Source organism: Triplophysa rosa, unplaced genomic scaffold (assembly GCF_024868665.1).
Source record: "Triplophysa rosa unplaced genomic scaffold, Trosa_1v2 scaffold240_ERROPOS68472, whole genome shotgun sequence".
In the NCBI taxonomy this organism is placed as follows: Eukaryota; Metazoa; Chordata; class Actinopteri; order Cypriniformes; family Nemacheilidae; genus Triplophysa; species Triplophysa rosa.
The window spans coordinates 1-68,472 of record NW_026634258.1 but is presented as its reverse complement, the minus strand read 5'-3'; the positions used below and the strand labels follow the sequence as shown (position 1 = coordinate 68,472).

General features: G+C 41.1%; 2 protein-coding genes across 4 annotated transcripts; both read right to left on the bottom strand.

Moving 5' to 3' along the window:
- Positions 1-29,374: 29,374 nt before the first annotated feature.
- On the bottom strand, positions 29,375-53,857 carry LOC130550130 (interferon-induced very large GTPase 1-like). 3 transcript variants are annotated; one of them, XM_057327509.1, is made up of 7 exons: positions 53,724-53,857; positions 51,355-51,416; positions 37,939-38,020; positions 37,667-37,697; positions 35,746-35,822; positions 35,035-35,591; positions 29,375-34,956 (listed from the first exon to the last, which is right to left on the bottom strand). In XM_057327509.1, exons 3-7 carry the CDS (start codon positions 37,951-37,953, stop codon positions 30,897-30,899), a joined length of 4,740 nt encoding a protein of 1,579 aa, XP_057183492.1. In that variant the 5' UTR covers positions 37,954-38,020; positions 51,355-51,416; positions 53,724-53,857; the 3' UTR covers positions 29,375-30,896. The 3 variants fall into 3 exon arrangements, with proteins under 3 accessions (XP_057183492.1, XP_057183491.1, XP_057183493.1); XM_057327508.1 differs by having other exon boundaries at positions 29,375-35,591; XM_057327510.1 differs by lacking the exons at positions 37,667-37,697; positions 37,939-38,020 and having other exon boundaries at positions 29,375-35,591.
- Positions 53,858-56,444: 2,587 nt separating this feature from the next.
- On the bottom strand, positions 56,445-62,114 carry LOC130550132 (interferon-induced very large GTPase 1-like). The gene is made up of 2 exons (XM_057327511.1): positions 61,956-62,114; positions 56,445-61,799 (listed from the first exon to the last, which is right to left on the bottom strand). The coding sequence occupies exons 1-2, from the start codon at positions 61,989-61,991 to the stop codon at positions 57,114-57,116; spliced, it is 4,722 nt and encodes a 1,573-aa protein (XP_057183494.1). The 5' UTR covers positions 61,992-62,114; the 3' UTR covers positions 56,445-57,113.
- Between the last annotated feature and the right edge of the window lie 6,358 nt (positions 62,115-68,472).

The following is a 68,472-nucleotide window of genomic DNA, read 5'->3' as shown; positions in this document are numbered from 1 at the left end:
ACAGTGCCATTGTAATCTTTCTGAACACGATCGAGAAAGCAAATGAAGTAGTTCAGAAAGGTATTGTGCTTGATGGTGTATTTATTTCTGTCCTACCACTTTCCGTACCGTCAAAAAGGGTCACTCTTTCGAATATTCCACCGTTTATAAGTGATGATGTTTTAACACAGGCGCTGACTCGCTATGGTAAATTAGTCTCCTCGATTAAAAAAATCCCAATCGGTCGAGCTTCTCCTCTTCTGAAACATGTTGTTTCTTTCAGACGTTCGGTGTACATGATTGTGAATAATGATTCTGACTTAGATCTCGCGCTGAATTTCCGTGTGGATGACTATGATTATGTGGTTTTTGTCACCACGGAAAAAATTAAATGCTTCGGCTGTGGGAAAGTAGGACATCTGGTCCGTGCTTGTCCGAATAAGATGGCGGAAGAAAATCGTACAGCTGTCGAGGAAGGCGAAGCTAACGATCTCACAGTTCCTGCGGCTTCGATAAGCGATGAGGCTGGAGAAGCCTCAATCGGAATGGAGCCTGCAGCGGTACAAGCAAACGAACTTGGCGAAGTCCAATGTGCGGAGTCTGAAATGGAACCTTTGGTTTCAGTGGAGAAGGAAAGTCAAAACGTTTCGAATGAGGATGACAGAGGTGAGTCAAGCGATAAAACCAGTTTTGTAATTGACAATGTGGCGATTCGAGAGAGTGATGTTTTGTCTGGCGAAAAGAGTTTAGGGCAAATTTTGTTCAAAGTGCCATTGAAAAGGAAAAAGGCAGATAAAAGTCGAGTTCACGGACAGTTAAAGAAGTTTGAAGTAGATGTTCTTGCTGATCAGACGAGTTCAGACAGCGACAGTGAGTTTTCTGACTCAAGTACTACCCTGTCTCAAAGCGAGATTTCAAGTCATGACTATGGTGTTGATGATATCAAAATGTTTCTCAAATTAACAAAAAACAAGAGAGGAGTCTTAGTTGATAAGTATTTTCCTGATATAGGAAAGTTTGTGGAGAACACAAAGGAGTTTATGGCTGAAGGTCGTTTTGTGAACAAAGAGATGTATCGCCTGAAGAAAATTGTTCGTAAACTCAGTGTTGATTTGAATGAAAACAGTGAAAAATATTAATTATATAATTTATGGATTATAGACTGGTGATATTTTTATTTTATTTTTTATTTTTTTCGATGGCTGAAGTACGTATCGCATCATTGAATGTTAACGGTGCAAGGAATATTAAAAAGAGAGCTAAACTATTTGAAATTGTCAAACAAAAAAGAATAGATGTTATTTTTGTCCAAGAAACACATAGTGATGTGAAGATTGCGGTCGACTGGATGCAAGAATGGGATGGTGTTTCTATTCTTAGTCACAACACCTCACTTAGTGGAGGTGTGGCGATTCTATTTTCTAGAAGTTTCTGCCCTATTTCTTATAGTGTTGAAGAGATCATAGGTGGAAGACTTTTGAAAGTAAAAGCAGTTTTTGAAGACTTTGTTTTTGTTTTTATTTGTGTTTATGCTCCGACTTCAGCCATTGAAAGGATTAGTTTTTTAGAGATTCTTAATTCTACGCTGAAAAATTGTTGTACGGAAGATTATTTATTTCTTGGAGGAGATTTTAACTGCACAGAAAGTAATATTGATAGAAATCATATGGAACCTCACATGCCTTCTCGAATATGTCTTGCTAAACTGATACAGGTTAACGAGTTACAAGATATTTGGAGACAGTTTCATAGTGATCAAAGACAATACACATGGGCTCACACTTGTGATAATGTTGTGTCTCAAGATAGAATGGATCGTTTTTATGGTTTTAAACACCAGTTGAGTATTTTTAAAAATTGTATTATTCTACCAGTTTGTTTTTCTGATCACCAAATGGTTTTGGTTTCTTTTTTCTTAAGCCAAGTTAAACCCCAAAGTGCATATTGGCATTTTAATACAAGTCTGCTGTGTAACAAAGATTTTAAGGATGTTTTTATTTTTTTTTGGAAAGATTTTAAAAAGACAAAAAGTACCTTCCAAGATATACAACAGTGGTGGGATTTTGGTAAAGTCCAGATAAAACAACTCTGTCAACAGTACACTAGAAACATCACCAATGAGTTAAATAACTGTATGAAAGATTTGGAGACTGAGATTATTAAATTACAGTCTTTGGCCGAATCAGCAAACAATCAAAGATATACAGAGTTGATCTCAAACAAAAAATCTCAATTAGAAGATCTACTTGGTTTGAAAGTACAAGGTGCGTTGGTTCGTTCTCGTTTTTCAAACCTAGAACAGATGGATACACCATCTAAGTATTTTTTTAGCTTAGAGAAGAAGAATGGTCAAAAGCGTTTTTTACATGCTTTGCGCTCTGTGGACGGGAAGATTTTGTTGAATAATGCAGATATACGAACCAGAGCTTGTACTTTCTATGAAGATCTATATAAAAGTGATTTAGAAGCAGAATGTGATGGAGAAAGTGTTTTTTTTTTTAATCTACCCCAACTGTCGAAAAGTGCTAATATAGTACTTTCGAGTAATTTTAGTCTTGGAGAATTACATATAGCCCTTAAAGACATGGAATCCGGGAAAGCTCCGGGGATTGATGGACTGCCAATTGAATTTTATAAATTCTTTTGGTCTGAAATAGGTGAAGATTTATTACAAGTGTTAAATGAAAGCCTGAATGTAGGTCTACTGCCAATGAGTAGTCGAAGGGCAGTCATTACTCTTCTCCCTAAAAAAGGAGACCTTTTAGAAATTAAAAATTGGTGCCCCTTCTCATTACTTTGTTCTGATTATAAGCTACTTTTGAAAGTGTTGGCAAGTAGATTGTCTAAAGAAATAAACCAGGTTGTACATCCCGATCAAACTTATTGTATCCCTGGAAGATCAATTTTTGATAATGTGACCCTTATTAGGGACCTGTTTGATGTCTCCAAATTGTTAAATTTGAATATAGGGATTATTTCCCTAGATCAAGAAAAAGCTTTCGATAGGGTAGAACATTCATTTTTGTGGAAAACTTTAGAAGCTTTTGGGTTCTCACATGATTTTATTAAGAAAGTGAAAGTTCTCTATGGTGATGTCGAAAGTGTACTGAAGATAAACGGTGGCTTAGGCAGTCCTTTCAAATTGTGTAGGGGTGTTAGGCAGGGTTGTTCCCTGTCTGGAATGCTATATGCACTAGCAATTGAACCCCTCTTGCGTAAAATAAGAGAAAACATATGTGGTTTAAATATACCCAATTGTGAAAATAATTTGTATCTGTCTGCATATGCTGATGATGTGGTTGTTTTTATTAGTGAACAAAATGATTTACAAATCCTAATGAAAATTTTAGAGGATTTTAATGTTTTATCCTCGGCGAGAATAAATTGGGAAAAAAGTGAAGCAGTTTTAATGGGTAGTTGGGCGAAAGGAAAACCAAATTTACCTGATGGATTGAATTGGAAATTAGAAGGTTTTAAATACTTGGGAGTGTTTTTAGGGGATGAAATGTTTGTTAAAAGAAATTGGGAAGGGTTGGTAGATAAGGTGAAAGGAAGACTTGACAAGTGGAGATGGTTATTGCCAAAACTCTCATATAAAGGAAAAACATTAATTGTAAACAATTTGGTTGCTTCCTGTCTTTGGCACAGGTTCGCTTGCCTGGATCCCCCTGCCCAACTTGTAGAAGAGATTCAGGGGATTGTAGTGGATTTTTTCTGGTGCAAATTACACTGGGTTCCACAAAGTGTGATATTTTTAACAAAAGAAGAAGGTGGACATGGTCTTGTTAACGTGAAAAGTAGAATTGGTGCGTTTAGGTTACAGTTTCTACAACGGTTTCTGTTTGGATTTTTAAAAGATGGATGGAGAGCTGTATCTTGCTCTATTCTGAACAAAACTGAAGAACTAGGGTTGGACAAAGCCTTTTTTCTCATGGACCCTCTTAAAGTGAATATGAATGGACTGCCAGTATTTTATCGGAACCTTTTTAAGGTATGGAGTTTATTAGATTTCAAGAGAGATCGAACAATCTCTTCCCTTCGGTGGCTTTTGGAGGAACCTTTAATCAACTGAGCTCGATTTGACATTTCAAGGGATATTAATCATACCTTTCATGGTCTGGACTTTGTCTTACGAAAAGCGCACATTGTTACACTCGGACATCTAATTCATGTGGCTGGAATAGACTTTGATAAAATTGAACAAGTGGCTTTCATTTTGAAAGTCAAATCCATACGAACAGTTGAACTGATGATGAGACAATGGAAATCATTATTGTACAATGAAGAAAAAGTTTTATTGATGGACTATCAAAGAGATATGTATAATGATATTACTATGGATGATTTTCCTATATCTGCTTTTTCCCCTAGGTTGGATGACTGTTATGGTTTTTTATTGAAAGAGAAAGAGTCTGTGTGTCCCAGTTTTTATTCTGCCACTGGAAAACACTTTTATAAAGTTTGTGTTAAGGCTTTTAATAAAAAGGTTTTAAATGGTAGAACTGATACGCTGTGGCGTAAATTTTTTAACATTGTGGAGTGTGTAAAACCTGAGTGGAGGACTCTGTATAAGCCACCGTTATCCAAAAAGGCTTGGGACTTACAATGGAAGGTACTGCACTGTGCAATTGGAGTAAATGCTTTTATTTCAGTTATTAATCCAGGTGTTAGTGAAGAGTGTCCATTTTGTTTTAAAAGAGAAACAGTTTTTCATGCTTTTAAAGAATGCGAAAGATTGAGGTCTTTGTTTGAAGTTTTAGAAGGCATTTTTTTCTCTTTCAATGAGACTTTTACAATGTTGATTTTCATTTTTGGTTTTAAGTTTGTGCAGAGTAAAATTTTTACCAGTCAGCTGTTAAATTTTATTTTAGGTCAAGCCAAACTGGCTATATACATGAGCAGGAAAAATAAGCTGGAAGGAAAAACTGGTGATGATGTTGTATTTTTGTTTTTCAATCTGGTCAAATCTCGTATTTTAATTTATTTTTACTTTTACAAATCAACAATCGATATTCTAAGTTTTGAGTTAAGATGGTGTAGCCATGGTGCCCTATGCTCAGTTGTTGAAGATGAGTTATTTTTTACGAATATTGCATAGACTTGTTTTTGGTTTAATGGATTAATAATGTATTGGTTTTATTTGATGTGCACTGTAATATGAGCCACAGTAATAAAAAGGGCTTTAAAAATAATTCCTCTCTCTCTCTCTCTTCTCTCCTCTCTGTCCTCTCCTGTCTCTCATTGTCTGTCCTCTCTCTCTCTCTCTCTCTCTCTCTCTCTCTCCTCTTCTCTCTCTCCTGATCTCTTTCTATATTCTCTCTCTCTCTCTCTCTCTCTCTCTCTCTCTCTCTCTCTCGAGTGCATGCTGGGAGCGAGTGGAAGGAGCCGTCTGGTGTGAGTGAGTGTATCTCGCTGTTGAAGTGAATTTTCTCTTTCCTTTTGAATTTAGATTTTTCAGTTAGTGTAGTTCGGGTTATAAGTTTAACCATTACTGACTTCGATCAGCGTGTGGGGGTAATGGGGTTGGATGTGAGAGATTTTTCGCGGCTGACGCTCGGGCACGGTTGCAAATGTATGCCCTATGCCGAGGTGTCTGTGGAGGATTGTTTGATTGCCGTTAGTGCGGCAGTCGGAGGCGCTCATATCAGATCGGCCTCCCGTATGAATCAAAGTCAAATGGTAGATGATTTAATCGAATATGGACTAATAATCAAAGATACTTTTGTACCTGTTTTGCCTTTATCAAGCCCATCAAAAAAAAGTTGTATTATCTAATGTTCCCCCCGTTTGTAAAAAACGAACGTTTAGAGCAAATACTCCAGAGGTACGGCAAAATAGTGAGTCCTATAAAAATGATTCCGCTTGGATGCAAAACCCCCGAAATTAAGCATGTTATGTCTTTCCGGCGTCAGGCTTTCATGATATTAAATCCTCAGAGCGATCCCTTAAATCTGTCGGTCAAACTAAATATTGATAGCAAGGATTACACCATATTCGTTAGCTCTCATTCTATGAGATGTTTTATCTGTGGTGCATTTGGACACATCAGGCAAACATGCCCGAATCGGGACAGGCCGGCGGGGTCTGATGTGGCTCTAGCTGCAGAGGCTGAGAACAGTGAGCGAGTGACGGGCGCGGATGGTGCTGCGGCCGCTGTGGCTTCACAACCACAGCCGGCTGGGGCGCTTTCCGTGCCGGATGACTCACCCGAGGTGAGACCGGGGCTGGTTGCCTCTAAAGACGGCCTAAAGGCTGCTGAGGAGGCGGCTGGGCCGAGTCATATCTCCGCTGTCCCGCCGGCAGAGGTGAGCCAAGTGCTCTCGCAACCTGTGCCCGAGACTGGGGCGCTTAATGAAAAACAAAGTAAACCTGACAACCTGATCAATGCTGATCAAAACTGATCAATGGGTCTCATGATGCTGTTAAACGGACCAGTCTTTTTGATTATGTAATGCTAACGAGCATCAGTGTAGTGTTTCTTCAGGAAACACACACTGATGTTAATAACCAGATACAGTGGCTGAGTGAGTGGAAGGGGCAGGCTATACTGAGCCATGGCTCCAGGGTTAGTGCAGGGGTTGCGATACTTATGGCACCTGAGTTTAAAGGCCAACCTATAAATATTTTTGAGATGATTTCTGGTCGCCTGATGAGAGTCGATGTGACAATTCATGGTGTCAACTTTTCTTTTATTAATGTGTATGCTCCTAATACTGGGCCAGAACGCATTTCTTTTTTTGAGCAGCTAAAGACTGTGTTAAGTAATGTTCCTCATGATAAGACTATTGTTCTTGCTGGAGATTTTAATTGCACTTTGGATCACACTTTAGATAGTAACCATGCTGAACCCCACAGTCAATCAGCTGATGTGCTTAGGGCTTTGATTACATACCATGATCTTGTAGATGTTTGGAGGGAATCTTTCCCTCAGGTTAGACAATATACCTGGCTTGGAATGAATTCCAATATGATATCTGGTGCAAGGCTAGATAGAATTTATGTGCAGAAAACGGCAAGAGATAAGTTCTTTAATAGCAGCATTTTCCCCACTGCTTTATCTGATCATCATTTTCTGTCTGTTAATGTCACCAATGCACAGAGCACCTTTAAACACCCTTATTGGAAATTCAATTGTAGGCTATTGCAAGATCACAACTTTGTGCACTCTTTCACGTTTTTCTGGGAGGTCTGGAAAGAGAGAAAAATGCAGTATAAGTCTCTGAGCCAGTGGTGGGACATTGGCAAAGTCCAAATTAAACTGTTTTGTCAGAGATATCCTGCATACAACAAAAGTATCCTTGACGAGAAGATGGCACAGATTGAACAAGAAATCCTACAACTCAATTTTGAAGGGGACCGTGTGGATACCTTGGAACGAAATAGGCTCCTGCTGTGGAACCTGTAACCTGTACCCTGTAAGAGCCCAGGAGACACTTGTTCGTGCAAGATTTTTGAATTTTAATAGCATAGATGCCCCAACATCCTTTTTTTTAACCTGGAGAGGAAGACGGTGGATAAGAAAATCTTGAACTGTTTGAAATTGCCGGAAGGGGGAAAAGTTACTGATGAACATGACATCATATCCCATTCACTGCGTTTTTATGAGGATCTTTATCGGGCTGAACCTTGTGATGAGGAGATGGCTGACCTGCTCCTTCAGGATTTACCTCCGCTTTTAAAAGAGGAGAAATCTAAGCTTGATAAACTGTTGACTATTGATGAGGTATCTTTAGCTGCTCAAGAACTATCATCTGGCAAAGCTCCGGGTTTGGATGGATTAAATGCCGAATTTTACAAACGCTTTTGGCCAGTCATTGGAAAGGATTTGTTTTCTGTATTCATGGTGAGTATTAATAGACATACACTACCAGTGAGCCTACGGAGAGCTGTGATCACCCTACTACCCAAGAAAGGCAATCTTGAGGACATCAGATGTTGGCGCCCCGTTTCATTACTCGGAATAGATTACAAAATACTCTCTAAGGCTTTAACCAACAAGATTAAACTTTATATTTCCTCTGTGATTCATACTGACCAGTCTTACTGCATCCCGGAACGGACTATATTTGATAATCTGTTTTTGATTCGGGACATGATCTCTTTTGCCAGAGCACATAAGCTCAACATTGGTTTTGTTTCCTTGGACCAAGAGAAGGCCTTTGATCGGGTTGATCATAACTTCCTTTTTTAGTGTCTTAAAGCGTTTGGTTTTGGTCCGTCATTTATTGCCTATGTCAAACTGCTGTACACGTATATTTATAGCATATTAAAAATGAATGACTCCCTTACGAGACCATTTAAAGTAAGCAGGGGTATACGACAAGGGTGTGGTCTCTCAGGCATTTTGTATGCTGTTGCTATTGAACCACTATTGGTAGCTCTAAGAAACAAGCTTTGTGGTGTATCAACTGTGTGCCCGTTCACCTCAGATTCAGTGACTGTGAGACTTATTGCCTACGCTGATGATGTCACTGTCATTATTAGATCAGATGAGGATGTTATGAACTTGAGAGATTCTCTTGAGGTCTACCAGAAAGCCTCCTCCTCTCGGATAAACTGGCAAAAGAGTGCTTCTTTCTTGCTGGGTGACTGGGAAGATAGAGGCCCGCCTGTACTTTCTCAGCACTGCTTCTGGTGTTTAGAGGGGTTCAGAGTGCTGGGAGTTTTTCTTGGGATGGATCATTATAATCAGAAGAACTGGGAGGATATTGTCGAAAAAGTGTCCGGACGTTTGCAAAGATGGAGATGGATTCTGTCTCAGCTATCATACAGGGGAAGGGTGCTTATTGTTAATAACCTAGCAGCCTCTATGTTGTGGCATCGCCTAAATGTTCTGGACCCACCAAAAGGGTTGTTACAAAGTTTGCAGAAGATTTTTGTGGATTTTATCTGGGACGGATACCACTGGCTTCCCCCTGCGATTCTTTACCTGCCGGTTGCCGAAGGTAGTCAGGGGCTGATTGATCTAGCAGCCAAGGTGAAAGCCATGAGGCTCAAGACAGCTCAAAACCTACTTTACCCAGTGGATTTCAAACCATGGCTGTCTTTCGGTCTGACTTTGCTCAGAACTTTTGGTGGTTTTGGTCTTGATAGACAACTGTTTTTAATGTCTTTTTATGGTGATCGTGTTTCATTGGATGCAAATTTCTATGCTTCTGTTTTAAACTCCTGGTCTGTTTTTAAGCTACTTCGTCGGGAAAACCAACATTTCGGCCTTGATGAACCACTGTTTTTTAACTCATTTTTAAGTGGTAATAATTGCACGTTAACACAATTGTTAAATCCTTTATGGAAGAAGGGTTGACTAAAGTTTCTGATTTAATTTACATTTCATCGAAAACATGGAGGTCAATGGTGGACATTTGTAATCAAACAGGTTTTAGGTCAGTCAGGACCATTGAGCGGTTTGTAGGCAGTTTGAAAGCAGCTTTTCCTTCAACTCTCCGCTTGTTTGTAAGCAGTTTTCTGTCTGGGGGTCCTTCCAGGGTTTCCTTCCCCAAGCTTATTGTCTCTCCAAGGATTTTTACAGAAGATGATCATGATGGGAAACTACTGACATTTGCTAGGCTACTGGAAGTTGATTTCCAGGCTGCTGGAAAAGAGACCTCTATCAGATTTGCATTAAATATGATTATTTTGATGTTATCCAAGACAGATGTGACACAAAATGGAGAGAATTTTTGACTGTTTCCTCGGATATCTCTCCTTCTTGGAGGCTTTTCTATAAGGGTCCTCTTCCTAAACGGTCAGGAGATTTACAGTGGAGGATAATGCATTGTGCATTGCCCACCAACACTCACGTTTCCAAGTTTAATCCGGATGTTTCATCAGGTTGCTCTTTCTGTCCTGGACTGGAATCTGTTTTTCATGTTTTCACACAGTGTTTTAGACTGGTGTCGCTATTTACTTTGTTAGAAAGATTAATCGGCGATTTGGGTTTTGTTTTTAATAAGGTACTTTTTGTTTTTGGTTGCAAGTATTCACGAGCACACATACGACAGTGTACTGTGGCTAACTTCATTATTGGGCAAGCCAAACTAGCCATATAGAAGTCTGGCAGGCTAGCTGCTGAAGGGCGAAATGTTGATGTTCTTCAACTATTTACTGCTTTGGTGGAATCAAGAATAAGGGTCGAGCAGAGATTTTTTCAAATGACTGATAACTTGCTTGATTTGAATTCAAATGGTGTGTAAATGGTGCAATATTCTCACTTTGTGAAGAAGGAGAAATATTGTTTAATTGGTGATGTTTTTTGTTTTTTTAAATTCATTTATTTATATTTTTATCTTTTTCTTTTCTCCTTCTTCTCCCTTTTTCATGTCTCTTGAATAGATTGTTTTGTGGTATGTCGAACAATATAATGGTTTATAGATGGTTTAATAAATTGTGTGTAAAGTCAAATGCTCTCTCTCTCTCTCTCTCTCTCTCTCTCTCTCTGTCTCTCTCTCTCTCTCTCTCTCTCTCTCTCTCTCTGTCTCTCTCTCTCTCTCTCTCCTCTTATCTCTGTCTCTCTCTCTCTCTCTCTCTCTCTCTCTCTCTCTCTCTCTCGCTCTCTCTCTCTCTCTCTCTCTCTCTCTCTGCTCTCTCTCGTGCGCATGCGTGAGTGTTTGTTGAGCGAGCGAGTGAACAGAGTGGTGAGTGTGCGGAATTTCTCTTTTTTCTTTTGTGTTTAGTGTTTTTTTGGTTATAGTTTGATTTATTTTTTAGTTTCTGTTGGTGAGCGGTCTGCCGACTTTTTTTGGCGGCATGACTGCCACAGGTGGAGGGAATTTAGATTTCCTAACACGCCGTCATGGCGTGAAGCTAGCCTCGGGTGCTAACATTGAGGAGTGTAGTTTGGCTGTGGGAGAAGTGGTTGGTTTTGACAACGTGCTGTCAGCATCGCGTATGAATAGCGCGATTGTTATTTTTGTGAAAACAGTTGATTTAGCTAACACTTTGGTTGAAAGTGGTGTAGTGATTGATGGTATATTCACATCGGTTCTTCCCCTTTCTACTCCGTCCAAAAAAGTTATCTTGTCTAATGTTCCGCCCTTCATTAAGAATGATGTACTTGTTCAAGTGCTGTCGCGGTATGGCAAGTTGGTGTCCCCGATAAAGATGATTCAGATTGGATGTAAGTCTCCCTTGTTGAAGCATGTAGTTTCTTTTAGACGATTTGCTTTTATGATTTTGAATGATAATAAGGAAGAGCTGGATCTTACTCTGAATTTTAATCAAGAAAGTCACAACTATGCAATTTTCGCTACAACTAATAACATGAAATGTTTTAATTGTGGTGAAGTGGGTCATTTAGTGAGGGCTTGCCCAAAGAAAAAAGAAAAATCTAAAAATGAAAATGAAAAAGTCATTGTTGAAAAGCAAGGTGATGGTGGAGTACAAATTGTTGAAAATGAAGTACCTACTAATTCAAAAGAGGTTGAAGAGGATGTGGTACCAGGGCCAAGTAAAGAAGCTGGTCTGGCAGATCAGCCCAAGGAAACTATGGCAGGTGAACAAACAACTGAGGAGGATGGGATGGTTGTTGAAGATGCTGGGGAAGTTAATGAGCCAGATGGGATTCAGTCAGATGCTCTGAATGATACACAGAGCAGCATTGTTTCAGATATAAATCAGATTGTGGGGATGATGGAAGAACATGGTTCATTGGAAGAACAAGATGAATGTGTGTTTAAAGCACCGTTGAAGAGGAGATTGAAACAGAGTCATTGTATTAAACAGAATAGAGAAGACAACACTGAACTGAGTCAAACTGACCCTGAGAGTGAATCTGAATTCTCAGATAGTAGCATGTGTGATGCACCCCAGAATGATTCTGTTGATCGAGAATATGCTGTTAGTGATTTCAAGTCTTTTTTGAAAGAAACAAGAAATGCTAGGAATGTCCATATTGCTAAGTACTTCCCAGACTTAAAGCAATTTGTTGAAAAAGCAAGAATTTTTAAGAGTAAAGATCACTTTAGTACCCAAGAAATTCACAAGCTTAGAAAGTTTGTTACTAAGGCTAATCTTCAATTAGGTTCTTATGGTGGTAATGAGAAATTATAGAATTTGTTTTAACATTCATATGAATTATTTTTGTTTGTTTGTTTCTATTGTGTATTCTTTTCTTTGCTTTTATGAGAGAATTACATATTGCTTCTCTTAATTTAAACGGTGCAAGGGAAGGGAAGAAAAGGTTTGCTCTTTATGAGTTAATGAAGATTAAAAAAATAGATATTTTATTTGCACAAGAAACACACAGTGATACTACAAATGTAGAAGATTGGGCTAGAGAATATGATGGACTTCCTATTCTAAGCCATCGCACTTCTCTAAGTGGAGGAGTTGCTATTTTATTTTCCAAGCATATGATTCCAGTTTCATATCAAACTGAGGAAATTGTAAAAGGGAGGATTTTAAAGATAAGAGCTCAGTTTGAAGATCAATTCTTCTGTTTGTTGTGTGTATATGCTCCTACTAATGCAATTGAAAGAATGCTTTTTTTAGATGATTTATGTAAGGCTGTGAGTGATTGTAACACTGAAGACTTTTTAGTTTTAGGAGGAGATTTTAACTGTACTGCGTTTTCAGTGGATAGGAATCATGAAGAACCTCATATGCCCTCCAAGAGAAGGCTTGCCCAATTAGTAGAAACGAATGATCTGGTTGACATTTGGAAAAATTTCCATATGACTCAGAGACAATATACATATGTACATTCATTTAACAATTCACTATCTTTGGCAAGACTGGACAGGTTTTATGGATTTAATCATCAACTTAATTTTTTTAGAAATTGTTCTATTGTCCCTGTTAGTTTTTCAGATCACAGTTTGGTGCAATGTTTTTTAGCTTTGAGCTCAGTAAAACCGAAGAGTGCCTTTTGGCATTTCAATAATAATTTGTTGAATGATAAAAATTTTAAAGGAATTTTTACATTTTTTTGGGAACAATTTAAGAATAAGAAGTCTGGTTTTCAATCATTAAAGCAATGGTGGGATTTTGGAAAAACACAAATTAAACAATTGTGTCAAAATTATACTTTCAACATCACTAAAGATTTGACCCTCTCGATGTTTTCATTGGAAGAGGATATTAAGGAACTCCAAGAGTCTGCTGAGATTTCACAAAATCAAGTTTTGTTGGGAATTTTAAATAATAAAAAACGTGAATTAGCTGGACTGCTAGATTTAAAGGCACAAGGGGCTCTGATCAGATCTCGGTTTCAAAACATAGAGTGGATTGATATACCTTCAAAGTTTTTTTTTAGTCTGGAGAGAAAGAATGGACAGAAGAAGTATATGCATGCTTTGTGTTCTAAAGATGGACTACTTTTGTCCGAACCTGTAAAGATTCGCAAGAGAGCAGTAGAATTTTATGAAGAACTGTATAGAAGTGAACTTACGCACAAGTCAAACATTGATGATGTTTTTCTTGATGGTCTTCCTCAGGTCTCTGAAGAGGCCAATAAAGAACTTTGCAGTGTGGTGACCTTAGACGAGCTTAAAAAGGCTCTTTAAGGGATGGAAAGTGGCAAAGCCCCTGGCATAGATGGTCTGCCTATAGACTTTTATAAGTCTTTTGGCCTGAAATAGTGAAGACCTACTTGCAGTGATCAACGAAAGTATAAAGGAGGGAGAAATTACCCTTGAGCTGCCGTAGAGCAACTATTAGAAAGACAAGTAACTACTGTACTCCAAGAAAGTGGAAAGAATAAATGGAAACCTGTGTCACTTCTGTGCAGTGATTATAAAATGCTCTCTAAAATTTTAGTAAATAGATTGAGTGAAATTTTGAAGGAAGTTATCCACCCTGATCAGACTTACTGTGTGCCAGGTAGGCAAATTTGTGATAATATTTCATTTATTAGAGATATTATGGATATTGGCAAGCTTCTTGACATTGATTTTGGTTTAATCTCTATTGACCAAGAGAAGGCCTTTGATCGAGTGGAACACACCTACCTGTGGAATGTTCTTGAGGCTTTTGGCTTTAGTAAGAATTTTATTGATAAAATAAGAGTTTTGTATTGTGATGTTGAAAGTATTTTAAAGGTTAATGGTGACTTGTGTGCTCCTTTTAAAGTTTTTAGAGGTATTAGACAAGGGTGTGCCCTTTCGGGTATGTTGTACAGTTTGGCCATTTAACCTCTTTTAATAAAATTTAGAAGAGAGATTAATGGGTTAAAAATACCAAATTGTGAACAGGCATTTAAGATATCAGCCTATGCTGATGACATTGTGATTCTTATCAATGGTCAAAGTGATGTGAATAAGGTGACAAAAATTTTAAATGATTTTATGATTTTGTCCTCAACAAAAGTTAACTGGCCTAAAAGTGAAACTGTTTTAATTGGAAAATGGCCACAAGGACTGCCTGTTCTGCCGGCTGGTTTGAAATGGAATAAAGAAGGGTTTAAGTATTTAGGTGTTTTTATTGGAAATGAAACGATTGTAAAGTAAAATTTTGAAGGGGTGGTTGAAAGAATTCTTGGACGATTAAATAAATGGAAGTTTGTGTTTTCAAAAATGTCTTATAGAGGACGGGTTTTAGTTATTAATAATTTAGCTGCTTCTACGTTATGGCATTGGTTAGCTTGTATTGACCCGCCATCACTCTTATTGAAAAAAATCCAATCTTGTTTAGTTAATTTTTTTTGGGATAAGTTACACTGGATCCCACATAGTGTTTTATATTTACCCAAAGAGGAGGGTGGACAAGGTCTTATACATTTACAAAGCAGAGCAGCAGCATTTCGGATTAAATTTGTGCAAAGATTTCTTGAGAATTCTTTAGATGTAAATTGGAGTATGGCAACGGCCATAATATTAAGGAATTTTGAAGGGTTGAACATGGACAAATCTTTGTTCTGGTTGAATGCTAATGTGATGAATCTTTCTAAGTTGCCCATTTTTTATTGTAATTTATTTAAAGTATGGTCTCTTTTTAAAGTTTTTAGAAGTGAAAATACATCTTTACATTGGACATTACAGGAACCACTTATTTTTGGTTCACGTTATGACATTTCAAGTGGAAGTTGCTTTCCGGCTCTGACGAATATCCTTCTTAGATCTCGTGTCATTACACTTGGAACTCTAATTCAAATAGCAGGAGTGGACTTTTCCAACAATGATGCTCTGGCTGATACATTGAAGACTAAATCAACTCGTCTAACAGCTCAGTTGTTGAGGAAGTGGAAATTGGATATTGCCGAAGATGAACTCATCTTGTTAAAAGACTTTGTCGAAGGACTGATTCAACCAAAAAGTGATGATCATTTTCCCAACTTGGTTTTGTCACCTGTTTTTGAAATGTGCAATGGTTCTTTTCTGAATTGTAATAGTTTGGTACTATTGGGAGAAGAAAAGGCAACAGGAAAAGCTGTATATAAATGTTGTGTTAAAGTGTTTAATAAGAATATTCTTAATGGAAAAATAGATACACCTTGGCGTAATGTATTGCTTTTAGATGAAAACACAAGACCAGAATGGAGGGCACTTTATAAGTCACCATTACCTAGGAAAACGGGGGATTTACAATGGAGGATTTTGCATGGAATCATTGCTGTGAATGCATTTGTATCTGTCATTAATCAAGAAGTGGATTGTAAATGTCCTTTTTGTTCCCAAAGAGAAACAGTGTTTCATGCTTTTATGTTTTGTACAAGATTGAGACCATTATTTGATATTTTACAAACATTTTTTTGTTGTTTTGGTGAACTTTTTTCAATGAAGGTTTTTATTTGTGGTTTTAAATACAATCGAAATCGAGGTAATGAATGCCAACTTTTAAATTTTTTACTGGGACAAGCAAAAAGAGCAATTTACTTGAACAGAAAAAACAAGCTTGAAAATAATTCGGTTGTTGATTTGACGTTGTTGTTTAAAATTCTAGTAAAGTCTAGAATTTTAATTGATTTTAGATATTATAAAGCAAGGAATGATCTTTTGAAGTTTTGTTTTATATGGTGTGTAAAAAATGCTCTATGTGAAATTGTTGAAGATGAATTAATTTTCAGTGTCCAATTATAATGTAATTGATTAGTTATTTGTTAATAAAATGGAATTGTAAAATTTCAAAAATTCTCTCTCTCTCTCTCTCTTCTCGTCTCTCTCTCTCTCTTTCTCTCTCTCTCTCTCTCTGCTCTCTCTCTCTCTCTCTCTCTCTCTCTCTCTCTCTCTCTCTCTCTCTCTCTCTCTCTCTCTCTCTCTCTCTCTCTCTCTCTCTCTCTCTCTCTCTCTCTCTCTGTGCTCCCCAGCGCGGTTGAGTTTCATGTTTCATGTATTGTCTTTGTTTAGCGATCATTATGTTCACCATGTAGAGTAGTTTTAATAAGCAACTACTTATGATGGGTCTTCTGTGCTCATCGCTCACATGCTTAGTCCCTTTATCTGTGTTTTCGATCTATGCTACAGCTCTAAATCCTGTTTGGTGAAGTCGCGATACTTATGGCCATGAGATAACGTTACAGTGTATTGATGCATTTGCTTTACAGATACTGTACATACAAGTATTGTTATCACTATACTGCTAATCAGAAATTGTAAAATATGTATATTTAATGACGATTAGTATACGTATTTTCATTTGAGCCAAACTAATTCCCTAATTGAAATTGATGTTAAAATGACTCATTTCATAGATGTGATCTTGATAGATCTGGTGGAGAATCATATTTGGTGAGCTAAGTTCATCACTATTTTAACAACAGCTAAAACCGCTACTATGGGCTCGAAGAAGCATCGCAGGAGTAGATCGCGCTCTGGATCTAGAGACAGAGACCGGAAAAAAGAGCCAGACGTTTGTCTAAGAAAGATGCCAAAGAGAGGAAGAAGAGGGAGAAGATGGGCTGGAGTGAAGAGTACATGGGCTACACCAACGCAGACAATCCATTTGGAGATAACAACCTGCTCGGCACCTTTAAGTGGCAAAAGGTGAGTGAGGGTTACTGAATACTGGGATCCAAATACATAATGGCTTTATAGTGATGTTTAAAGTGACCTTGTCCTGTATGTGTGCTTGTCAGGCTCTGGTGAAAAAGGGCATTGAGCATTTGTCAGAGAAAGAACTGAAGGAGAGAAATAAACTCATCAAGGAGGAAAACCGCAGAGAACTGCAAAAGGTACAAAATACTTTTTATTTACATTCATACAAACACATTTATACAAAATGACCTGAATTTAATTTAAGATATACATATTTGTATTTCTTCACATTCATCCCATGACCTGAGTGTTCCAAGTTGTGTTTTACCAGTTGAGTTACAGAAACAACAGGTCAAAGAAATGTGTAAAATCTCTATATTCGTGCTTGTTTTTATTATCTTGCGATTGTATTTCTGCAAGCACACTTGGAAATTAAGCTCTTTCTGATTGAAAAAGTTTGTGAAAGGTTCCAAAAATCAAACTTGGGTCATAATTTACTCACCCTCGATGATCCAAATCTGTTTGCTGTTCTTTATGTTGTGGAACACAAAAGCAAAGTGTTTATATGTCTCTGTGTTCAGGTGAAGCAGCTGCGTCTGGAGAGAGAGCATGAAAATCCATGCGTGAGCTGGAGCTGTTGCAGAGAGAGAAAGAGAGAGAGCATTTTAAAACATGGGCAGAGCAAGAAGACAACTTTCATCTGCACCAGACCAAACTGAGGTAACTCAAAGAGGCCCCAAATGATTATTTGTGTTAGGATTTAATAGTATACTTGCTGGTGTATTCGAGGGTTAGTTTACCCAAAAAATAGCATTCTTGTATCATTTATTCATCCTTATGTCATTCCAAACCTGTATGACTTACCTTTCTTTCGCAAAACCACCACCCCTATATAGTACACCGTCTGGACAGCATACCCTCAGAATCTTTCTTCTTCACTTACCATCACATGCTATTGAGAATACACCCAGGAGAAGAGGTAGAAAAAGGATCCTACTGCTCTTGTGTTCCAGCATGCCCGTGTGTGCCTTATGTTCCGGGCCCATCGACCCACAGGACACGCATTGACACTTCGTGGCCTGTCTGGGTCTGGCCTATGCGGAGGCGTCTCTCTCCGAATCTAACTGCACGTGTAACACGCCCGCCGTGTGACTGGCAGTGCTGAAGTGAATAAATTTCCTGTTTGAAATTAAACAAAGAGAGACACAGTTGTGCTGCTTCATATCTCTTCATAATAATATTCAACAATTGCATAACACAATTACACATCTCATGTCACCTTACACGTGACTCACATAACCCAACACACATAACGTGTTACTTCACTCTTGTAAGAGTCTTCCATTTTCTTATACTCCATTATATTTCTTTTACATCACTCAACATCTTTACTCTGACATCACCACATTTTCCAATCTCTCCGGTATGTAAAGATAACTGTAACGTTGAGCAAACCACTGTATATAATTCTATATAAACATTTAAACCGTAGTCATAAAACACACAATAATATCTAAACACCAACAAAGTATACTATAACATATATAAACCCAATTAACACACTAAACATTACACTGGTCTGGGTCTTCAGTGTTTAAAAGGCTTCCCCCTTGGATATTTTATCACATCAGTAGCAGGCCTGACGCACACATGTGCGAGTAAAACGCCATTTTCATAAACTTACAACCGATCTCTTTTAAACCGTTTAACTCGACTCAAAACATGTACATCACCCTCATGCCTCAACATACACATGAAATCAACATATTTGCTAACGTTTGATGTCCTTGGTGATAAATTTCCACCCACCTGTTTGAAATTAAACAAAGAGAGACACAGTTGTGCTGCTTCATATGTGGCGTCGCTCTTGTAATGCTCTCTTCTTCGCGACTCACCCTAAACCCCACAGTCAACGCAGCATCTCCCCCTACTGTCCCCGGACAGTACTACACATCACCATTAGACATAATAACACTCATTTAAACAATATTACAAATACTCAGATAATCAAGTCCATGGCATAAAAAACAAATAATTACTACCATTTCTGTGACTACACAAACAGGGTGTCACACCCGCACTGCAAGGACCTTCCTCTGTGAGCCCTCTGAGATTTTGTTAGGCAGTGTCCCGCCGCCGCCAGCATACAGCTGGCGGGACTGCCCCCCCCCCCCCGGGAGATGAAGTGCCGAACCGCCGTCAGCGCTCTCTGCCCCCCGGGTCTCCAGTCTTCTTCGCCGATGAGAGCCTCCGTCCTGTGGAGGTACTGCAGTTTGGCGCATCGGGGGACGAGGAAGAGCTCATGTCGCTGGCAGGATCGGAGCGAGCAGAGTGGGATGCTCCCCCTGCACTTCACAAAGAGCTCATCCGTGTCCTCCTCACCAAGGCTGTGCATGACCTCGGCCTCGAGTGGGACTCCCCCGACTAGCCGGCGAGGGGTAAGCTGGACACTTGGTTTCTGCAGCCGGGCCACCACATCACAAAGTCGCTTGTCATGCACCATATATATTTTGAGCAGCTTGCTTGTGTGACTTGCAGGCAGTGCTTTGGGCGGCTTGTGCAGTGCTCTGCAGCAGCATGGTAGCAGTTTGACTAATGCTGTGTGTCAGCTAGGTCGTATAGGCAATGAAGGGGGCGTTCCTCCCCCAAACTATCACTCGCACAAGCTTGTGCTTTATATGACTGCATGTTCGCTGTCACTGTTGCTGTTCAGGTTATGATTCGCATGAGCCTGTGCCTTATACAGTATGTGAACGTGTCCTTCACTGTCACTGTCTTTACTGCTTGGGGATGCAAACATACTAGGATGCGCCTGTTTCCATCCTCACTATATACACCGGTTGCCTCGGCCCTGTGTTATTTATTCTATATCGCTGGCTGCATGCCAGCGCTTAGTATACAGGGTTTGTTCTGCCCTGCTCTGCCCCGGCACTTGCCGTTCCCTTTCTGTCAGTCTCTCGACAGAGCAGAATTCTGTCGACAGAATGGGGTTTGAAATTGAGAACCTATCATCTCTGATTTTACTTTTAAAAGGCCAATGAACTTGGCGAATGGCATGGCATGCCAGTCTCCACCCCATACATACGGGTATAAAGGAAGATGGCGTGCCCATGTCTGCTCGCGACGGAGGAGAACGCGCACTGCGTTTATTCTTCTCACTGTCACTGGTCCACCTGTAAGGGATGTGCTCATAGTACTCTAGCCGAGTGCCACCTAGCCGTTTCCTGTTTATACAATAATGGTTCCCCCTATCTGATAAAGTTAATCGCTTCTCATTAGCCGTTCCGAATGAACTCCCCAACTCCGAGCTGTACACCGGCATGTGTGGGTAGTGTGTGGGAACAAGGATTGGTCGCATTGCCGCTTTGCATGTTGGATACACTATGGAGTGTTGAGCCCGTCTAGAAGCTGACGCTTCTGATGATGACTCCCCCCTGGCCAATTCCTCTGACGAAGGACCTTCTTTCTCAGGGGAAGGGCACGGTATGGCACCCGAGACCAGACCTCTGGAACCTCCACGTCTGGCTCCTGGACGGGTCAAGGAGATTCTGAGTGACCTGCCTCCCACAGTCGTGAGCACGATCACTCAGGCAAGAGCTCCTGCCACTAGGCAACTCTATCCTTACAAGTGGCACCTCTTCTCGTCCTGGTGTTCTTCCCACCGGGAAGATCCGCAGAGTTGTGCGATCGGTGTTGTGCTGTCCTTCCTCCGGGAAAGGTTAGAGAGCAACCTCTCCCCCTCTACGCTCAAGGTGTATGTCGCCGCCATCGCCGCACATCACATGCTTGTAGCCGGTAAGTCTCTCAGACAGCACGACCTTGTCATCATATTCCTGAGGGGCGCAAGGAGGATGAATCTTCCTTGTCTGCACTCTGGACCCTCTTGCAACCTCAGTGTGGTTCTCATGGGCCTGGGTAGGGCCCGATTTAAGCCCCTAGGGGAAGCCGCTCTACCTCATCTCACGATGAAGACGGTTCTCCTAGTTTCGCTCGCCTTCGTCAAGAGGCTAGGGTATCTGCATGCACTCGCTGTGTCCAACGAGTGCCTAGAGTTCGGGCCAGGCGACTCCCACGTGGTGCTGAGACCTTGGCCCGGCTACGTGCCCAAAGTTCCCACCATTCCCTTCAGGGACCAGGTGGTGAACTTGCAGGTGCTCCCCCCTGTGGAGGAAGACCCAACCCCTGCCGTGTTGTGTCCAGTACCGGTGCCGGGCGGCTATCTCGTCTCTAGAGTAGGCCATTGGTAGGAGCCTCTCGTCATTACCACACGAACTGATGTCTTACCACACCACTGAAAGGGTTACAATTAGCGGTTGCGCACACTTGACTCGCCCAAGCTAGCCATTGTCGCTCCGCTGGCAGTCGTGATGCGGCACAGCGCTGTGGCATTTCGTATAAGACCCCATTCTGTCGACACAATGTCGAGAGACCGACAGAAAGGGAACGTCTCGGTTACGGATGTAACCTTCATGCCACAACGCTTTGCCATCTGCTGCAGTGACCAAGAATGCCTCTCAGGTTCCTCAGCCCAAAAGGTGAATGAATGGGCACGCCATCTTCCTTTATACCCGTATGTACGGAGGAGACTGGCATGCCATGCCATTCGCCAAGTTCATTGGCCTTTTAAAATTACAATCAGAGATGATAGGTTCTCAAGTTCAAACGCCATTCTGTCGACACAACGTCTCGTTCCCTCCATCAGGGAATGGAGGTTACATCCATAACCGAGACGTTTTTATACTTGTTATTCTGCTATGTGAATTGCTACCCTGCTCAGTGTATTGGCATAGCGTTCTTGCGAACTATGGTGGTATGGTATTCCCCAGAGTTCTGAGTGTTTTGATTGGATCCTGTAGCAGAATCTGGTATCCAATCGTCTTAGAGCCTATGTAAGGTGTGCGCTGTCAGTGGGAGTTGATCTATGTGCTACTGCCAAGAGTATGTGGTGCACAACATGTGTTAGCTCCGCTAAAGTTGAGCTGTTTTTCGCTGTTCTCACAGCGTGAATTATCACATTACCCACTGCGTCAGAGGAAGTGATGCAATTTTGCCCAAGCATAAAACCGTTTCTTATTGGCTCCCGCTTGCGCGGCATGCAATGGGCTTAATGCTCGTGCTTGCAGCTACGCTGATTGGCTGAGGGGGTTTCCCTCACACTTGCCCTGTGGTTCCGCTCTTTGCTGCTCTCACGACGCGATTTTATACGGTTCCCCTAGCGTTTCACGCAATGTTGAGAGACCTCTCTCGAAAGGGAACGTCTCCGGTTACTGTCATAACCTCGGTTCCCTGAGATGAGGGAACGAGACATTGCGTAAACCGCCGTGTTCGCGTGCTCAGATCGTCACGCTGTAATGTTCAGTCGAAAGATTGTGAGGGTATGCTGTCCAGACGGCAGTTCCATTTTCATTTCTACTGGCGTTGTGCAATAAGGCTTCAGTATAGGTTTGGAGAAAGGGATTCCCCTAGCGTCTCATGCATAGTCTCGTTCCCTCCTCCCAGGGAACCGCGGTTACGACAGTAGAACATAAGATGCCAGAATCTAAAAACTTTAGTGATAACTTTTAGTAATGTAAAACTGTTATATGAAATCAGTTCATGAAATGTTTTTAAGTGTGAACTTACAGTAGCTTAACAGTAACAATATCATGTTAAGATATTGTCATGATGCAATTAGAATCCTCCCCATATGTTTTATTAATGAGATTACCACAGTAAATGTAATTTAAGAAAAAAACAAAATATGGTTGTCACTGTCAGTATTAAAGTTTGTTGTGGGTGTACTAGTGGTTGCCCTGCTGGCTTGATCCAAAAACCTCTGTAGGTCCAAAATGAAACAGCTACAAGAGTTCTTACAAGAACAAAAAAGTATGATCATATGTGACCCTGGACTTAAGTAGCACGGGAAACAACATTGTATGGGTCAAAATTATCATTTTTGTATGCCCAAAATCAATAGGATACTAAGTAAAGATTATGCATAAAGATATTTTGTAAATTTCCTACCAGTAATATACCAAAACTTTATTTTTGTGAGTGGATGCATTCAACATATTAATGACAAAGAGTGACAGTAAATGATTAACCTTACTATGACTGTCTTCATTGGCTACGGTTTATCTTGGTGTTTAGTCAGAGTTTCAACACACTGCACGAGAACACTACATTACTAGTTACTAATTACACATTCAATATTGTAATTAGATAACTGTACAAATTACTCTCTCCAAAAAGTATTAAATTACTTATTACTAAATACTTTCTATATTCTACATCAACCTTAATTAGAATTGATTCAAGGATAGACATGAAACTGTTTAATTCATTCAAATAAATAATAAATAACTACATAAATTATTCTTATTAACTGACCAAAGTATACAAATGTGAGAAGGATACATTAGAGCAGTGGTTGGCAACAGGCGGTCCTTGGGCCAAAACTGGCCCGCCAGCAATAATATCTTGCTCACGCCAGCAGCATTATTTTGATTATTTTGCCCGAAGCTGATTCTGAAATAGATATGTTACAATCACATCTTTAGTGAATTTGCCTTCAAAATAAAAGTACGAGAACGTTTTTGCAGCAATGTTTTATTTTGAAATTAATTGAGAGCTTTAAATTTGAAAAGCTCTGAAAGACATTCAAAGGAGTCTGTCAATCGCTAGACACACCTCTAAAATAGCCGTCATGAAATATGAGGCATGAAAAAACTAACAGTGAAGCATTAAAACGCTTGCTTATAATGCTGGGCCTCAACACCAACATGTGAACAATAACAAAGCAAATTCAGCTTCCCTTTTTTTCCAAAAGATTAACAAGACAATCAGCAAAAAAAAGAAAAATCATCATGGATGCAGAACAGCTGAGGGTGCATATGCTTATACTCCTGAAACGACAGAGTAAACATGAGTAGGCTACATGAATAGAGTTAAAGTTAGATGAAATTCAGTAACTACGTTCAAAATACATTTTGGCTACTTACTTAATGTGAACACTGGCATCTTCCATCAATCACGATTTTTTGGATGTTGGGTGATATGGATGTCACTTTAATCCGCAGACAGTTCTCCAGGTTTCTATGCGTCAGTGGATTTCTCTCATGTGTCTTTATCGCATTCATTGATGAGAAGGTCGACTCGCATGTATAGGTGGAAGGGAACATTGTTAGCACATAAAATGCGAATGTTTTGATTGTGCTGTACTCCTCTGAGCATGCCACCCAAAAGGCACTCACAGACTTCGCACTTCTGAGCGCATCAATGACCAGGGAAGTTGTTTGGAAATCAATTAACTCCATCTGAAATGCTGCCTCGTCCAACAAGGGGATCGTTTTTTTCACCAGAGAAGAGAGGTCTCCTGGTCGAAATGTGAGAGGGTCACGGACAAAAGCAATAATATCCTTTGGGATCGAGTAGTCCTCAAACATAGAAGTGAAGTTGGCCCGTAGCTGCTTGAAGTCTACCATCAGCTCTGACACTTGTCCCAGGGCCAGTGTTTTTAGTGTACTGAAATGTAGCAGCCGGCCAGTTGATATATCTGACTCTAGCTTCCTCGTGAAGGATTCCAGTTTTTCAACCATGTCTGTTATGGTTTTGCCTCTTCCCTGTGGTTGCAGATTAAGCTGGTTTAGGTGGCAAAATGCATCCGCTAAAAATGCAACATTAGACATGAATTTTTCATCTTCCAGGAGGGCAAGGTGATCAGCTGCTGCCCTAATCTTGCTTAATTTAAGGAACGCCTTGACCTCATTCAGAAGCGGCCCAACGCGTTTCCTTTACTTAACCAGTGCACGTCATTGTGTAGCAGCAAGTCAGTGTAAGTGGCCTCTTCTGACTCAGCCACAAGTTGTCGGAAGAGACGATGCTGTGTGCTTGATGTTTCCCTGACAAAATTAATGACTCGCATCACTTTATTCATAACTTCCTTTAGCTCACTGCTGAGCCTGGCATAAAGGACACTCTGGTGGATAAGGCAATGCAGTCCATGTATTTTGGGGGGCGATCTACTTCACTCTGCTTAGCAGATCTCTGTGCTTTCCCACCATATCAGGAGCCCCGTCTGTCACAATTAGGTTAACCTTCTCAAATGACAATGAATGCAGCCTAAACAACTCTTCCAGTTTCATAAATATAATATCCCCAGTCGTGTGCCCTTTTAATGGAATAAGAGAAAGCAGCTCTTCCTTGAACTCCTTTCCGTCAAAGTATCTAACATAGACGAACATCTGGGCTACATTCTGTGTTGTCAGTGCTCTCCTCAATGGCTAGGGAAAAGTAGTTGGCCTGACGGAGACCACTGATCATAACTTCCTGCACAGCATCCGACAGCGTATCTATACGCCGGGTAGCGGACCTCGAAGATAGGGGTAACTGTTTCACAGAGGCAATAATAGCATTCATTGACTTGTCAGTAGCCGCCAGTTCTTCCAAAACTGTCACCATAACCTCTTTGAAAACCTCTGCGTCAGTGAATGGCCGGTTGTGTCGTGCTAGCACCCATGACACATTTAGGGATGCACATGTCACTTTCTGTTGATCTGTGAAGCCTCGCACTAGGACCCTGCTGCTGTGTGCATAGCTTGATGTCAGTGCTTCAATCTTGCGATTTCGTGCCTCTTTTTGGAGCGGAAAGGCGACTTTGAAGGTGCCATGCTTCATCTCATGGTGCCGTCTAATATTATATTCTTTGCAAACAGTGACAACTTTGTTGCAGATAAGACTCACAGGCTTTGCATTCACAAAACTAGGCAGGGTGAATTCATAGTTGTCTTTCCATTCTTCTTTGTATGCCCTATTTTCGCTGTCAACTTCCCTCTTTAGACTCTTTGATAGTGTCATTTTCTCTCACCATCTAGCTAGCTTAAATGTTAACATCACTCTGCACACGACGTAATAGCGTAACCCCAGCAATTATATATGTATAATAACTATAGTTTTTTTTAAAGTAGGCTTTTCTAGTTGCATTTTTCATCAATTAATTTCTTAAATTCTGGCCTGCCATTTAGCGGCAAATTTGTTTGTTTGGCCCGATGCCAAACTTACTTGCCGACCCCTGCATTAGAGCATACATGTTAAAATTAGACTTATAATTTTGATGTCATTTCCACTATCTAATATATTACTATATTATAGTATTTTATATTTAGTATTTTAGTTTAATTACATCAGAAGTAACTAATTAAATTACAGAAAAAATAAAAGTAATCATTTACTTTAGTTTGTCCAAGGGAAAAGTAATTAAATTACAGTAACTAATTACTTAGTAACTAGTTACACCCAACACTGGTCTATGTAAAGTTTAGAATTTCAGCAATCAGGTGCATCTACTCTTCACAACGTCATTACAGCGGTAAGCCCATAGAGAGCGTTAAAACAAACCTGTTTCTTCTAAGCAACGGCCTGCTACAGCTCCTCTGATTTACAATTTCAAAGGCGATTTTCTCAATATTTTGATTTTCTTGCACCTTTAGATTTTCAAATAGTTGTATCTTGGCCAAATATTGTATATCCTAACAAACCATACATCAATGGAAAGCTTATTTAATCAGACATAAGACTATTTTTTGACCCGTAAGACTGGTTTTGTTGCAATTGCATCAAAGCAGATGCCCAATAAGGAAAACAAAAAAAACAAAAGAGAACAGCAAAAAAACATGTCAATTTATTGTTTTATTTTGAGTAATAGGCCTGCAAGACCAAATCTTAAAAAAAAGAAATAAGACTTAAATGAAATCATGTTTATTTCATTCTGAATTAACATCATACTGCTCAAACCAGCATTTAGATAATTAAAGATTTTAAAAAGTATTTGAAAAGATTTTATCCCTATATTCCCTCATTATTGCTATGTTCAACTAACTATTAGAAATAGGGATGTGCATCTCCATTATTGAGGCTGATTCGATCTGTATCTTGCCAACGATACAACACATTAAATATACATATGAAACAACTACCAATGCATTGCGATACGATTCACCCCTATTACGATGTGAGGCGATGTGAATCACCCCTATTGCGATGCAACGTGATACGATTCTCCCCTATTATGATGCGACGCAATACGATTCACCCCTATTACGATGGGATGCAATACGACTCACCCCTATTACGATGGGATGCGATACGATTCACCCCTATTACAATGCGACGCGATTCACCCCTATTACGATGCGACACCATTTACCCCTATTACAATGCAGTGTGATTCGATTTCGATTAGATTCAACACAATACGATTCAATGCAATATAATCCAATGGAACAAAATATGATGCTATGCAATTCAATATGGTACCCCTGCTAAAAAAGCAACAGAACCCTGCCCAAAACACAATAGTTTTTTATCGATTTAATAGTTATAATGGTAATTGGGTTAGTTTTAACAGAAACTATAATGCTGTCTATGTGATGGACTCTATGGGTGGGATGTTATTTGGCAGATGGGAATTAATAGAACAACATTAAATCCTAGGGATAGTTCACCCAAAAACGAAAATTCTGTCATCATTTACTTACCCGCAGATTGTTCCAAACCTGCATAAATTTTTTTGTTCTGCTAAACAGAATGGAAGCTATTTGGAATAATGTCAGTAACCAAACAGATGTCATCCCCCATTTACTCCCATAGTATTTATGTCCCCTACTATAGGAGTAAATAGGGGATACAATCTATTTGGTTACTGACATTCTTCTAAATATCTTTGTGTTTAGCAGAACAAATACATTTTAGCAGGTTTTTGATGTAAATGATAACAGAATTTTTCATTTTTGGGTGACTATCTCTTTCATACTGCCCAAAGCACAACACAAAAAGGAAGTTTGTAATGTAATGTTTTTTATGTTAATAGATAATAGTTGCTAATGGTATTTTAATGGAAACCATTAGAATTTTGGCATATTTGTGAGTTACATGCAGTAAAATGACTGTCAATTAAAAATTTAAAACAATTGTGAAAAAAATATTTTATACAAATAAATAAATGTTAATTCTATCTTATTTATCACACTCCAGCATTGTGATCACTAGTTTAAAGCACTGACTGACACAATCACGTATGTTTACCAGGTTTCTCAGATAAACTTTGTTGGATTAAAATTTCAAATTTGGTTGAGTTTATAAAAATCTCTTCTCTTCAGAATATTTTTTCTCCTGTCTTCTGAAAATGTCTGGATTTTGAAATCATCCTGCGGACGATAATTATAAGAGGCATTTAGTCAAATAGGCGATTGCAGATTTGGTTGAGTTTATAAAAATCTCTTCTCATCAGAATATTTTTTCTCCTGTCTTCTGAAAATGTCTGGATTTTGAAATCATCCTGCGGACGCTCATTATAAGAGGCATTTACTCAAATACGCGATTGCAGCCAATTGAAATTAAATTAAAGGAAGAATCGATACACTGCTTCAACGAGCTCTTCCGGTGTCCAGTTCTGCTGTGATAAATGTCTGTTGCCTTGGAACGAGCAGAGCTGTCAGCCAGCGATGAGTGAAAAAAGGTTTAATCGTTTGCTTACTCTGTGTCCTGTTAGCGGTATACCTCAGCGGATAGTAGCTAAAGCAAACATTGGTTTCAAATGTGCATTGATACCTTCTTGCCTTGGAATGCAGCCTCCGGATGCAGAATTGTATAGCTTTCGGATGCAGCCTACGTTTGACTCTCAGAACACGCCTTACATTTACATTTAGTCATTTAGCAGATGCTTTTATCCAAAGAGACTTAAAAATGAGGCCTTAGTCTCCGTAGTATTGTAATACGTCATATCACAAACAGTTGTGCTCAAAATGATTCATACCCTTAGGTAAATATGACCAAAAGAGGCTGTGAAAAAAAATCTGCATCATTAAGCCTTTTGATATTTTATTTAAAAAAATTACAAAAATCTAACCTTTCATTAGAGAATAATAATTTTAAATTGGGGGAATCTCATTATGAAATAAATGTTCTCTAATACACATTGCTCATAATTAATCATACTATTTTATTAAATAGTTTTTGCAACCTTCTTTTTGTCAAGATAACAGCTCAAAACCTGACTGTCCCTGCTAGGTAAGTCACATAATGTACCAAGTTTGGATCTTCCAACAGGACAATGATCTAAAAACAAACATCAAAATCAAAACAAAATGGATCACTGAGAACAAGAGCAAGCTTCTGCCATGGTCATCCCAGTTCCCTGACCTGAACCTCCAAAATGAGTGGGGAGAACTGAAGAGGAGAAGCACCAACATGAAACTGGAAATTTGAAGCGTCTGCAGTGATTCTGTATGAAGGAATTGTCTTTGATCTCTTATCAGATTTTCTGCAAACTCATTAGGCATTATAGGTGAAGACTCAGAGCTGTTAACTTGGCAAAAAGAATGTTGCAAAAAGTATTGGATGAAAGGGTATGATTAATTATGAGAAATGCGTATTAAAAAAAAACATTTATTTCAAGAGATCCCCACATTTAAAATTATTATTCTCTAATGAAGGGTAGGATTTTTGTACATTTTTTAAATAAGAGATCAAAAGCCTTCTTCAGCCTTCTATGGTTACAATTACCTAGAGTATGAATCATTTTGAGCACAACTGTAGCAGTGTTAGTGGTGATGACAGAACGCGCTTCAGAAACAGTTTGGAGTAGAAAAATCAAACTACATATAAAACAATAAAAGTACAGCTACTAATAATTATATAGAAATAAATAGTTTTTTACCAAGGCAAACATGTAAGAAACGATGCATCGCGATTCAAATGGCAACTTGTATCCGATGCACACTTTTTAAATCTCTGCATCGCATCATTAACTTTTAAGCCAATGCACCAATGTGAATCGGCGAATCTTACCATCCCTAAGTAGAAAAACACATCTCTTTTCAATTTAAGCAAAATATTGAATAGTATTTTAAGTGATTTTCTTGTCTTGTGAATCTCTTTGACTGAGCCTCTGCTTAAAATCATGCATCTGTACTGAACTTAAATGTGAGAACAATGTCACTTCTGGTGTGATACTCCTTAAAAATGAATAAGTCACCTGTTGTAGTAGAGGTAATATAAACCTACTATAATCTACTTTTTGTTAATGGAACCGTTCACCCCAAAGTCACACCCTCAAGTTCCCAATCTGTATACATTTCTTTGTTCTGTTGAACACAGAAGAAAATATTTTGAAGAATGTAGGAAAGCAAATAGTTTTGGAGCACTTTTTATTACCATTGTTATTTTTCCTACTACGGTAGTCAATAGGGGTTTTCGCACCGCAGGAATAATTTCATCGTTCCGGGCTGATTTGCCGGAAGTCCCCCTTGTTGTTGTGTTCGCACTGCAGGAACTGGCTGAAATTTTAGTTCCAGAGAACCTTTTTGGATGAACACTTTAGCTTGCCTTCTCTGAAGCAGCGTCTAAACCAGCAGGATAGGAATTACTCGTGACGTAAGCAAACCCTGATTGGCCGAACTTCTGTTGTTTAATTGTTTGTCGTTGTTCGACGGACGCGCTTTAATTACGTTGCTGTCGACTGGCTTACATCACTAAATAATTCCTTTTGCAGGTGTGAATGCGATCATGGAAATGGCCTGAGGGAAAACTTAGTTCACGAACGACAGCCCTCTTTACTCGTTACGGAACTTTGTTCCTGAACTTATCCGGTCGGACAGCGCCTAATGGTGACCAAGTACTGTTTGGTTACAAGCATTCTTACAAATATCCTTCTCTGTGTTCATCAGAACAAAGACATTTATACAGATTTGGAACAACTTGAGGGTGAGTAAATGATGACAGAATTTAATAATTTGGGTGAACTGTCCAATTAACAATGGATTTTTTTGTCAAATTTTTTGTCTATAAACATTTCTCTTAGAATTCAAAATGGTTTGTAATGCTGTAACGAAGTTACAGTAACGCTGATCAATGCATCCAAATAAAGTCAGCTGTGATATTTTACAAACTAAATTCCTATAAAACTCAGTTCAGAATTGAGCTCAAAACATCATCTGTAAATAGGGATGTGAAAGAGTTTCTCTTAAATCCTCACTAGATGTATTTATTCAAACTCTTAATAGCATCCTCTTTTGTGTATCGCCTCCATTCATATGGAATCTCACCATGTCCCTTGAATGTTTTATTGTAGAGCTTTTCAAGATCTTTCTGGAATCTGCACACAACCCACTTCCAGTACGGCAGCTCAGAGAGGTCAGGAGTGATGCTCCAGTTAACTAATTCAGGACCTCCTTTTCTGTATTCTTTCCAGAAAATTTTTTCTTCCGAATTTTCTGCGTAAAGCCAATTATCACTTGCTACTTCTGTTGTGCAGAAACAATTAGCCAAATTTGATGTTCCTTTGTAAAAACGTCCATTCAGTCCAGTACTACGATGGAAAGGAACAGTGTGATCTCCAGAATGATCTTCCATCGTGTTGGTGCAGATGGCTTTACAGAAGGGACACTGAACCCAACAGCACTGACAGAAGTGATCGATCAAAATCTCATCTGGTTTCTTCCTGCACTTCTCCATTTTAATGTCATTAATGCTTGAAAAACTGTTCTGTAGCTTTATCATCATTTCATTCAGAGTTTTACTCAAATGATTTTCAAGAAAATCCAAGTCTTTAACTTCAGTGACATTAACACGTGACTCTCCTGTGAATTTCAGCACATTCGTGAGTGTTTTGGTGAAACTTCTGAACCACATGTTTCCATCTCCTCTCTTGTTTTTGACCTCCACTGTCACTACATGCACAGCATTACTCACAATCTGCTCTTTCTGTTTTAGATTTCCTTTGAAACTGTTTAATATAATTTCACTTTGTTCGTTGAAGTATTTCTTCACTTCTTTTTTTATGAATTGTTTGAAGTGTTCTTTGGGTTGTTGGATGTATTGCATATATTGACCAAAGTCCTCTTTTTCTGCGAGGGATTTCAGAATGTGTTTCTCCAGATTTGACCTGTTCTCACGTAATGCTCGTATGTCAGACCTCATCTGTGCTGCAAAATCAATAGCAGTTTTGTTGTAAACAGATTCTAGGATGGACGGTTCAAGTTTGCTGCAGATGAAATCAATCAGTATGGTTGTGGTTGTTGCCCCACTCCAGTGATTCTTGAAGATGCTGTAATATTGAGTTTTATGCTTCTCAAGATAAATTCTTGGATCATTTGATTCCCTGAATTCTTTGTGGAGTTCAGTAAATTTCTTGATTGCAGTGTTACACACATAGAGACAGAGATCTGTGATAAACTCCCTTTTCAGTTTGAATGTTTGATTCCCTGATTGATGTTGGTGTACTAACTTTTGCACACAGTCTGTTATTGCCTGAATGTAACTGACATTGTAGCCGTTTCTTCTGACTGGTGATTTTTCCACTATTTTCTGAGTTTCCTGCATAACATTATGAATCAGTTGCCTCACTGAGTCATTACATTTCGCATTAAGGATGTTGTTTTGACTTGATACAATTTCACCAGATTGCTCTAGATGTCTCTGTAGTACAATGTAGTCATCATAATCACCTCTGTGGACTATCTGTTTGAAGTCTTGCAGATTAAGTCTCTGATTCACAAAAGTTAGTTCATGGTTTTCAGATAAGACCTGAGTGACATCATCCCATAAATCAAAGTCTTTCAGTGGAAGAATATCTTCTGCCATTTCAGTGACCCATTTACTCCACAATGTGTCAAATTCCTTTTTCAGAACACGTTCATCTGCTCCTTTACTTTTTAGACTCACTGCACATTCCTTGCTCCGAGTGAAAAGTGTATTTTCATACTCTCTTCTTCTTTCATCCAGATTCTCCCTTGCTTTCTTATGCTCAATTGCTTTATTCAATTTTCTTTCTGTTTCCTTCACCAGATCATCATGAAGACCTTTAATTTGGGTTACAAATCTTCCTCGCCATTGACACAGAATGTCTTTGTCTTTGTCCTCATCAAAATAAGACTTCATTGATTTCTCTACTTCGTCTTTTGCTGTTTTCAGTTCAGCTATCAGGTCATTATCATGAATATCAATGTATCCATTTGCAATTCTGTTGTAGAATTTGTCTTCAATACTCAACATGGCACTCCTGAGACTCCAAGTCCAGTTGATATATTTAGTTTCCAGTTTTCTGTATACAGAAATCTCCAGTGTGTTTTTGAAGCTGAACACAAAGTTTTCATTCAGCAGTGCTGTCCAAAGATCATTAATACGCATTTTGAACTGCGACAGTGTGATGCTGCTTGCTGTAGAAGCTTTTGAGAGAATGGTGTCTTTCAACTCTTGAATGTTTCTGCTGTATTTTGGGTTTGGTGGAGCCATAGGTGGGCTTCCCTCCCAGAGCTGTGAAAAATACTTCACATCATTCTGTACATCAAATGCAATGACATCACTGAAAAACTCTTTATTACAGTCTTCCTCTTTTGCATCAAGTTTTGTCATTTTATCCAGTTTTTTCTGTTGTCTTCTCCTTCCTTCCATATTTTTCTCTCTGGCTGTAACATCGTAAACATTCTGATGCACAAACATACAGCTGGTATTCAGTCTGACTCTCTTCATCCTCAGTAAGGCCTGAACAACATTTTGGAGAGTTTCCTGCATTTCAGCAGTGTTTTCTCCAAAGATGTTGATTAATGTCATATTTCCAAGACCAACAACAAATGTGGCCAATTCATTGTCATGATTTCTTGTTGATCTTCCAGCCAGTTCTAGAGCACGAAGACCCTCAGTATCAACAACCAGAATATATTCAAACTCCAGCTGTTTTTTCATCTTCATCTCCTCTGACACTTTGACCAGCTGCATGAAAGCTCCTCTGGTGCACCGGCCGGCACTGACAGCAAACTGCAAACCAAACATGGCATTCATCATGGTGGATTTCCCAGAGCTCTGAATACCTAAAACTGACAGCACAAAAACTCTCTTGTCTCCCAGTTTCTTGATGAGTTCATCTAAAACAGCAGTAACCCAGATCAGAGGAACATGAGCAGCATCTCCATCCATCAGCTCCAGTGGAAATCCAGACATCATCATCTTTGCTGCAAGGCCAGGAAGAGTTCTGAAGTCAATTTTAAGGTTTTTCTTGTTGTTCTTCACAGATGAACATGATTCATATATCTGACCGATCTCTCTCTGTATGTGCTCCAAACCAAAGGTTGCAGCTTGTAGTTTATCAGTAATGATCTCAAATTCTTGTCCAGCCATCTGTTGTTGAGATTTATCATGTTTCTTTTTCAGATCGAAGACTGCTGACAACTTTTGAATATACTCATGTTTAAGGGCTGAACAACTTTCAGTGAAGTCATCCAGTAGAATCCCAAGCCATTTAAGAAAATACACCATCTCGTTTCCTTCTTGTGAGTTCAGTTGTTGAATAAAGATTTGGATAAATTCACGTACATCAGATCTTTGCTGCTGTTCACGGATTTTCAGCATTTCTGATTTCTTATCACTTTTGTTTTTTTCTATGTTTTCACCTTTATGTAGTTCACCTAATGTAGGTCTGTGTAGTTCACTATTCTTCTGGCACCACTGATGCCACAGTTTTCCCTGACATGGCAGAAATGATTCTTTAATTTCTGTCAGATATTTACTCTCCATTAAACTCATCATTTGCTGTGCTGCGTCTTTCCCTCTCCTGCAGTCCTTATCAGTCTTCTCATCTACTGTGATATTTAAATGTTTGGCCACATCATTAAGCTTGAAAAGGGAAGATGATTCTAAAGATGAGAATCCTTTATTGATAGCTTTTCTGAGTTCTTCAAAGACAGTAGATTGATTTCTGTCTCTCAAACCTATTCTGTATTTTCCTTGGCAGACTTCTTTGAGCGCTGAATTATTCTCAGGAAGAAGAGAAATGAGTGGCTTTGAGGCCTGATATAATCTTTGGATCTTTGTCATGGCGTTATTATTATTTTTCATTTGAGTTAAAATAACAACATTTACAGAAGACATTCGAGTTATGATATCCAGCTGTTTCTCATTGACTCCTGCATCACCATGAAGATTACAGAACGCAACACATTGAGGAAATTTATCTGTTTTCTCTCCAGATGGGCAGTACCAGGCGATCTCCACCACCCCGTCCATCAGTATTCTGGTTCTGCTGCTGCCTGGACAGTTTCTGTGGAAGAACGTGTTATGTTTCTCATTGATCAAACTGTTTATCAGCTGAGACTTGGATGAAGACACAGAACCAAACCTGAAGAAAGCCACCATTGGAGTTTCTGCCCTGTAGACTGGTTGGGTTTGACCTGTATCATTAGTCGTCTTCCAGCTCTTTTTGATTTGTCTAAATGTCCAGAGAGGAAACTCAATCTGTTGTATGAATGGATTCGGTACAAGCAGAGGAAGAGCAAACTGACACTGTGAGAGTTTAGTCACCATGAGCTGTTTTAAGAAACCATCAGCACAATGAAACACAGCCATCTGAGCATCCATTAAGTCAATAGCATCTGATGTGTTAGTCTCATCATCAGATTCAGCTTCTTCTCCATAAAAATCATTAAAAGCTTCTCTTGTAGATGGCTCATTACATCTTTGTTGTGGGTCATTCTGTTCATTGTTCTCTCCAATTTTGATGCATCTCACTGTGCAGTCCAACATCAGTAATTTTTGAAGAAATGTTTGAGCAAATTTTTCCTCGGCACAAAACTCCCCAGACTGTGAATTTTCAGTTATCTGAAGAAAATCTTCTGGTTTCAGTTTTTGATATTTGCCCTCCAGATGAAGTCTGCCCATCAGTTGTTCTGCAGATAGCTGAAAATCACCAGAATACATTGAAATAGTATCACAGAATGTTAATGTGCATGTTTAGTTAACTGGCACACACACAATATTTTTTACATTTGCAGTATTGAGTCTTATTTACTGTAACTTCAACATTTATACATATATTTTACATATTTCTTACCCTAAAATTCACATCTTTGGCAGAGCTCATCCATGGCTGTGATCGAATGTGACCACTGCTTTCAGCTTTTTCTGAGCCTTTGAAATTTTGAGAAAAAAACATTTTACTACAAATTATATCACACTTTATGTTGGAAAAACATTTAGAGACAGTTTATTAAAATCCCCCGTGGTTAAAATCAAGTTTAAGTTTTTAATGTTTATATATTTCTACGGTTTTAATATGCTTTAAATTGATACTTTGCCAAAGAACGAAAATTCTGTCATGAATCACTTCCAAAACTGTTTCCACAAATCATGTTCCACAACTATGAGACTTCTGTTAATCTTCAAAACACGAATTAAGATGCGTCGTGTACTCTTATGGACACCTGTTGGAGACTGACACGGAATAGAGAAACTTGTTGAATAAAGTCATTGCTTTCGTTATTTAAGATATTTGGAAGAATGTCAGTAACCAAACAAATCTCATCCCCCATTTACTCCGATAGTATTTATTTTTCCTCTTATGACAGTAAATAGGGTATAAGATCTGTTTGGTTACTGATGTAGAGGCATGTAAAGATAGGTCCCCAGTCTGTCTCTCAACACAACGTCGAGACCGACTGAAGGGGAACGTCTCGGTGTCTTCATGCCACAACTCTTCGCCAACCCGCTGCAGCGACCGGAAGATACCTCTCAGGTTCTTCAGCCCAAAGGGTGAATGAATGACCGCCGCCATCTTCCTTTTATACCCATATGCACGGGCGGGAACTGGCGTGCGTGTGCCATTTGCCAAGCCCATTGGCATTTTAAAATTCCTCTCGGAGATGATAGGTTCTCAAGATCAAACCCCAGTCTGTCTCTCAACACAACTTCTCGTTCCCTCCATAAGGGAATGGAGGTTACAGTTGTAACCGAGACGTTCTCTTCCTTCATAATCGTACTGAGATGGATATATCTGTGAAAATAGTTTTTACGCGCAAAGTTTTTGAAGTTTGAGTTCCAGAGGGTTCAAAAAGGATTTTTGTCTTAACACCTGTTCACCCAGAGCAAAGTTTCGTTATTGGTAAGTCTGTGCTATTTCTTATTTTTCTATTTTTTTTCTTGTGTGTTCACTGCTGAGGGGGCCTCCGTGCCTTGATGAACCTGTGTTTACTTTGCTTACATGTAGCTATTTGCTTAATTATCATTGCAAGCAATCATAAAATGCAACATATTTTAACAAAGCTTGCTGTTAAATGCACTTCGGGTTCAGGCTTAAAATGTAACTGTAATGGTCGGGTCAAACATTCTCGGGTTCGGGCTCTGTTCAAAGTTTGGTTTGCTTAGTTAGTTTTAGTTTGGTTTGTTGGAGTAGGACAATATTTGGTCAAGATACAACTATTGGAAAATCTGGAATCTGATGCTGCTAAAAAAATTAAAAATTGAGAAAATGGACTTTAAAGTTGTACATCAAAGGCACTGTATCAGGCCGTTACTAAGATGAAACATGTTTGTTTTAATGCCTCTATTGTCTTACTGCTGTGACATTGTGGAGAGTAGATGAACCTGAAAGCAGAAGTTCTTAGCTTTACATAGACACCAAACTTGAGTGGGTAATTCCCACAGAGCGGGCAGCAGCGAGTGAAGATTGTAGGCTTGTTTCTGGCAATTTTTGTTTGTGACTTTGCTGAATCAACTCACAAAGATAAAGTTTTGATATGTTTACTGTAGGAAATTTATAAAATATCTTCATGAAACATGATATTTACTTAATATCCTAATGATTTTTGGCCTAAAGGAAAAATCTATCATTTTGACCCATTCAATGTATTTTTGGCTATTGCCGCAAATACACCTGTGCCACTTATGACTGGTTTTGTGGTCCAGGGTCACAAATAGGAAATAGTCTGATCATCTGATATGTTTCTATATGATATAAAATGGTTGGATTTTCTTACCTGTGTTACCGACAACTACAGCTGCATTATGCTGGATAAAGAAATCATATATGTTACTCATTACTATGTCATATATGTAAAACATGAATATTCAAATGTGTGTGAATGTTCACCACCACCAAACCTATACTTAATCTATGTTTAACATTTATTTGCAAAGCTACAAGAATTGGGCATGAAAATTTGCCACAGTATTGGCTTTCTTTTGGGAAAGTTATATATTTTGCTATAGTAGAAGCACACATTACATCATTTGGTTCTCAAAAACTCACTGGAGTGGTGTCCATGATATCATCTGGTTCTAGTATCACTCTGGAGGATAGACCTACACATCATCTGGTTCTTCAAGTGTCACTGGAAGATTGTAGGGCATAACATAAAGCATGATATAAAGGGGTGTGAATCTTTGGGTAGACAGTGAATCAAAACTAAAAAGCTAAAATCTCAGCCAGATAAGCCACTTCCCCTCTCATAGTGCTGTGGTTATTTGTCACCAAGTGATAACGATATATTTACTTAAAAGGTTCACATTTCATCGAACCGAGAGCACTACGACTGAGCATTGCTATGTGCCTTTATGAACATGCTCGAGTAAGTACAAAAGTGTACTTATTTGTTCAGATTTGTGGATGTAGCTTGAAATGTATAGCTTGAAGCCTTTCCCATTTTTGGTTGTCGATGTATGATGTAGTGTTTGGATAATTTGACGTCGACCGTAATCCTAGGTGCATCTTGAAGCTGGCTGAGACAAAACGCAGTCTATTCAACTGAGCCCAAATACATGCATTTTTATTATGACAGCAATGTCTGTACCTTATGTTTTCTAAGAAATGTTTGTACTTTTTTTTTTAATTCAGAGTGGTGCAGTTATAGGCTGTGGGAGGCTCGGTGTAGATTGTAATGTGTGTTTTGTCTACCTTCTTGTGACCAATCAAATGAGGTTCTGATTACTTATCGTTTTCTCTTATCTGATTGGTTTATTATGTATTGCTGTACACCCAAAGCGCTTTACAGTCATGTGAGGGGGGTCCCTCCTCAACCATTACGAGTGTGCAGCATTCACCTGGATGATGCGACGGCAGCCACAGTACAACGGCGCCAGTGCGCTCGCCACACATCAACTATAGGTGGAGAGTAGAGAGATAGAGCCAATTCAGAGGGTGGGAATTATTTGGCTGCCATGACTGACAAGGGCCAGTGGAGGGAATTTGGCCAGGATACCAGGGTTACACCCAGGGGGTGATTTGGTGGCCCTAGGCAAATCCATGTATGGGGGACCCAACTATGCGTCATTTTACTTTACTGCAACCCTTATTTTTCTTCCTCCTCAAAGCACACAACTTTTCACCCTCAGTCAAAGTGACAGGGGAAAACTAAGCTTAATAAACACAAATAGTCACTAATTAAACAAATTATAATAATGAATTCCCAAATGAAAAACATGGAAAAGATTACATCTGGGATTACTATATACAAAGTGTGCCTTCTCTCCGTGTGTTTTTTGTGGTTTACAACCTTTCATGCATTTAAAAGTGACCAAATGTCTGTGCGTACAGTACGACTCTTAACTTTCCGCATCCGTCTCGCGCACAAACGCGTCCGCACAGCTTCCTGCACATACTCATCACGGATTAAACATGGACATCCGAGTTCAACACATGCGCAAATCAAATGAGTATGTGTGCTCTACCAGACCATCAGAGGGTAGTGTTGAGTCACGTCATTTACAGACCCACTTCAAATTAATGATTGAGGAAGTGTTTCCGCCATTACAAACAATCCAGGCAAACAGCAAGACAACAAGAACAACAACCAAACAGTATGGAGAAGGATATGCTTATAAGCTTACTGTTCTCAGCGTGTTGGTTTTGTATCATTCTTCGACAACGTCACACTGCACACTTTCTGTGTGTGTATTGACCCCTAGTGGACTAGTGCACTTTTTCTCACATGCGCTGTTGTACACGGCACGTCCGCCTTTAAGACTGTACTGACGTTATTATATTGTGTCTTTATATGCCCATCGGTCTGCGTAGCGAAGTCAAACAACCTTTCTACCTTTGAACTGGCCCTCTCCTACCAAGCGCACTACGCTCTTTGTCACGGGGGCAAGGACAGAGGACCCAGACGCAGACAGCAGGTGAGAGGTTAATAGAAACTACTTTAATATAAAACAAAACAAAAACCCACAAGGGGGTAAAATAACAATTAACAAGGGTAAGAAACATGATGGATAAACAGGAACATAGACTGACTAAACTAAACTACACAACACTACACATGAACTACAAATAACTAAACTAGATGAAACACAGCAATGCAAACCAGGCGGGTGACATGGGACAAACAAATCAAAATGATCCAGCACAAGACAGAAAACACAGGGGTATTAAATAAGGGATCAAATCAAGAGAGGAACAGGTCAGGGCAAGCACTTCCATGCTGCAGTCGTCCTGGCAATCTCCAGCATCCTCACAGTGGCCTCACAGACTGCCCCTGCCTCCATGCTTTTTCCACCGCCACTGCCATCCCGAACTCCCCCAGCTCCCTCATCCCTGACATCCTTGGTCCCACTGCTTTGGCCACTGGGGCCGTCCCAGAACCCCCATGGCCCCTGAACTGCCAGATCCCACATGGCTTCCCTGATTCCCCAGGCTGGGAGCACCGTCCTGGTGGCTTCCTGTCCCTGCACTCGCCTCCAGGACGCCCACCCCCCCTCCCTGGTTGTTCCTCTAAGGCGCGAGGACGCACCTTCCAGGAGGGGGGAAGTACTGTCACAGTCTAGTCTGTTACCGTGCCTGTTTCTCCTGTGTTTCCCCATGGACATCATTTCCCATGATCTTCCACGTTCCCTCACCAGTCCCTCGTTTGTAATCATCTCACCTGCCCATCATCAGCCTCATCACTGGACACTATAAATACTCAGCTTGTTCCTTTGTTCATTGTCTTGTCTAATGTTGTGTTTGGTTGAGTATAATAGTGTGTAAAAAAAGGTACATTTACAAGGTTGTTATGACACTTATTTCATATTTTAGGTTTTCTTGTTCAAGTTAAGCAAGAAAGACCGTGCGGGATAAATCAAATTACATTTTAGAGATGAGTATGGCTGAAACAACAAAGACAAAGGGAAGGTGGCAGGGGCTAGTCCATGGGGCTGGGGAGGTGTAGATGGAAGGAGAAGGCAGGGAAGAGTCCAGTGCAGGATGAGCAGGAGGATCCAGAGACCAGCCAGGAGGAGGTCCCAGGGCAGAGTCGAGGGAGGGAGGGAGGGAGGAGCCATGGTGGAGAGCAGACAGATGGAACCCTGGGGACGAGTGAAGGAGACGATGAGGGAGGAGTCCAGGGTGGAGCCACGCAGGCGGATCCCCCAGGCAACACCGAAGGCCCGAAGGGCCCCGACTGAGGCGAATGCGTAGACTCGGATGACCGCGGAGGAGCCAGAGCGATTGAGGATGAAGATGAGGGTGAAGGGAAGGAGGAGCCTGACAGAGCTGGAGGGGTGGAAAAATGAGGCGTAGACAGAGGATAGGAGCCCCTAGGCGGCCGATGGTTGACTACTGACCAAGGCAGAGCCGGAGGGACAAGGGAGCCTGGTGAAGCCAGAGGGATGACGGGCCACGGCGAAGACAAATGTAAAATATATATAGTGTGCAGGTAATGAGGTTCAGGTGTGGGTGCAACCACGGGATAATCGGGTTCAAAGGATTATTGGGAGTGTAGTCCAAGTCAGGTGAAAGGGAATGGGAATGGCCAGGAGAAGGTGCTGATGCGGGGGGCGTGGCAGACAACGGTGGAGTTATTACACATTAAAGTGGTCATATAGTGCGAATACATGTTTTTCTGTGTCTTTGGTGTGTTTATAGGTTGCCCGTGCATGTATTAGACACGTGAAATTGCAAAAAATAAAGTATCGGAACCAAAGATGCATTCTATCTAAAAGCGAATGCTCACCCAGACCTGCCTGAAATGCCTCGTGTAACCACACCCCCACAAATCTACGTCAGTTTGTGGTATGACTTGACTAAGACCGCCCAAATGTATACGCAAGTAAGGTGGGCGTACCTGTCAGTACAATTGCTTTGGAACCTGATGTTCCAAATATGGTAAGAGGTGTTACATTTCCATCACACGCTTGCAGTATTCGACCAATCACTACGCACTGGTTAACTGGCCAATCATAGCACACCTGCTTTTCAGAGCGATGAGCTTTTGCAAAAATCTGCGCCTTTCAGAGAGGCTGGGCAAAGAGGAAATACAAACATGCACGGTTTGTGTAAAATACAGCGTTTTTGAACTTTAAATCGTGTATGCACATTGCATTACATCTAAAACAAACGACACTATTCATTTTAGCCGTGTCATACGACTCTTTTAACTGCATTATGAAAGTCTATCTAATAACAGGTATTAGGAAGCTAGGGCTGCTGGCTAGTGTTGCGAATAAATATAAAAAATATCTCCTCAACAAAACCTAAAACAAAACAAAAAATACTGTAATTTGTGCTGGGGCCCGTTTCAGAAAGGAGGTTAAGTGAAAACTCTTAGTATATTAACCCTGAAATGAGGGAAACGTCTTGGTTACGGATGTAACCTCGGTTCCCTGATGGAGGGAACGAGACGTTGTGTCAAACCGACAGAATGGGGTTTGTCTTGAGAACCTATCATCTTCTGAGTATTTAGAAAAGGCCAATGAAAATTGGCGATTGAAATTTGCATGCCGGGCTCCTCCCCGGATGTCCGGGTATAAGAGGGAAGCCGGCGTGCTCATTCATTCACCTTTGGTCTGAGGAGCCTAAAGCATCCTCACCCGACCGCTGGGGTGGGCGGCCAGTGTTGTGGCATGAGGGACACAATGTCTCGTTCCCTCCATCAGGGAACCGAGGTTACATCCATAACCAAGACGTTCCCTTTCTGTCGGTCTCTCGACGTTGTGTCGAACCGACAGAATGGGGTTCCTATGGAAAACGCCACAGCACTGAGCTGCGTCACAATCTCTGCGGAGCGACGTTGACTGGCCTGGGCAAGTCAGACGAACACGCTAACGCGAAATTATGACCCTCCAGTGGAGTGGAAGGGGGACCCAGAGCTTTACACAAAGTTGGGAAGCCCCTGTCACCAGCCGTCACGGGCGGAGGCCTAGTTCTCTAAATGGCGAGAAGCCGCCCGGCACCGTACGGGCCACTGGGTAAGCATTATTCCCCCCTGGGGGAAAAACGCGGGTCTTCTCGCCGAGAAGAGCACCAGGACGAGAAGAGGCGCCACCTATGGGTGAATAGCTGCCCAGTGGCCGAAGCCCTAGCCTGAGTGACGTCCCAACCAGACCGGGGATGGGTCACTCAGGATCTCCTCGTCCCGTCCAGACATGGAGACCAGGTTCTGCCTGGGATTCCGTAACGTGCCCCTTCCCCTGGGGAAGCAGTTCGCCAGGGGGAGCGGCCAGGGGGGAGTCGTTGTCAGAGCCTTAGCTCCTAGAACCAAGTCCTGGTTAGGTCAAGGGGCGTAACTTGTACCACTTGATGCTCCTCTTCCCTGGCCTTGCACAGGACCTGTGCAATGAGGCTCACTGGGGGGAAGCGTACTTCCGCTTGTCCCGCAGCCAGCTGTGCGCAAGGGCATCCGTGCCAAGGTTTGCCTCGGACAGGGAGTACCAAGCGGACAATGGGTGGAGTCCGGGGAGGCAACAGGGCCACCTGTGCCTGGCCGAACCTCTCCCAAATGAGCTGGCTGTGCGGGGATGGAGTCGCCACTCCCCGCGAGGCGTCGACTGACGAGAGAGCGCATCGGCTGTCTGGTTCAGGTCGCCTGGGATGTGTGTGGCTTGCATGGAACTGATCACCTGCTGACTCCAGAGGAGGAGGCGCCGGGCGAGTCATGTTTAGCTGCCGTGAGTGAATCCAATGATATACGCCACAGCAGCTGTGCTGTCCGACCGGACCAGCATGTGCCTGCCCTGCACGAGAGGTAGTAGCCTCCTCAATGCAAGTAGCACAACCAACAACTCTAGGCAGTTGAAATGCCAACGCAGGCGGGGGCCCGTCCACCTCCCCGACACTGCTTGCCCGTTTGCACACGGCACCCCAACCCCAAGAAGGTCATGGAGACCAGGGGGTTAGGGTGTGTCGGCAGAAAGCGTGTGACCATACGCCTGCTGCCGGTGTGCCACGCTCTCCAAGGAACTTGACTCTGTAGCCAGTGTTGGAGCGGTCGTATGTACATCGACCCGAGGGGGACCACCCCCGCCGAGGATGCCATGTATCCCAGGAGCCTCTGAAATTGTTTCAGGGGGACCGCTGACTGTCTGAAAGCTTCAGGCAGTTCAACACTGATCGGGTGCGCTCTGTAGTCAGTCGCACTGCCTCTGGGAAGCCGCGTGGGTGCGGGCTTCCTCGTCGCGGGTCTCGCGCCCCCCGCGGGGGGTGAGCAGGGCTGCTCATGAGGACAGAGTCGAGTTCCCTACCGAGAAAGAGGACGCTCTGCACCGGGGAGAGCTTGCTCTTCTCAGTTGACCTGTAGCCCCACCGATCTAGGTGCCGGAACACCAGGTCCCTGTGTGTACACAACAGATCTCGAGAGTGTGCCAAACTGAGCCAGTCGTCGAGATAGTTTAGTACCCGCACACCTCCTTCCCTAAGGGGAAGGCGACCTTCGTAAAGACTCGTGGAGACAGGGACAGACCGAAGGGGAGGACCCTGTACTGATATGCCCGTCCCTCTATTGCGAACCGTAGGAACGGCCGATATCGAGGTAGGATCGAGACATGAAGTACGCTTCTGCGTGATCAACCTGAAAGGCAGCTACTGTGTAGGTGCCTGTTCAGAACACACAGACCCAAGATAGGGCGCAACCCCCCGCCTTTCTTGGGGACAATGAAGTACAGGCTGTAAAACCCGCTGAACATCTCGGCTGGTGAGACGGGCTTGATCACTCCCTTCACCAGAAGGGTGGCGGCCTCGGTCTGAAGTACGGGAACGACCTAGCCTCTGACTGAGGTATATCGGATGCTGAACTTGGCGGGCGTGAGGCGACTGGATCGCGTAGCCGAGATGGATCGTCTTCCCTAGCCAGCCTGACAGTCTGGGAAGCCGGACAGGCTCCCAGAAATGAGACGGGGACTAAAGGTACAATCTTTTTCATCGTCCCCCCGGGGGGTGGTTCGATGGCTAGCAGTACGGATTCCTTGCCGGGGGAGGTCCCCTGGGGAGGAGATTGGCTCTGCTGTTTTTCCTGCCTGGCGACTGCGCAGCTCAACGCACTGTCTGACTGAGAGTGCTGAGGGCTGGTGTTTATACTCGACATTGCGCTTCGCCATGACGCAACGTCGAGTTTGCCGTTCACCGTCGTGCAGAGGGTGGGAGCGGCTGTGATAACCCAGAGAGAGAGGAAACTCTCCTTAGAGAGTAAGTGGGCGCTAGCCCCCCGGAGGGGGCCATCAGATGGAGAGACGGGGCAGGATCCGTCCCTATCCGACTTCCCAGCGATGTGGCTGGGGTCGGGCCCAATGGTAGCCTCGATCTCCCTGAGGTCTTCCCATGAGGGCTGCTGATGGGGCGATGGTCTCCTCTTCGCTGTCTCCTCCAGGGGGGGCTGCCTGAGTGGGGGGCGCCAGAGCTGGAGGGCGTCAAAGAGGACCAGGGCTGCTGGGAAGCAGTCAGTGCACGGGACTCGACGGCCGAGTCTGCTTCTTTACTGTCGAGAACCCTCCGGGGGAGGCCGCATGCGGGTCTCGCGGCCCCCGACGGGCGGGGGCCGCAGCGGCTCGACAGTAACACCAACCAGCCCCCCCTTGCGAGACGGGTGCATCGAGAAAGCGGACCTTCTCGGCGTTACTCATCTGCGCAAGGATCGGCCAGAGGAGTTTCTCATGGACCACAAGTGTGGACATCGTCCGACCCAGGGCCCGCGTGGTCACCTTGGTCCCCGTAGAGCGAGGTCCGTGGCGGCGCGGAGTTCCTGCATAAGGCTGGGTCGTCTTACCCTCGTGGAGCTCTCTCAACGCCTGGCCTGGCAGGAGCCATAGCGTGGAGAGAGGAGGCAGCTTGGTCCGCCGCAATGTAAGCTCTCGACACCAGAGATGCCGAGACCCCACATGCTTTGGACGGGAGTCTAGGTCGAGCCCCCCCCAGGTGGCCACCGCCTACGGGCATGAGCACCGTGGCGGCATACTCCACCTGGGGGACAACGACGTATCCTCCAGCTGTCTCAACCTCGAGGGAAGAGAGGGTGACAGAACTTTGTTTGACTGAAAGTGCCGGAAAGGGGCGTTCCAGGTCTTACTAAGTTCCTCATGCACTTCCGGTAAACACGGCACTGGGGCGGGCGCGGCTTGGAGCCGCGCTCAAACCCGAGGCGCCATGTAGCCAGCCGCGAGGCCGGGAGAGGCAGTGCGGGCACTGCAACCCAACACTCACGGCGGCCCGGAAAGCATGGCTGACATTTCGACGTCCGCTTCTCCTGGCTCGTCGGAGTCGGATGGCAGTACGGCACCCCCCGATGCTGCAAGAGACATCTCATCATCACGCATCGTGTCCGAATACGTGATTGAGGAATAAGAGGCGGACCGTCTCCTGGGGAACGTCAGAGAGCGAGACGAGGTGTGAACGGTCCGTGAGCCGTGGCTGGCGGATTATCGCTCACAGTAATCCTCATATCACCCTCGCTGCTTGCGTAGCGGACGGCAGGCCGTAGTCCTGCCGCCACGGAACGGGGAGCAAACGAGGTGGTGGCTGAGTCCCGTGGGAACACAGCCACCCGTGACGCAACGTCTGAATCTCACCGCCCGCAGTGCGGGCAGGACGTATCCACAACGTCTGCCCCAGCGTACTGGAAGCAGGCATGTGTCCGTCCCCCTCCTCGATGAGTGTGTTGCACCCATGAGAACAGCGGGACAAGCCACGCTGGAGAAATTTGCTCTTTTAGAAAAGGAAATTTGCTCGAACACCTCCGGAACTGCCGAGACGCCCAGGGGAGAGTCACTGCAGGAAGGGACCGTCCGCTGTCCACGTCGTAGATTCCAGCAGAAAGAATGATCACCAAGATCGTAGAGAAGCTCATCAGATGCGTAGGCTCTGAAGAACAAAAGGTGAATGAATGAGCATGCCGGCTTCCCTCTTATACCCGGACATCCGGGGAGGAGCCCAGCATGCAAATTTCATTCGCCAATTTTCATTGGCCTTTTCTAAATAATCAGAAGATGATAGGTTCTCAAGACAACCCACATTCTGGAACTCTGGGTTTTCCGTTTCAGAATGTGAGGTATTTCAAACCCGATAAAGCGGGATAACTCAAGCCCGTTTCTAAAAGAGATGTAACTTATACTCAGAGTCAGTAACCGTAGTAACTTACTCTGTGAACCTAACCTGGTCGGCAGTAGGTTTTCTTTGGTAAACCCAGAGTTTCTTTCAAACTCCTCCCCCTTTTTAATGCGCAAGTGGTGTACCTAATTAATGAATTCATTAATACAGTCATTCATGGCACACGTCTTAGTGACTAAAATGCCATATGTGCTTTTATAGAGGATCCTGCATGTGAAGAGGCTGCATTAACTAATATGGATGATCTTTGATTTCAGGAAAGGAATTTAGGACCCGAGTGGAATTTTGTCATTTCCCTGTGGATTTTTATTAAAACTGTACCATTTTTCTTTACAGTGAAGTAGATATTTCAAAATATATCTCATCCATCCTTACATCAATAACATCAGCCATCATGGCTGTGTATTACATCAGAGCAGATTCTTTCCCTTACATGCCCTCACAAATGTTAGTTTTCTATGGAGGATAAGAAATTACTTAATAAAGTGTGCAAATAAAGTGCATGAATAAAGAAAGTAATAAATGCAGACAAATGCAGTGATAAAGGTAATAAACAATTAATTTAGATGTGCAGCCATTCTTACCCAAAACTGCTACGAGCAGGGTTCGAACCGATGGTCACTGTAACTTGGACACTAGAGTCTGACAAACAAGTGTCTCATACACCATGGCATTTCACAAGGCTCACTAGAGTACGCATGATGAGTGAGAGATTTTTATTATTTCAGATTTATTTCTGTTGTTTCCTTCCTTTATTCATTCGTATACTGATTAATTTGTTTGTTTATTGGTACATTTATATTTTTCTCAATTTAAACTTAAGTCATTTACACATTAAAGCACATTAGTAAATCCACTGTATGCAGAGCGGAAAGTGTGCCTCGCTCTCAAGTGCTTTCTGCCGCCTTGTTGATTATTTTTGGTGCCGTTGCCATGGTGAATCGTAATATCGGAGATCCATTTATCATGGCTTGTCGTAGTTGTGGTGCAAGCACTTAACTCAAGGTAAGTCTACCCAGAGTTGGTAGAACTAACTCAAATCAACTGTTCTGAAACCAAAAACTCAAAGTTTTGCATCTCGGTTTTAAACAACTCAGAGTTCACATTTTAACTCGGTGTTGGTTGAACCTCCTTATTGAAACGGGCCCCTGCTCTCGTTGACAAGAGTATGAATAAAACAGTCAACCTTGAGGTTTCTTTTAAACATTGTTTTGTGTTGCACTGTTTCCTCCGATATCCCTCTGTAACTGAGGAGTCAGGTCACATAACAAAGAAAGCTGATCCTGTTGGTCCTCCTGTGAGCATTCAAATTGCTGATTGGCTCTTGCAGATAGAACCTTATAGCACCAAATTATAATTCAATTTTGTAGATAGAACCTTTTTGTTTTCTTTAAAAAAGTTCCAAAATGCACACATTTAAAATAACAAACATGGCATAATGTAAATAAGTTGTCACCGAATAAGAATATTTGAATAACTAAATTTTGACCAAAATGTGAGATAGAACATTGTAAGGCGACAAGTTATTGGTTAGTCAAATAAATGCGGAACATGTATTTTTTTGTTGTTTTTGAAAGTTGTGAAAGATGCTGCAGTTCGGGTGGAGGCTGGCAGTTCATTCCACCACAGGGGAAGGGAATGAGTAAAGGTTTTTGCAAGCGATTTGGTGCCTCGCTGTGATGGATCAACCAGGCGTCGCTCATTTTCTGTTATAAGTTATTCAACTGTTGTACCCACGTTCATTTTTACAGTAGCGCCCATCGGAACCTTGTGGATACATTTCAAGGTTTTGTCTTATTCTTTTAACTCTGTTTTAATCTCACAAAATAAGATGTCCCCAATTTAATTTGTTTAAATCAGCCAAAGTTTCTTGCTCGTGGCATTCATCACTTAAAGTGTTTGCTCTATGTGTAAAAGACAAAAAAAAATGAGTTGACAATAAGAACTTTAACTTAACGGCAATCAAACTCTGAAAGTTCTGCTTACTTAAACCAAGAACTGTTCAACCTAAAAACAATTTGAGGCAATGAGTTGCCACAGATTTTTTAAGTATCAGGGTTTAACATTACAATTTAAGTAAGGAAAAATGTACAGATAGCCGGTTGTTATTGTAGTTTAACCTTGTATCACACTGAAGGGGTTTATTTTGCTGTCTGTACATTATCTCGCTTATTACACAGCTGCTTGCCTCATAAGTTATTAAATGTTAAATACTGATTTGAACAGAGGTGGACGAAGTAGACAACTTCCTTACTTGAGTGAAAGTACAGATACTACTGGTCAAATATTACTCCACTAAAAGTAAAAGTTGTAAAGACAGATTCTTACTTGAGTAAAAGTACAGAAGTACGTGCTTTTAAAAGTACTCAAGTATTAAAAGTACATTTCCTTTATGTCAGTTGTGCATTGTTTTATTGTCGTATACCTTATGCCTCTGAAGCAACGAATACACGCTCACAGTATCAGTTGTATTAAAGGAGTAGTTCACTTCAAAATTTGCCCCCATTGACTTTCCATAGTCATTTTTATTCCTACTATGGAAAGTCAATGGGGGGCAAATTTTGCAGTGAGCAACTCCTTTAAGAGCTTTATATGTTTAGCACATATATGTTTAGTTGAGATATAATCCTGTATGAGCATTTAGCCTAATTATCCTCATTAGCCCCCTAGGCCTATGTGTATTTATGAGCAATGTTCTTATATTTTGTATATTCCCTTTACCAGTTTTACCAGCAATTTACCAGTAAGTAGTAAGGTTCTTGTAAATAGTAAAGTGTAGAAGCCATGTGTTTGTTGGATTTATTACCATCTGTATTACCATAATTTAACTACAAACATAAACTATAGCTAGTATAATGAAACTATGGTATTTTTAGTTGGTGTGGTTTTACTAAAAATTATTAATTGGAGTATGGTTCCTATATTTAGAAAATGGTAAATTTGTGGTAAATTAATTTTTTAATCAGAATGAGATTTTTTAATTAAATTCCTCTTTGTAGTGTGTTTGGGGTTTTATTCCAATAGGATTTACCATCCCACCAATAGAATCCATCACATACAAGTAGACAACAAGTATCCATAGTACAATTCCCATTATAACCATTAATTCCATTACATTTTATGTTGTATTTTGGGCAGGGTTCTATTGTTTTTATTTCAACAGGAATACTTCAACTATAGTTACTTCAGTAAAAACATCATTCATTTTCCAAATCGCTTTAAATGATATAGCAGCAGATCAGAAGTTAACACGCACGCGTAGCTCAAGGTGTATGTGATGCTTATTTACCGTTTAGCCGTTATACCGATCATTTTCATGACAATGTTTCAACGATCTTTGACTGATCGTAACAGATGATTACACCACACTTTAACATGTGCCTTTTTCGTCTTTTAATGTTCTATTTGCCTTTTTAGAGCGCTATCAATGGTGTAGCAGCTACGTTTACATTAGTTTAGCGGGGAAGATCCCAGAGTTGCCAGATTTCCGTTAAAAAATCTGCCAAATGGCCATTCAAAGGTTGCCGGAAAAACCGCGAGCTTAGAAAGACTGAAATACTTGGCAACAGTAAAAGGTCCTGGCAGATCGCAAGCCAGATAAATTGCGCACACAGGAAACCCCGCTGCATAGAAACCATTTTCTACTTTTGGACCTTTTTATAAATGTAGTGGAGTAAAAAGTATGATATTTGTCTTTCAAATGTAGTGAAGTTAAAGTACAAGTACTCAGAAAAAATAATACTCAAGTAAAGTACAGATACTCAAAAAGTGTACTTAAGCACAGTACTCAGGTAAATTTACTTTATTTCTGTCCACCTCTGGATTTGAAAGATTTTATGATCTCATTTGTAATTAATGCAGATCTTCTGCAAAGAAAACCTATTCAGTTACTTTCGGTTTCAAGTCAAGGCATGCTGTTCAATGTAGCCCATGATTAAAAATACAGTCTTTTAAGACATTCATTATTTTATTTTCCCAGTTTAAAAAAATATAGAAAAAGGTAATAATTATACATTTTTTAAAATAGATTTCGTTTTTTATTTTGTGAATGAAATGAAAAAAATAAAGTTTTGTTTCATTCTTCGTTTTCCGTTTTATTTGAAAACGACTATTGAATGGACGGAAGATACCCTGATTGTACATTCAATTCTATAATTTCATTAACTAAAATTTAAATTCACATTAAAAACTAAGATAGGGTAAAGTAAAAAATTGTGATGTACAAAATGTATGCACAAGTGAAGTAATAAAAGTTGGCAGTATTAAAACTTTCAGTTTCAGTAAATTACATATTAAATATACATATTTTGATACACAAAATAGTTCTTCAGAAAAAAAGGTAAGTTTAGTTAAAAATAACTTAACTTGGTTACTTACCATAAGTCTGAGGCAGTGAAGTTAGTAGAACTTATCCGGGTATAAGTTGTGTACTTGTATACCTGGGTAAATGACAATGAAATCTTGAATCTTGAAAAGTGAATAGTGACAAATGAACAAATAACAAACTGTTAATTTCAACAAAAGATCACTACTGATGCACAGAAATGGAAAATCAAAATTGTACATGGGCTTTTGTTCTGAAGTGTTACAATTGTAAACAATGTTAAAAAGTAATGACATTATCATATTTAAATTAATGCGAACAATAATAATGCCAATGATAATATCATCCAATTAGTATGCACCTATAGATGTTAACTATAACATCTACCTGCCACTTTTGACAGCATGTGATACCGGCTATCCTGATTTTGCCTAGTGGTTGATGTCCTTAGGGCAACATCATGTTGACCCTGGGACAACATTTGAATCAACCAATCAGATTTCAGAAATAAGTTTACAGTTTATTTTAAATTTAATCTTACAACCAGGATTAGGTGCTTCTAGACCATTGGTTTTCACTTATCATTTCCCTCTGATTTTAGGGGTAAGTTATGCTTAGTGTTGGGGTTTGGTGTGGGTTTGGGTTTTATTTATAAAAATGTTGTCCTTAGGTCAACAAAATATGTTGTCCTGAGGACATCAACCACTTGGCAAAATCAGGTCGAGCTGTGATACCACCACAGTTAAAGATGTCAAACAGATTTAATGGTTTACAAAACCAATACAAATGTGTTCAATCAAACTATACGGTTTAACCTTTGAAATATACAAAGTAAATACACAATATTGCAATAATAATTATTATAGTAATATTCATAAAAAACATAATTAAACCCTGACAGGGAATTTTTTCCTGTAGATTACATATCTAACTAATGTTTTGAATATTTATTTATAATATAATATTTTAAGGCACGCAAAGAATATTACCCACTTTGCATGTCTCTCTTATAGAACACATCACCTAACTCAAATCATCAGCTCATTAAGGAAGATCATGAACTGAAGTAAGTGTACCAGTTGAGGGAGACATACATAATTTGCAATGCAGTGGGTCCCCAGGAAACCACTGGAATAGTGCATAGGTGTGCACTTTGGGACACGGTAATTTTATGTTTAGATACTTTTAAATATTTTATAATACTTTCTTGAATCATTCGTTTGATGTTTAGTTTTAAGATCAATTATCAACCAAAACAATTGATTCAAGATAAATAAAAATAAATTTTATGTTCAATGCATATGAGTTGTCGGGATTTGTAATAAAAAACAAGTGAATCATTACACCCCGATGGCAGGTTTTCTGAATTTTTAAATTCCAAAATGTAAATATATTAAAATTATAGCTTCAGATCTTGAATCTTTTCTTTTACATTCCTCATCTGACATGACATACAAGGAACCAGCCAATCAGAGAGCTAACTCGCCATAGCTCATTTGCATTGTTTAACCTTGTTTTACCAGGGCAAGGTCCCAAAGTGTCACGGAAATGCTAAATAGAGAGGCAAACTGGAAAGGAAAAGCAGCAGGTAAATGGAAGTGTAAATGGAATCGATTTTTAAATGACTAACACTGTATTCATAGTTCAATTTATATCACATTTTCAAATCCATTTTGAAATTCAACTGTTTATTTAGGAATTCATTAATTCAATAATGTACGTTGAGTGATTTATGTTGTTTTTGTAAACATATTTTTAAAATTGAAGTATTTATTGTTGTATTCATATTTCATTTATTATACATTTTATAATCACACTTTTGACTACCCATTAAAGAATTAAAAGTGTACATACAGACATTAAAAATACAGTCAATTTCATATACAGGAAAATAGATATTAATGGTTCGTTCTACATTACACAGATTTTTTCACAATCAGCTCTATAATAAGAATATCCTTTCGCTTATACCACCTGCAACCCAACTACTAACGGAAAATCACAATTCAAGGTTGTGTTCTAAATAAATCATGTTGGCAATAAAAAAACAATTGATGTGGCTTTATAAACAAAAAATCTAATTGCAAATGTACAAATTTGTCTGCCTACCTAAAAGGTTATTTGTTTTCTCTACCTAAAATAATTCAAACCCGACACTTCACCCTGATTACAAATTCTTGCAATCTTCACACCAGAGTAGAGAGCCACAAATACCACAAATATAATAATACATAATATAATATATCAACAATATTGTAAGTATGCGATACGTTACCTGCATGTGAAAATACAAGACAGACATGTGATGACAGTATTATCACTGTTCATTCATTCATTGACATAACACTGACATGTTTTAAAGCATCCCAATTTAAACACTGCAATTATTTCCTAAAGATCAAATAAAAATAATAGAAATCACCTGTTGAACTTGGCACTGGAATCCATTCAAGTAGAACAGCCTAATAAAATATTATATACTGAATGTACAATATCTAACTAATCTAGACTAATAATTCTTTGAACTGGTCTAATGCAGCAGCAAACAGAGAGGCAACTGCCATGCAAACTGTTTCAATTTCCATAGTCATTTTCAAGTCACATGACTTTTAGGAAACCAAAACTCATGGCTACGGGAATGCTCAGGTGCATTCAAAGTGAAAGTTCACCCAAAAATAAAGATTCTGTCATCATTTACTCACCCTATTGTTATTTCAAACCTGTATGACTTGGTTTCTTCCACTGAACACAAAAGAAGACATTTTGAAGAATGTTGTTAACTGGCCCCTATTCACTTGCATGGTTTTGGGTCCATACAATAGAAGTGAATGGGGGCCTGTGCTGTTCGGTTACCAACTTTCTTCAAAATATCTTCTTTTGTGTACTGTGGAATATAGAAAGGCAAAAAGGTTTAAAATGACAAAAGGGTGAGTAAATGATGAAAGAATTTTCATTTTTGGGTGAACTATCACTTAATAGTTTTAATTCTTTTCTTTGATTTTGCCACATCAGTAGCCCATCACTCACACCACTCACTCAGTTAGTAAAAGAGTAGCTTACCTAAACGTTTTCATTTTAATTCACACTTTTTTTCACCCTAAGGTTATTCAACCAATGTGTTTGGTTCATTTGACAAATTTGAAGAATCTTCCACCTTTTGTAAACTTTACAACTTGAGCTATAGTGTACAGTTCTTTAACCTTTCTCCTGCAAAAAAAACAAAAAGTCATATGCCCTTTGAACAGAGTGTGAGTAAATAACTACCAAATGTTTATTCATTAGCATGTTAAAGGTTCCTGAAACTTGAGGTTCCATTTGTGCCAAAAAGTTTTGACTGCGACAATACATTTGTTGATGTTTATATTGTTATTTGTTTTTGGTATGTGTGTTTGTGCACTATACGAACAAAAGAACACCCCCTTATAATAAACATGTTTATAATTACAATTAAAACAAATATTAAGACAATAGCATACTACAGCATACAATAATTATCTTTATTAAAAAAAAAAAATTAGCTCAAAGGTGTTCAGTTTGGTTCAGGTCTGGGCTTTATACAGACCAGTCAAGTTATTCCACATTAGACTGAATCAATCATTTCTTTTGAACCTTGCTTTGTGCCCAGGGGCATTGTTATGTTTGACTATAAAAAGGCCCTGCCCAAACTGCAGCACTGCTCATGGAAATGACTAAGTAGTCAAACCTGTTCATTAGAAGGGAGCGGCCCAACACTTTTGTCCACATACTGTATGTGTCATCAGTTAAAGGTCCCATTCCCCGCGATCACATTTTTAAACCTTTAGTTAGTGTGTAATGTTGCTGTTAGAGCATAAATAATACCTGCAAAATGATAAAGCTCAAAGTTCAGTGCCAAGCGAGATATTGTCTTTAACAGAATTCGCTTGTTAAGGACTACAGAGAACGGCTGGAATCGGACTACAGCCCTCTACTTCATTGTTACCGTTTATTGCTAAAAGCCAAAGTTTATGAATACACGTGCACTGAGAGGGGGACCGACCGATCACAACAGCCTGAGAAGCGGAAGCTCGCTGATATGGTGTGGGTGGGACATCTTCAAACACACTCTAAGCGGGGAACCAATCACGACAGACCTGGTCAGCTTTACTAATCAGAGCGTTTCGGAAGGAGGGATTTTATATAGACCGGAAGAAATCCAGTCGTTTTGTGAGAAGAGGGGCATGCGGTGAACAATAGACTTAAAATATGTGAAATAAAAAGCTTTTTTTGAAATTAGAAACATGAACATCCATTGTTAAACACTGAAAAAACATAATCAAAACCTCAAAAACAGCAAAAGAATTGCTCCTTTAATGTCCTCTTCACTGTCCTCAGGTTGTGTAGTCTGTTTATGTTTATGTATATCTTATTTTTATGCTTTATGGCTTTTCATCGTTTCCTGATAAAAAGTTTTTTTTCATCTCTGTGCTTATGTCATTATATTAAAAAATGACACATAATTACATGAGCCCTAGACTCGAGCCTCATTTATAAAACGAGCGTATGCACAGATTTGAGTAGGTATGCAAATCCACAGCAACGTTCATATTTATGAAAACAGTCTTTGCCGCCAAAAAGTGTTTAGTGCCACGTCAGGGTCTGAGCAGATGTATGCACTTTTGCTTGTCTGAGTTTTTGAAAGTATAAGCCACTTTTGCCACAGAATTTTGACATTGACAGGCACTCTTTTTTATGTCAAATGCATTGATTGAAAGTGTATAGGGTGACTCTTATGTATAAAACAGCAAATCATCAAAAATGACTTTAGCTGGGTTTTCACAGACAGGATGCGTTTAGGATATAATATAATTTAGGAAACAACAAAACGGATTGTCAGTTGTCAGTCATGGCCTGGATAAACATGAGGCCTTATATTGTTCTAGTTTTGCCCCACCGAGCATTTGGAAGATGTAGACCACTTCGGAAGTTGTAAACAACGCTGCTCCAACGCTGATCCAGAATAATTTTTTGTTTCAGTTCTTTTAACACTACACAAACATTTGAATAAAATAAAACAGAACATTTATAACCGTATCAATATAAAATGAATGTATTTAAGATTTATTTGTATATGTAAGATAAAAATATATCTAATAAAAAAATAACAATAAATCAAAGACTCTGTCATGGTTTTATTGTACATTTATGCAATTTGCAGATGCTTTTTTCCCAAAGTGTATTCAAGCGACTGTATACGTTTATTTAGCAGTATTCTGTTCTCTGGGAATGAAACCCATGGCTTTTTACTCGGCTAAACGCATGCTCTTATGCTGAGCTACAGAAAAAACTTTGAGTAATACATGACACATTAAATTAAAAATTAACAAGAAACGAGTCTTTAATTAGTTCAGTTTTATTTACATTACACTAAACACTTAGACCTTAAGTAAGTAAATCATTTATTTTGGTTAGTTAGCACCAAAAGATGGTAAAGTAATTAAAATTTGTAAATTGCGTGTTTAAAAAGATTTACACAATTTATTTCTGAAGTATTGTTTTATTTAACTAACTTTCAGAGAGATGCATCCTTTTTAAATTAAAGCAAAATATGTCTTTATTAAAACAAATGTTTCATGTGGTTGTACTGAGGCTGTATTCATTAGTTAGTTAGTTAACAGGAGTATACAAAATGGTTGAAATAAATTTGTTTTAGATGTTTCATATTGAACTATGGAATTAATCAGTAAACATGTCTTGTTGCATTTACTGTGGTTTGTCTTTCTTTAGTTAACTTTTTGCTGATTCATACGTTCACACATTAAAACACATTCAAAGTTACTTTTTAAATTCTTTGCTAGATGTATTTATCCAAACTCTCAATAGCATCCTCTTTTGTGTATTGTCTCCATTCATCTGGAATCTCACAATGTGCCTTGAATGTTTTACTGTAGTGCTTTTCTAGATCTTTCTGGAATCTGCACACAACCCACTTCCAGTATGGCAGTTCTGAGAGGTCAGGAGTGATGCTCCAGTTTACTAATTCAGGACCTCCTTTTCTGTATTCTTTCCAGAATGTTTTTTCATCCGAATCATTTGAGTAAAACCAATTATCACTTGCTACTTCTGTTGTGCAGAAACAATTTGTCAAGTTTGTTTTTTCTTTGTTAAACCGCCCATTCAGTCCAGTACTACGATGGAAAGGAACACTGTGATCTCCAGGATGGTTCTCCATTGTGTTGGTGCAGATGGCTTTACAGAAGGGACACTGAACCCAACAGCACTGACAGAAGTGATCGATCAAAATCTCATCTGGTTTCTTCCTGCACTTTTCCATTTTAATGTCATCAATGCTTGAAAAACTGTTCTGTAGCTTTGTCATCATTTCATTCAGACTTTTACTCAAATGATTTTCAAGAAAATCCAAGTCTTTAACTTCAGTGACATTAACACATGACTCTCCTGTGAATTTCAGCACATTCGTGAGTGTTTTGGTGAAACTTCTGAACCACATGTTTTCATCTCCTCTCTTGTTTTTTACCTCCACTGTCACTACATGCACAGCATTACTCACAATCTGCTCTTTCTGTTGTAGATTTCCTTTGAAAATGTTTAGAATCATCTCACTTTGTTTGGTGAAGTATTTATCCACTTCATTTTTTATGAATTGTTTGAAGTGATGTTTGGGTATATAGATATATTGTATGTACTGATCAAAGTCCTCTTTCTCTGCGAGGGATTTCAGAATGTGTTTCTCCAGATTTGATCTGTTCTCACATAATGCTCGTATGTCAGACCTCATCTGTGCTGCTAAATCAATAGCCGTTTTGTTGTAAACGTCTTGTAGGATGGACGGTTCAAGTTTACTGCAGATGAAATCAATCAGTATGGTTGTGTTTGTTGCTCCTCTGGAGTAGTTCATGAAGAAGTTGCAGTATTGTGTCTTCTGCTTCTTAAAATAATTTGATTCTCTGAATTTCTTGTGGAGTTTAAGAATTTTTTTACATGCAATGTCACACAGATAGAGACAGAGATCTGTGATAAACTCACTTTTTAATTTATATGTTTGGTTCTCTGATTGATTTTGCTCAACTGACTTTTTAACACAGTCTGTTATTTCCTGAATGTAACTTGCATTGTAGCCGTGTCCTCTGACTGGTAATTTTTCCATCATTTTCTGAGTTTCCTGCATAACATTATGAATCAGTTGCCTCACTGAGTCATTATATTTCGCATTAAGGATGTTGTTTTGACTTGATACAGTTTCACCAGAAAGCTCTAGATGTCTCTGTATTACAATGTAGTCATCATAATCACCTCTATGGACTATCTGTTTGAAGTCTTGCAGATTAAGTCTCTGATTCACAAAAGTTGGTTCATGGTTTTCAGATAAAACCTTTGTGACATCATCCCATAAATCAAAGTCTTTCAGTGGAGGAATATCTTCTGTCATTTCAGTGACCCATTTACTCCACAATGTGTCAAATTCCTTTTTCAGAACACGTTCATCTGCTCCTTTTCTTTTTAGACTCACTGCACATTCCTTGCTCCGAGTGAAAAGTGTATTTTCATCCTCTGTTCTTTTCTTATCCAGGTTCTCCATTGCTTTCTTCTGTTCAATTGCTTTATTCAATTTTCTTTTTGTTTCCTTCACCAGATCATCATGAAGACCTTTAATTTGTGTTTCAAATCTTCCTCGCCATTGACACAGAATGTCTTTGTCTTTGTCCTCACCAAAGTAAGACTTCATTGATTTTTCGACTTCGTCTTTTGTCTTCCTCATTTCAGCCAGCAGGTCATTATCATGAATATCAATGTTTCCATTAGCAATTCTGTTGTAGAATTTGTCTTCAATGCTCAACACGGCACTCCTGAGACTGAAAGTCCAGTTGCTATAGTTAGTTTCCAGTTTTCTGTATACAGAAATCTCCAGTGTGTTTTTGAAGCTGAACACAAAGTTTTCATTCAGCAGTGCTGTCCAAAGATCATTAATACGCATTTTGAACTGTGACAGTGTGATGCTGCTTGCTGTAGAAGCTTTTGAGAGAACGGTGTCTTTCAACTCTTGAATGTTTCTGCTGTAGTTCGGGTTTGGTGGAGCCATAGGTGGGCTTCCCTCCCAGAGCTGTGAAAAATACTTCACATCATTCTGTACATCAAATGCAATGACATCACTGAAAAACTCTGTATTACAGTCCTCCTCTTTAGCAACAAGTTTTGTCATCTCATCCAGATTCTTCTGCTGTCGTCTCCTTCCTTCCATATTTTTCTCTCTGGCTGTAACATCGAAAACATTCTGATGCACAAACATACAGCTGGGATTCAGTCTGACTCTCTTCATCCTCAGAAAGGCCTGAACAACAGTTTGGAGAGTATCCTGCATCTCAGCAGTGTTTTCTCCAAAGATGTTGATTAATGTCATATTTCCAAGACCAACAACAAATGTGGCCATTTCATTGTCATGATTTCTTGTTGATCTTCCAGCCAGTTCTAGAGCACGAAGACCCTCAGTATCAACAACCAGAATATAGTCAAACTCCAGCTGTTCTTTCATCTTCATCTCCTCTGACACTTTGACCAGCTGCATGAAAGCTCCTCTGGTGCACCGGCCGGCACTGACAGCAAACTGCAAACCAAACATGGCATTCAACATGGTGGATTTCCCAGAGCTCTGAATCCCTAAAACTGACAGCACAAAGACTTTCTTGTCTCCCAGTTTCTGGATGAGTTCATCTAAAACAGCAGTAACCCAGATCAGAGGAACATGAGCAGCATCTCCATCCATCAGCTCCAGTGGAAATCCAGACATCATCATCTTTGCTGCAATACCAGGAAGAACTTTAAAGTCAAACTTCAGGTCTTTCTTGTTGTTTTTTACAGTTGAACATGATTCATAAATCTGACCGATCTCTCTCAGTATGTGCTCCAAACCAAAGGTTGCAGCTTGTAGTTTCTCAGAGATGATCTCAAGTTCTTGTTCAGCCATCTGTTGTTGTGATTTATCATGTTTCTTTCTAAGATCTATGACTGCTGACCACTTTTTATCATACTCACGATGAAGGGCTGAAAGACTTTCAGTGGTGAAGTCATCCAGTAGAATCCCAAGCCACTTAAGAAAATACACCATCTCATTTCCTTCTTGTGAGTTCAGTTGTTGAATAAAGGTTTGGATAAATTCACTTACAACAGATCTTTGCTGCGTTTCACGGATTTTCAGCATTTCTGATTTCTTATCACTTTTGTTTTTTTCTATATTATCACTCTTATGTAGTTCACCCAATGTAGGTCTGTGTAGTTCTTTATTCTTCTGGCACCACTGATGCCACAGTTTTCCCTGACACGGCAGAAATGATTCTTTAATTTCTGTCAGATCTTTATTCTCCAGTAAACTCATCATTTGCTGTGCTGCATCTTTTCGTCTCTTGCAGTCCTCATCAGTCTTCTCATCTACTGTGATATTTAAATGTTTGGCCACATCTTCAAGTTTGAAAAGGGAAGATGATTCTAAAGATGAGAATACTTTATTGATAGCTTTTCTGAGTTCTTCAAAGACAGTAGATTGATTTCTGTCTCTCAAACCTATTCTGTATTTTCCTTGGCAGACTTCTTTGAGCGCTGCATTATTCTCAGGACATAGACAAATGAGCGGCTTTGAGGCCTGATATAATCTTTGGATCTTTTTCATGTCTTTATTATTATTTTTCATTTTAGTTAAAATAACAACATTTACAGAAGACATTTGAGTTATGATATCCAGCTGTTTCTCATTGACTCGTGCATCACCATGAAGATTACAGAACGCAACACATTGAGGAAATTTATCTGTTTTCTCTCCGGATGGGCAGTACCAGGCGATCTCCACAACCCCGTCCATCAGTATTCTGGTTCTGCTGCTGCCTGGACAGTTTCTGTGGAAGAACGTGTTATGTTTCTCATTGATCAAACTGTTTATCAGCTGAGACTTTGATGAGGACAAAGAACCAAAACTAAAGAAAGCCACCATTGGAGTTTCTGCCCTGTAGACTGGTTGCGTTTGACCTGTATCATCAGTCGTCTTCCAGCTCTTTTTGATTTGTCTAAATGTCCAGAGAGGAAAATCAATCTGTTGTGTGAATGGATTCGGTACAAGCAGAGGAAGAGCAAACTGACATTGTGAGAGTTTAGTCACCATGAGCTGTTTTAAGAAACTATCAGCACAATGAAACACAGCCATCTGAGCATCCATTAAGTCAATAGCATCTGGTGTGTTAGTCTCATCATCAGATTCAGCTGTTTCTCCAAAAATATAATTAAAAGCGTCTCTTGTAGACAACTTATTACATCTTTGTTGTGTGTCGTTCTGTTCAGTGTACTCTCCAATTTTGATGCATCTCACTGTGTAGTCCAATGTAAGTAACTTTTGTAGAAAAGTTCGAGCGACTTCTTCCTCTGCACAAAACTCATGAGATTGTGAATGTTCAGTTATCTGAATAAAATCTGCCGTTTTCAGTTTCTGATATTTGCTTTCCAGATGAAGTCTGCCCATCAGTTGTTCTGCAGATAGCTGAAAAACACCCAAATACATTAAAATAGCATTACTAATGAAAAGAATGTTAATGTATATGTTTAGTCAACTGCACCCACACGAGCCTTTTCTCCATTTCAGTATTGAGTCTTATTTAACATCAACATTTATACATATATTTGACATATTTCTTACCTTTTGTCTGTCTTTCACATCTTTGGCAGAGCTCATCCATGGCTGTGATGTAATGTTATCACTGTTTTCATCTTTTCCTGAGCCTTGCAATTTATGAGAAAAAAATAATTGATTTCACTACAGATTGTATGCAATTTTATGTTAATAAAACATTCAGAGGCTGTCTATGAAGATAGGGTGAACTAAGAATTTTGTCTCCCTTTCTTTTTAAACTTTATGTGGATTATTTATCAAAGATGATAAACATATGTGGAACAGGCTGTAGGGTGGGTAACACCACCGTTAACCATTTGATGTATGCAGACGATTTGGTGATTTTATTTATTTTTGTCCATATAGTGGTGGTCTTCAACATATACTTATGATTTGCATTCAACATGGTTAGGACCATGACATCAAATATAATGCAAAGAAAAGTAACATTATGATTGTTAGAAATAAAGAGGACAGGAAATTGTCAATTGCTGATTTCTTTCTTTCTTGTAAAGTATGTGACGAGGATAAATACTTAGGAAATAATATTAACTGAGGACCTTTCTGTATACTTTATTTACAGACCGTGTGGTATGATTTATGCACAAGCAAGCATGTTGATTCGTAAATTTAATATGCACTCAGGATCTGTGAATACTACACTATTTAAGGCTTATTGCATCCCTTTGTAAACTGGCCATTTGTGGGGGCAGTATAGAAATAGTATGCAAAAACCTAATGTGGCAAATAATGATGGTATGAGGCTGCTGCTTAAAGTGCCGCAATGGTGCAGTGCAAGTCATATGTTTGTCAGTGTTGATGTGCCAACATGCTCTGCTGTGTTGCATAATATTATGTACAGATGTACAATTGGGCTCAAAATTAATCAACCCCTAGGTAAATATGGAAGGCTGTGAAAATAAATCTGCATTGTTAATCCTTCGAATCTTTTCTTGAAAAATGTTACAAAAATCTAACCTTTCATTGGAAAATAAGAATTTTAAATAATGCGATGTCATTATGAAACAAATGTGTTTTTCTCTAATACACATTGCTCATAATTATCCAACTCCTTTTACAACCTCTTATTTTCACCCAAGATAACGTCTTGGTTACGGATGTAACCTCGGTTCCCTGATGGAGGGAACGAGACGTTGTGTCGAACCGACAGAATGGGGTTTGTCTTGAGAACCTATCATCTTCTGAGTATTTAGAAAAGGCCAATGAAAATTGGCGACTGAAATTTGCATGCCGGGCTCCTCCCCGGATGTCCGGGTATAAGAGGGAAGCCGGCGTGCTCATTCATTCACCTTTGGTCTGAGGAGCCTAAAGCATCCTCCCCCGACCGCTGGGGTGGGCGGCCAGTGTTGTGGCATGAGGGACACAACGTCTCGTTCCCTCCATCAGGGAACCGAGGTTACATCCGTAACCAAGACGTTCCCTTTCTGTCGGTCTCTCGACGTTGTGTCGAACCGACAGAATGGGGTTCCTATGGAAAACGCCACAGCACTGAGCCGCGTCACAATCTCTGCGGAGCGACGTTGACTGGCCTGGGCGAGTCAGACAAACACGCTAACGCGAAATTATGACCTTCCAGTGGAGAGGAAGGGCGAGAATCCGCCCGGCACCGTACGGGCCACTGGGTAAGCATTATTCCCCCTGGGGGAAAAACACTGCAGAGGCCACTATCTACCATAGGGAGGAATTAGTGGAGACACCACATGGTCTCACCATCAGGGGAGAACTCATGGGAAGAAAGTGCGGACAGGAGTAACCGCAAGGTGGGAGTCCACCTGGGGAGGTCATGGGTTGCCAAGGTGGGAACCATACATGAGGATACATCAGACGGAAAAGCCAGGGGGTGTTACCACGTCTGCAGCACTAGGTCCGGTTAGAGCTATGTGGGAGATAACTCAACTGTTCCCCGGCCTAAGGGGGCAGGGCTGCCCAGCCTGTCCCCTGGAAGGGTGCTTAGTGATGGATGGAATGCCTGTTCTTTACCCGAGGGGAAAGAAGTGAGGCTGGATCGCCACTGCCCCCCCCCCCGAAGGGGGAAGGGCTTCCGCAGGCATACGCCCAACGGCTGCCGGTCATACCTGTTGCCCTGCAGGACGTGGGCTGACACCGGTTCAACGCGGAGGTTGTAGAACCTCACGAAGGTATTGGGCATAGCCCAACCCGCAGCTCTGCAGATGTCTGCCAGAGAGGCGCCCTGAGCCAGTGCCCACGAGGAGGCGACATCCCGAGTGGAGTGCGCCTTAACTTCTGAGGGGCAGGGGCGATCTTGCGACCGGTATGCCAAGGATATGGTATCCACGATCCAGTGCGCCAGTCTCTGTTTGGAGACAGCTCTCCCCTTCTGCTGACCTCCAAAACAGACAAAGAGCTGCTCAGAGCTTCTGAAGCCCTGCGTGCGGTCCAAGTAGAGGCACAGAGCGCGAACTGGACACAACACGGAAGGGGTTGGGTCTTCCTCCCCTGGGAACCTTGGGCACGTTGCCGGGCCGTGGTCTCAGGATAACGTGAGAGTCTCCAGGCCCGAATTCTAGGCAACCCGAGGACACAGAGAATGCTTGTAGGTCCCCTACCCTCTTGAAGGAGGCGAGCGCTACCAGGAGGGACGTCTTTATCGACAGGCGAGAAAGATCTGCCTCTCCTAGGGGCTCAAAGGGGGCCCTCTGGAGGCCCTCCAGGACCACTTCAAGGTCCCAAGAGGGTACGGGGCACGGGCGAGGCGGATTCAACCGTCTCGCGCCCCTCAGGAACCTGGTGACCAGGTCGTGCTGCCCTAGAGACTTACCAGCAACTGGGTCGTGATGTGCGGCTATAGCGGCAACATACACGTTCAGTGTGGAAGGGGAGAGGTTCTTTTCAAGTCTCTCCTGGAGAAAGGACAGTACGTACCTGATCGAGCATCTCTGCGGGTCTTCTCCGTGAGAAGAGCACCAAGACGAGAAGATGCGCCACTTGAAGGCATACAGTCCCCTAGTGGCCGGGGCCCTAGCCTGTGTGAGGGTCTCTACCACCGCTGGGGGTAGGTCGCTCAGGATCTCCTCGTCCCGTCCAGGGGCCAGACATGGAGGTTCCAGAGGTCTGGCCTGGGATGCCAAAACGTGCCCTTCCCCTGAGAAAGGAGGTCCTTCCTCAAGAGAATCGGCCAGGGGGGAGTTGTTGTCAGGCTCACCAGCTCTGAGAACCAAGTCCGGTTGGGCCAATAGGGCGCAACTAGTAGCACTTGATGCTCCTCTTCCCTGACCTTGCACAGGGTCTGTGCAATGAGGCTCACTGGGGGGAAGGCGTACTTCCTCTTGTCCCGCGGCCAGCTGTACGCAAGGGCATCCGTACCGAGGGGACCGTCGGACAGGAAGTACCAAAGCGGACAATGGGTGGAGTCCGGGGAGGCAAACAGGTCCACCTGTGCCAGGCCGAACTGCTCCCATATGAGCTGAACCGCGTGAGGGTGGAGTCGCCACTCTCCGCGAGGTGACCACTGACGAGAGAGCCGGTCTGCTGTCTGGTTCAGGTCGCCCGGGATGTGTATGGATCGCAGGGAGCTGATCACCTGCTGACTCTCAACTCAACTCAACTTTATTTATATAGCGCTTTTACAATTTTCATTGTTACAAAGAAGCTGTACATGAGACATATTGACTATAAGCAAAATAATTAAAGTTGTACCTGCAAAAACAAGAAAAGGTTGAAAAAACAGAAGACAGACATACCCACATACAAAACACTCCACACACACAATATGCACACGTACTAACACACATGGACATAGAGACACACACACACACACGCATGCGCATGCGCACGCACACACACACAACACACACACACGTACGTACACAGACAAGTACACACACACACACACACGCTCAGTGAGAGCACACATTTAGGATTAAAGGAGAGAGAAGCACAGGTCAAATATAACAGACTATAAATTCCTATATGCAATATTAATTAAGTAAAACTTTAAAATTCTAAAGCAGCCCCCCCGGTCAGGCAGATAGTGCAAAAACAGTATGCAAACGGTGGCGAGGAACCCAAAACTCTAATCGAGAAAAAAAACCTCAGGAGAACCCAGGCCCAACCAGGGGATTCCAGTTTCCAGTAAACCCTCTGAAGATTTATATTATGGAAGAGTAGTGTATGCAAGATTAAAAAGATGCGTCTTTAGTCTAGATTTAAACTGACAGAGTGTGTCTGCCTCCCGGACAGTGCAGGGAAGACTATTCCAAAGTTTAGGCGCTAGATAGGAAAAGGATCTACCACCTGCACTTGATTTTGAAATTCTAGGTATTACCAACTGACAGGACGCCTGAGAGCGTAATGCACGTGAAGGACTGTAATACAAAAGGAGTTCATTCAAGTACTGAGGAGCTAAACCATGTAAGGCTTTATAGGTAATAAGCAAGATTTTAAAGTTAACGCGATGCTTTATAGGTAACCAGTGCAAGGTTGACAGAACCGGGCTAATATGTTCATACTTTTTTGTACGTGTAAGAACTCGAGCTGCCGCGTTTTGGACCAATTGGAGTTTTTGTAATAAGCCTGCAGGGCAACCACCTAACAGTGCATTACAGTAATCTAGTCTTGATGTCATGAATGCATGAATTAACTTCTCTGCATCTGAGATTGACAGCATATGACGTAGTTTAGATATATTCTTAAGATGGAAAAACGCAATTTTACAGGTGTTGGCGACGTGGCTCTCAAATGACAGATTACTATCGAATAGAACGCCAAGATTCTTTGCTGACGACGAGGGTTTTATGGAACATCCGTCAATAGTTAAACAGTATTCTTGGTTGTGTGACAGGCAGAGCAACGACACGTACACAGTAGGTAAAGAGTATGACCCCGGAGGGTAAGTTTATTGATAGCCTCCTGGAGGAGACGAAGGAAATACAGGGTTGGGGAGCCGGGTCAATCCTATCATCGGATCCGTTACTCTCCAGAGCCGAGGAGGGTATGAGTCGTTGGGCCGGCCTGTCCAGTTGCTGCGAGTAGCGGGGCGGGATGGGCGTTCCTTCCGGTCGTTCGCTCAATCGTCCGAGTCTGGAAAAAAACCACAAGAACAAAGCTTGAGTGTGATCTCTGTGCTCTGGAGACGTTGCTCACCTTCCTGCGATTGCCAGCGGCTTTTATAGCCGTTTGGCACAAGGCGCTGATGGGCGGCAGGTGTGCCGCTCTGATTTCCTCCGTCTCCATGGCGACGCTGATTGTGCAAGGGGTGACTCGTCACACTCCCCCCCCCAAAGCGTCGACCTATTCCTCTGAGACGTCCTGTGGACCTCCGGGGAGAGACCTTGGGTGGGAGGGGGGATAGTTACCTGACCGAGTTGTCCATCCTGACCACATCCTCGACAGACCGTCAGCGTTGCCGTGGGAGGCCCCGGCCCGGTGTATCACTGTGAAGTGGTAGTCCTGGAGAGCTAGGAACCATCGTGTGACTCGGGCATTGGTATTTTTGGCTTTCGCCATCCACTGGAGCGGGGCATGGTCAGTCACTAACGAGAAGCTCCGTCCCAGAAGATAATATCGCAGCTCCAGGACTGCCCACTTTATAGCCAGGGCCTCCCTCTCCACGGTGGCGTACCGGCTTTCCGCGGGTGTGAGTTTCCGGCTAATGTACACCACCGGATGCTCCACTCCGTTGGGTGTCTGCGATAGCACCGCTCCCAGGCCGGTGTCCGAGGCGTCGGTCTGGAGGATGAAGGGGCAGCCGAAATCGGGCGCATGCAGTACAGGTGCGGACGACAGTGTCTTCTTCAGGGCCTGAAATGATCGCTCCGTTTCCGGGGTCCACTTCACCTCCTCCGGCTGCCCCTTCCTGGTCAGGTCGGTCAGGGAGCTGGCTATGGACGAAAAGTTGGGGATAAAACACCGATAGTACCCCGCTAGCCCCAGGAAGGCGCGTACCTGGGATTTGTTGTTGGGTCGGGGAGCGTCCCGGACGGCCTCCACCTTTTTCGTCTGGGGTTGGATAAGGCCTCCCCCCACCCGATACCCCAGGTACTGGGCTTCGGCCAGTCCGAGGTGGCACTTTTTGGGGTTGGCCGTCAAGCCTGCCTTCCGAAGGTCCGACAGCACTCTTCGCAGTCTGTCCAGATGGTCGTCCCAGGACCCCGAGTGGATGACTAGATCATCTATATATGCGGCTGCATAGGCTTGATGGGGCCGCAGCAAGACGTCCATCATCCGTTGAAACGTGGCAGGTGCCCCATGCAATCCGAATGGCAGCACGGTGTACTGCCAGTGTCCAGAGGGGGTGCTAAATGCGGTTTTCTCCCGGGAATTTGGAGAAAGGGGCACCTGCCAATATCCCTTTGTTAGATCGAGGGTGGAGATGAAGCGGGCTTTCCCCAGCCGGTCCAGGAGCTCATCCACTCGGGGCATTGGGTAACTGTCGAAGCTGGACACCTCATTGAGTCGCCGAAAGTCATTACAAAACCGGAGAGTGCCGTCTGGTTTCGGGACCATTACAATGGGACTGGACCAGGGGCTGCGGGAGGGCTCTATTACCCCCAACTCTTGCATT

Bases quoted from the DNA above. Each gene is read 5' to 3' on its own strand.
- LOC130550130 (XM_057327508.1), bottom strand. The intron at 35,823-37,666 runs GTAAGAAAATCC...AAAATTTCAAAG, and splicing joins TGTAGTTGTCGGTAACACAG to GCTCAGAAAAAGCTGAAAGC. The intron at 35,592-35,745 runs GTAAGAAATATG...GGTGATTTTCAG, and splicing joins CCAAAGATGTGAATTTTAGG to CTATCTGCAGAACAACTGAT.
- LOC130550132 (XM_057327511.1), bottom strand. From the start codon at position 61,991: ATGAGCTCTGCCAAAGATGTGAAAGACAGACAAAAG. The intron at 61,800-61,955 runs GTAAGAAATATG...GGTGTTTTTCAG, and splicing joins ATGTGAAAGACAGACAAAAG to CTATCTGCAGAACAACTGAT.